Source organism: Sphaerodactylus townsendi, linkage group LG12 (assembly GCF_021028975.2).
Source record: "Sphaerodactylus townsendi isolate TG3544 linkage group LG12, MPM_Stown_v2.3, whole genome shotgun sequence".
In the NCBI taxonomy this organism is placed as follows: domain Eukaryota; kingdom Metazoa; phylum Chordata; class Lepidosauria; order Squamata; family Sphaerodactylidae; genus Sphaerodactylus; species Sphaerodactylus townsendi.
In genome coordinates, this window is record NC_059436.1 from 30640354 (window position 1) to 30693446 (window position 53093).

At 45.4% G+C, this 53093-nt stretch overlaps 4 protein-coding genes across 8 annotated transcripts; 2 read left to right on the forward strand and 2 right to left on the reverse strand.

Moving 5' to 3' along the window:
- Window positions 1–4498: 4498 nt before the first annotated feature.
- Window positions 4499–15911, reverse strand: LOC125442097 (interleukin-36 receptor antagonist protein-like). Its single transcript, XM_048513239.1, has 6 exons — window positions 15843–15911; window positions 13071–13124; window positions 10080–10227; window positions 7912–8079; window positions 6538–6662; window positions 4499–5518 (listed from the first exon to the last, which is right to left on the reverse strand). The coding sequence occupies exons 2-6, from the start codon at window positions 13092–13094 to the stop codon at window positions 5312–5314; spliced, it is 672 nt and encodes a 223-aa protein (XP_048369196.1). The 5' UTR covers window positions 13095–13124; window positions 15843–15911; the 3' UTR covers window positions 4499–5311.
- Window positions 15912–17730: 1819 nt separating this feature from the next.
- LOC125441938 (interleukin-1 receptor antagonist protein-like) lies at window positions 17731–23956 on the reverse strand. 3 transcript variants are annotated; one of them, XM_048513002.1, is made up of 5 exons: window positions 23866–23956; window positions 23573–23627; window positions 21615–21703; window positions 20626–20750; window positions 17731–19314 (listed from the first exon to the last, which is right to left on the reverse strand). In XM_048513002.1, the coding sequence occupies exons 2-5, from the start codon at window positions 23605–23607 to the stop codon at window positions 19102–19104; spliced, it is 462 nt and encodes a 153-aa protein (XP_048368959.1). In that variant the 5' UTR covers window positions 23608–23627; window positions 23866–23956; the 3' UTR covers window positions 17731–19101. The 3 variants fall into 3 exon arrangements, with proteins under 3 accessions (XP_048368959.1, XP_048368958.1, XP_048368957.1); XM_048513001.1 differs by lacking the exon at window positions 23866–23956 and adding an exon at window positions 23783–23844; XM_048513000.1 differs by lacking the exon at window positions 23866–23956 and having other exon boundaries at window positions 23573–23768.
- Window positions 23957–33473: 9517 nt separating this feature from the next.
- Window positions 33474–36772, forward strand: TMED4 (transmembrane p24 trafficking protein 4). Of its 2 annotated transcripts, none has more exons than XM_048513538.1 (5): window positions 33474–33678; window positions 33755–33855; window positions 34445–34564; window positions 34920–35066; window positions 35551–36772. In XM_048513538.1, exons 1-5 carry the CDS (start codon window positions 33513–33515, stop codon window positions 35698–35700), a joined length of 684 nt encoding a protein of 227 aa, XP_048369495.1. In that variant the 5' UTR covers window positions 33474–33512; the 3' UTR covers window positions 35701–36772. The 2 variants fall into 2 exon arrangements, with proteins under 2 accessions (XP_048369495.1, XP_048369494.1); XM_048513537.1 differs by having other exon boundaries at window positions 33477–33678; window positions 33755–33857; window positions 34428–34564.
- Window positions 36773–39160: 2388 nt separating this feature from the next.
- On the forward strand, window positions 39161–48125 carry DDX56 (DEAD-box helicase 56). Of its 2 annotated transcripts, XM_048513492.1 has the most exons (14): window positions 39161–39261; window positions 39365–39526; window positions 39618–39778; window positions 40346–40516; window positions 41051–41141; window positions 41359–41603; window positions 41905–42030; window positions 42311–42424; window positions 43083–43177; window positions 43345–43418; window positions 45341–45430; window positions 45548–45653; window positions 46614–46699; window positions 47890–48125. In XM_048513492.1, exons 1-14 carry the CDS (start codon window positions 39205–39207, stop codon window positions 47968–47970), a joined length of 1659 nt encoding a protein of 552 aa, XP_048369449.1. In that variant the 5' UTR covers window positions 39161–39204; the 3' UTR covers window positions 47971–48125. The 2 variants fall into 2 exon arrangements, with proteins under 2 accessions (XP_048369449.1, XP_048369451.1); XM_048513494.1 differs by lacking the exons at window positions 45341–45430; window positions 45548–45653; window positions 46614–46699; window positions 47890–48125 and adding an exon at window positions 44666–45312 and having other exon boundaries at window positions 43345–43476.
- The last annotated feature ends 4968 nt before the right edge of the window (window positions 48126–53093 follow it).

The window sequence follows — 53093 nt, forward strand, 5'->3', positions numbered from 1 at the left end:
GAACAGGGGCTCAGCTCCCTAGAAAGGAAGAAGATTTTCTGCACAGGAGCAAACAGTCCACCTCTGATTGGAACAGGGATTATTAAGAAAGGGGTTGAAAATAAAACAGCCAATATATATAGATCTATGGTGAGCCTTATTTGGAATACTGTGTGCAGTTCTGGTCACCGGATCTCAAAAAGGAAATGGAAACACTGCAGAAGAGAACCCGAGGGTGTTCAATGAAGTTGATGGGCAGTAGATTCAGAACGGACACAGCAGTTTTAAAAAAGGGTTCTGGCTCATCCGCTGCTAAATGGAGGCCAGCTCTATGGAGCAGAAGGGTACAGATCCAAGACTTATTTATGCCCTCCCAAACAATAATATGTGTTCACAGAATGTACCAGTATTTCATAAGAACATAAGAAAGAGCCTGCTGGATCAGACCAGAGTCCATCTAGTCCAGCACTCTGCTACTCGCAGTGGCCCACGAGGTGCCTTTGAGAGCTCACATGCAGGAGGTGAAAGCAATGGCCTTCTGCTGCTGCTTTTCCCGAGCACCTGGTCTGCTAAGGCATTTGCAACCTCAGATCAAGAAGGATCAAGATTGGTAGCCAGAGATTGACTTCACATTTTCTTTTCCCATTTCTAAGAATATTAAAGTTCATAAAGCTGCAATCCCAAAAACATTAAACTTGGAGTAAGCCCTACTATGAACGGATAATTTGTTGTAACATTTATACTTTCACACTATAAAACGTTTTGCACTTTGTGATATCAAGGTTTGCTAAGCAGGGTGTAATGTTTATTTCTGTTCAAGTTTACAAAAGTCCCTAATAGCATACGTGCATAAAGCTGGCAAATGATCCCACAATCTTAGTGACCTTGGGATATTGCATCAGGAATGCCTTCTCTTTGGACGTTTGCCTGGAGCAGAAATTGTTATCTTCCTGGTGCCATTCCAAACCGGCATTTATTTTTTTCTGTGATCAACACAGGCCAGTTTTGTCAGGAACCAGTTCCTCCAAGGCTTTTGGCAAGTGATTCCCTTCCCCTACTCATCCCTATGTATGATGCTTTGATTTTAGGTCTTCTGTTTTTAAATGGTTTCTGATGAACTGCTGGTGTTATATCTTGCGTCAGATGTAATTTATCTCTTTCTGCTGTTCAACATTTTTAGCAATGCTCATGCAGATTATGCAGTAACCCCACTGACTGATAACCTCATAATCAGATGACCTTAACCAATCCACTAAAGCATAGTTCTCAACAAGAATTGCCAACACTTGGATGACAAATTTGCAAGGCCCAGGCTCCATCCACCTTTAGGTGGGACCCACCCATCCTGTACTTGCTGTAAAGCTATGTGGGGAGGAAGTGGGAAAGTGGGAAAGAGGAAGGCTTTTAAAAGCTCACCTGCCCCAGTCATCCCTTTCCTGATTGGCCACTCAGATGACTCAGGGGCCATTTATGCACTTGTGGTCTTATTTGCACTGAGCATGCATTCCCTTTGGATTCGATTCTCGGTTACATATACTTTTTTCCCTCCTCAAAACTCACTGCGCTCTCAGATTAGAGAATCTACACTGTTTCAAAAACCTGGTAAAGTGCAACTCCCTACCACCACCACCACCACCATCACATGTTCACAGGAAAAGTGAAGGCAATCAACATATTTAAGCTTCCTTTGGGTTTTTCACCCCCACCCCACCCCACCGCAGTTTCTCCCACCAAAATTAGGATTCCAGGACAGGGAGGGAGGAAGTGCCCTGTGTTGCTCCCTCCCCTAGTGGGCACCCTTGTTCTTAAGCCTGGTTCATGCCTATAGTGAAGCCCTAAAAATGGACTGTACTCAGATGGATTCAAGTTTAAATACAAACCAGAAAAAAAACCCAGCAGCTCCTACCCCCAATGTTTGCTCACTTTACTGGTTTTCTCTTTGTTAGGAGGTTTTTTTAATAGGGGAGCATTCCAACACACGATGAACCTCCCGAATCCTCCAGCTGCAATCTGCAGTGGTACAGGCCATTCTTTCCCCACAAGTCTCTGCCACCTTCTTTTCCCTGCAAGTGTTAATGTGGTTACCAGCATGATCAGGTTTACCCCTTTCTGCTTGACAGATGAGGGTTTTCCTTTCTTATAATGAATGGAATAGGCCAATGACCATTTTAAAGTTATTTATTTATTGCTCTGATTGGGAAGATGCAGTTGTTTCAAAAGCCGCCTCCAACCTTGCCTTAGTCTTTTGTGTACTTCCTGCTTCCCATGTGGCTGCTTCCTTCACAGGAAAGTTTTCCTACTTTTTTGTTTAAATAAAGATCTCCCTTGCTGCAAAGTGCCACTGTTTTGCCCACCCACTGCTTCCTTGGTCTTTGCATGCAACCTCCCTCTTCAGGGTGCTGAGCACCTATGGTCTAGTAGTGTTATTTTACTAGACTACTAATCTCATGTCAATCTCATGTCAATATCACATTTAATTTTTTTAAAGGAAGTTTTTCAGATCACTCTGAAATGCAGTTTATGAGTGGCCATTTCATAAAGATCCTTCAATAATCCTTGTTTTACTGTAACAGAAAATACAAACAGAATCTTGAATATATTCCACAAGGAAAACAATTGTCACAGAGGGAAAATCCTAATTACCACAGTTATAATCCCACATAATGAGTCATAATCCCTAAGTAATTTGAAATGTACGGTTCCCTTACTGCCCGCAATTTCCCCCAAGATTCGTCCTTTCCCTTGCTTGCCTACATGCTTTTCCCCTATTTTATTTTTTTTCTTACCTAATCCCTTTCTATTACAAAAAGTTTGGAAGCGGGTCGTGGGCCTGCAGCTTGTTCCCTGGAGGATAAAGGCCTAAAATAAATTATGTTCCAATTTCAATTTTCAATTTGTGAAACACTTTTTAAGTTGAATTATTATGGGGATCTGAAAAGCGATTGTTTTCATTGTGCCGACTGACTATCTATACAGAAAACTTAAAGACCTATATATAAGAGGTTATCAATTATTTGGGCCAAGATCCTTGGAAATCCAGTTTTTTGTTCAAAGAGTGATCTCCTCCTGATTATGTTTTCTTTTACCTTACATTGACAAAAAAATCCAGATTAGCTTCAGACATCCTTTGCTTCCAACAACAAAGACAGATTCTGTGTAAAAGCTATGAAATGCAGTGTTAGGAGCGTGGCTTTAACTTGGTTTAGAAATAGAATCCTTTAATCTTGTCGTTCATTAGACAAAGGAAAGTTGTATGTCTTTATAGTTCTTTACCCTGTTATTGTTACATCAAAAAATAAAAGCACTTTGTTCTGAAATGTGTGATCTCATACAATGCAGTAAGTCTCTTCCAGGGAGAGCTTTCTATTATTACTTCTATTCAGCACCTTATTATGGTGTATAATGGGTAGGCTGAGTGGCCAATGGTGTAAAGATGACAGTCACTCAGACCAATCATACATAGGTATCATTGGTTCTGCCCTCCCCTCTGCAAACGCCCATGTTTACGAATCTCATAAAACTAACACAGTCATAGCATGAAATGGGTACATTGCTCATTCTGACTCTAGAGGGAGATAAAAGGCAGATAAATAGCTTTGCAAGAACAGCAGGCGGAGATGGAGAGCACTAGTTCTGTAGACAATCCCTCCACCTGAACTATGAGAAAGAACGATTTCTTTTCTCACATGGGCCAGGGCTGGCAGCTTTGATCCAAAAATGGAGGCCTGATAACTATGCAGCCCTAATCAGTAAATACCTCAGGGGGGTCCTAACTGAAGTCAGTTCCCTCAGACTCTTATAGCAGAGCAATTTCCCTAGTTAAAATGTCAGTAAGCATGTAGCTCCAGGTCAGATCTCAGAAGCTACGCAGGGTGTCAGCCCTGGTAAGAATTTGGATGGGCAACCACCAAGGAACACCATGAATATGACCCCGAGGCAGGCAATGGCATACCACCTCTGAATGTCCCTTGAAACCCCTATGGGGCGTCATAAAACAGCTGCGACTCAATGGCACACAAAAAAAGTATGAAAGAGGTTCTCGCTAATGAATCGTCTTAGAACGAATGCAGCACGTCAAGCCTATTCCCCCATTGCATGGGTATCTAATCAGCAATCATTTGAACCCTTTTGAACTCTAGTTTGAGAGGTAGCATTTCCAGACATGGACCTGCAGGGCTGGAAACAGGGACCTTTGCAAGTGCTGGCAGTCAGAGACAGAGGACTAATGGAGGACTAACCCAAAACGCAGACCTATCCAAATTCATGCATCTGCATTGAGCAATAGGAAAGCAAAGCAATCCCATCTAACCCAGGCAAAAGAGATTTGGAAAGTACACATGCAAAAATGGCACCCTCTCAGACACAGTCAGTGCCACAGAATGGGGTGAAAAGTGATTGGGATTTTCTGAACAATATATATTCAGAGATATACTTAAGGTAGCAGAGATGCGCAGTGACAAAAATAAAGATATGCAGAGATTCTGAGTTTGCTTTTATAAAGAAAGAAAGTTTACTAGCATAAAACAAGGGAAGGTTACATGGGTGAAAAACAAGAAAGGCTATGCTAACAAGATACACAGTTAAGGCTACATTTTGTCTCTAACTAGCAAGCCTCGTGGCTTGTTCTGATCTGGTAGCAAGTGGTGTGCATCTCACACACACACACAGATTCAGTCTGAACAAAGAAGACAGGCTAACTTTATAACCTTTGATCTACGTGATCTGCTGACCAATAACTGACCAACAGACCAGGTCATAAAATCGTGACCGAAACAACTGCTTTACATACAAACAGTTAACCCTTTGGTAGCTGGATTGGGTGGCAGACCCTTGCAAATTCCAACAAAAGTGCTGGCTCACTGGAGTGTTGGGGTCAGCATATTGATTTGCAATTCATGTACATAGCTGCTGCTCCTAACCCAAGCCCTGTCAAGGTGAGTAACAGTTAAAACAAAAAATAAAATATCCCCAAATGTCACAATGAAAAATAATAATATAAATAGTGTTTAAATTATAACAGAATAATAATTTTTTAAAAATCCTGACACTGAACAATTGAACCTCCCAGTTCATTCCTCCCTACACCTATGAACACAGCAGTGTCTCTTGCATCTGGGTCAGCATTTATTGCTCACAAGACATGCTTTCCTCCTCTTCCTTTCTCTATGTTAAAAATCCAGCGAAGGACAATCTACAAGAGGCAGCTCTAGGACAGTAATCAGGTAATTTGGAATGGAATTCCTCATCTTGACACTTTCCAGATTTGTGGGATGGAATTCTTGACTCCTTTGGTGCTTCTTACATATCCCTCAGCCAGTACCAGTTTCCTGGGCTATTTACGTTGGAAATGGAAGTCAGTGAGGTTAACTTCACCAGGGTGGTTGGTGAGCGTGAGGGGATTATGGGCCTCCAGTGGTGAGCAGAGGTACCACCCAGGGTAATTGGCTGATTCAAACGTATGGGTGCCATTATAATGCTTGAAGAAGGTGAACCGTTTGGCCTCCTCCTCATTGTAAAAAAGATGAATGAGATTTGTATCCTGGAAGAAAACAAAATGTTTGTGAGAGAGAGACATGTCCACTTGCAAATTGGAGACTGTGCATGAGTGTGCATCTGAAAGAAAGGGTGGTTGATCTGTGCTAGAAGGAATATGAGAGCCAAAATAGAGGTGATCACATCCATTTGTCCAGCATGGGTTCACATACCGCCGTAATGGCCCTCAGTTTGGTGAGTTGAGCACTCTTGTGTCTCACCCCCCCATCCCCCAATCTTTTAAGTGCCAAAATGGCTGCCCCTTGCCAGGATCTTGCAGCATTTTTAAAACACTTCAAAATGTCAACGGCATCCTGGTGGCAGACATGAAGATACCTTCACATCTTGAGCTGGACTAAGCTGGAGTGAAGCTTCAGCGATTCCTAATGTGGTGCATGTTGATACATTTCCTGGGTTGGCATCTGTTTGTTTCTGTCCCATAGTATCTCTCCACCAAAGCAAAGTGATCTCCCACCTTTCCTTTTTACTGGAGTAGGAAGTGCTTCAGAAGAGCTCATGAGGCACCAGCTTTGTTTCTGCAGGAAGCACCCATTTTGGAAACAGCTGTCTGACACTAAGGGCCCTTCCACACTTGCAGAATAATGCACTTTCAATCCACTTTCACAACTGCTTGCAAGTGGATTTTGCTATTCCGCATGGTAAAATCCTGCTGCAAAGTGCACTGAAAGTGGATTGAAAGTGCATTGTTTTGCATGTGCGGAAGGGTCATAAGTTTCAGGACTTGATCAGTCCCTGTGACAACCATTTTGTGATCAGCCCCACATCCCCTTGGCAATCATTTTGTTGTAGCACCCATGACCAGTTTTTCAAATTCTAATTCCCACAAGTTCACCAAGATTAAGGACCCCTGGACTCTAAGGAAGAGATGGCCCCGAACTTATCAGCATGAGGAGCTTTCAGCTTGGACAGTTAATTTGAACACCTCTCTCAGTGGAAAAGGAACTTGCTCTTGGCTATGGGAACAAGGCCCCAGGAGGCTGAGAGCAAAGGGTCACCCAAGCTTACCTCCAGTTGCAATTTGGGGTCATTATCTTTACCACATGAGATGCCCTGGCTGCCCCCTTTGACCCCCAGGATCAGAGGGATCCTTGCACGATCCATATACCTATTGGGAAGAACGCTGAGGATCTCTGCAGAAAAGAACAGGGAGAAAAGGAAATCTTTGCATCATCATATATTGCATTCCAGAGGCAATCCCATACAGTCCTCTTCTTTACAGTAGAAATTTCTTAGCAATTCAGGTATCTCCTCCAAAGGAAATGCTTCAGTTGTGGGAAACTGCATTTCCCCTGCAATATATCACATTTGTTGTTGTTGTTGTTGTTGTCGTCTGAAAAATGCAACCAGCTCTTTCCATTAGCACTTTGATGGGGGTGAGAAATGATGCGCAGGCTGGAGTCACCAATATGTGACATCGGCCCTTTCCCTACTTACCGTTTGCTGTGCGCTACTCTCCCCAAATAGCGTGGGGTCCAGCAGCGTTCCCTACGAGTCCGGGTGGCGACAACGCAGCCGCCCCAACTCTGCCGCTCTTGCGTCCCCTCAGTGACCGTCATTTCTGGCGCTGAAAAAAATGGCACCTTTTGATGACCGGGGCAGTGGGGAACACGACCCCGCGCCAGAAATGACTCGCGCTGAGAGTAGCGCGCCGCAAACGGTAAGTGGGGAAAGGGCCATCATTTGGGACCAGCACCTCCGTTGCTCCCAATGACTCAAAAGTTCCAAGAGGGAAGTGGGGCTTCAGTCTTTTCTCTTCTGCCATTTTGCTGTGGGTGAACATAGTGGAGCCTGATAAAGGGACCAACAGCCCCCACCACCACACCACAGTCGCCATTTTGACTGAAAAATGGCACAGGAAGGAAGTCTGACACCCCTCCTTTCACCTTGCAACATTTGAAGCCAGGTGGGGCAGCAAAGAGGGGTTTTTTAAAGTTTAGTTTCCACATGACCATGTGACTGAAAAATTGGTTAGGCACCCATGACCCACCTCATATCACACATATGTTGGCCCTGAGTAACAGCATTTGGCAGTTTTGGAAAATTCCGGAAAGGACAGCGAAAGCCAAGAGCAGGCCAAAAGTGAAGCATCTCTGGAGATCTGATATGGCATAATAACTCTGCTGCCTGGTACCTTTTGGTTTTCACCAGCTCTACTTGCGTAATTGTGAATAAAGCAGCAGTTACCCTGCTTCTCCAGAACTCTTTCACCCAGAGGAAACTAAATCTGGTTGTGCTTCCCTGCTGAAGCTTAGGAAATTAAGATGCTTGTGAATTAGAAGGTGATAATGTGAGCCTCTGTTAGGCATCCAGACTTTGGGTCTGCTGAAGGTACCAGCAGAGCAGAAGAGTCCCCAACAAAGAAGTATTAAGGCAACCAACCTTCTTGAGCAGAGTTGTCGCCTTGCAGGGGGGCTGCTATGAGGTTCCTGTCCTGTAGATAAAGGCCCTTTTGGTCAACATCTCGGAGGCTATAACTACGTAGTTGAATACTTTCAGGAACTTCTTCTGGTATTGCTGATGCAGGAGTAAAATGGGGTACCATCGATGCTGCAATTCATGGAAAAGAAAACCCAGATAACTTAGTAACCACATAGGACATGACAATCATTGAATCTCTCATCAGCAACAAGCCTCAGTGGACATCTACTTCAGTACCAGTTATAAATAAGCTTCAGAAGATGACATTTGATTGAAGTAGCAAGTAGCAGAGTGATGGACTAGATGGACTCTGGTCTGATCCAGCAGGCTAGTTCTTATGTTCTTATGTTCTTAAAATGGCCAATGAAATAGAAATTACTGGTAGCCATTTTTGTCCAAAGGGAAAAATCTGAAGCAACTACACAAAATAGCAACAGTTGTGCTACCTGAGGGTCCCCCCCCCCCATCTCCTTGGTTCCACCTTAGAAATATCATGTTCTTCAGCCTTGGGCTGTCCATGATGCCCAATATCTTTTTCTCTACATCCCTACTCTTTCCCCCATTTTTTTTTTGCTTACCTCCATTCAGAAGACATGCCCTGGAGGACCAGAAAACTTTCTCACTACTTTGTGATGTTTTAGCTGGTTCCAATGCATGTGTTCCCTGCTGCTGCTGCTGTTTGATTTATCTACGGACTAATATAGGTATCCACAATTTTGGTCAACTTTGGAGAATATTGTACTGAATTCTGTCATCTAGTAGAGGGATCTTACAGTGGAAGGAAGAGGACTTTCTGCTACCTTACGGTGGGATTTTGCTTCTGGGAGAAACACCTTCCCACCATTAGGAACCACAACTCAGTTTGCGTTCTCTTACCTCCATTCTAGTGTTCCATCCTAACATTTACTCTTCCATTTTGCAGGCATTAGACTGCAGTTTTTCTGTACTTCTGTCTGTTGTACTTTGATTAATGCTGGAGACAGTTCCAAAATACTGCTGGTTTTGATATTACCAAAGGAACGGCTGCATTACATCTTGGCATCAGTAGCTTTTGGAACAACCTGATATTTTTTTCATTCACCGTCTACTCTAATGAAACCTGCATCCTACCTTCTCTCCTCTAGCCTTAAAAAGTTCTAATGATTGAAATAAAAATTGCTTACTCTTTCGTCAGTGTGTTAATTGGTCATAATGAAGGTGAGAGTCAAGGAGGTTTACATCTCTGAGAAGTTTGTGCATTACTAAATGACTGGAACATTCTTTCTGGAATTCCATCTAAACTTACCTCACTAATGTCATAGTAAAATAATATAATAATAGAGCTGGAAGGGGCCATACACACCATCTAGTCCAATCCCTGCCCAATGCAGCATCAGCCTGAAGCATCTCTGACATGTGTTCGTCCAACCATTACTTGAAGACTGCCAGGAAGGGGAAGTTCTAGGCAGTTGCTTCCAGTGATGAACTACTCTTACTGAAAAAAAAAATGTCTTCCTAAAATCCATCTGGTACCTTTCTGTCCATAATTTAAACCCATTATTGTGAGTCCTATCCTGCGCAGCCAATAAGAAAAGCTCCCTGTTCTCCTCTAAGTGACAACCTTTGAAATATTTAAAGAGAGCAAATGTGTCCTCACCCCTCAGTCTCCTCTTCTCCAGACTAAACAGTCACATGTTCCATCAGCCTTCCCTCACAGGACTTGGTCACCTGATCACCCTGATCGCTGTCCTCTGCATCCACTCTATCCTGTCCACATCCTTTTTGAAGTGAGGTCTCCAGAACTGCACACAGTATTCCAGGTGCTGCCTGACCATTGTGGTGTACAGCAGGACTATGACATCTGCAGTTTGGATGTTATGCCTCTGTTGATACACCCCAAGACTGCATTAGCCTTTTTTCGCCACTGCATCACATTGACTGCCCATATTTAGTTTACAGTCTACTTGTACCTTCTTGTCTACACACACTTCTACCAAAAAGTGTATCTCTCATCCAAGATGCAGTATCCATCCAGTAATTCAGCCCAATTGCTTTGTGTTCAATCCTCAGTGGTTAGAAGGGTCAATTCCCTCTTCTTTCTAATGCCCTATTAAGTATTCCTCTTCCTTCTTTTGCCCCCAAGTGCATACCTGAATCAAATAACTGTGCAAACCAATCCACCATATCTTTGTCCACTACTGTTCTGTGGACAGCTGATTCCTTTGGCTTGTCTTCTACAGCCATTTCTTCTGAAGGGAAGAACAGATGTTCCTCACTCTGCAGATTACGAGGGGATTTCTGTAATTGTGAGAAGAGAATTAGTGTCTCTGTATGGATGCATTTCTTGCCCTTCAAACCCAGAAATCTCCTTTCCTTACCTATATCCAGAATCACACTTGAATTAATTGCTAAATAGGACTGAAAAACAAAAACCATGACACCTTTTGCTAGGACCAACCCAAATAACACATAACAATGTGCAACCTTTTGAGTTCTCCCAAACTCTTTATCAATCTGTATGTTAAGAAAAAAGAAAATAAAAGATGTTTCCACATAATGATATTCAGGGGTTGTCTTAGCCAGAGGCAGCTGCCCCAGGCCCCATGCTGGGGCTCCTGACTGCCCACAATCCTGCCCTCCACAAAGCAAGGAGGGGGAGAAGGAGGATCTCACTGCTGCAACTTGCACCCATCCTGTCTAAGGCTTGGGCAGCGAGCTTCCACTGACTGCTTCCATCATCTCACATGAGAGTGAGGAGAACCTCTTGATCAGTCTCAGCAGGAGAAACTGGCAAGAGGCCCTGGAAGAGGTGGCAGTGATTTTGTGGTGCCAGCCCGCCCTATTGTCCAGGGCCCCAGGTATACTAAGAACCAACCACTGCATGTAGAATACTGAGTAAGTATGCAGAGAGTCTTGTCTCTTCAGAAGGCCAAAGGTGTCCTGAGAAGCATGAAGTGGTCTTCAGATAGGGTGTCCAACCTCCAGAGGGCATCTGGAGATCTCCTGCTATTATAACTGGTCTCCAGACAAAATATATCAGTTCCCTCTGTAGAGAATGACTGCTTTGGAAACTCTATGCCATTATACCCTGCTGAGTTCCTTTCCCTTCTCTAAACCCTGGGTCCACCCCCAAAATCTTTAGGATATGGCCCAGAAGCGTAGCTCCAAGGGGACAGGGGATGTGACGCACCAGGTGCGCGCCCCTGAGGGGGCGTGGCAGGGGCATGGTGGTCTGGGATGGGGCAAAGGATGCACTGGTGTACCAGGCGCTTTCCCCCCGTTGCTACTCCTCTGATATGGCCACCCTATCTTTAGACCATGGCCTGAAACATCTCCTCCCGCTCTCCTATTTTAAACAAGTATGTGTGTGAAGTGCTGTCATGTCACAGCCAACTTATGGCAACCCAGTAGGCTTTTCAAGGCAAGATACTTTCTCTACATAGCTACCATGGTATTCCTTGATGGTCTCTCATCCTAGTACTAACCAGGGTCAACTCTGCTTAGCTTTGAACTCAGCTGAGATCAGGCTAACCTGGACCATGCAAGCCAATTAAAAGTTCTAGAGAGTTCAAAAGCATGCACACTGCTTTGTAATATTTTCACTGGTCTGACTGGAAAGTATGGCATGGCTTTTGGCACTGGCGTAATGCCCATTGGGCAAGTTGGGCAGCTGCCCAGGACATCACCTTGTGGGGGGCATCAAAATGCTGGGTTCGTTTCTGGGTATTTTAGTGGTTTTCCATTTTTGGCCCGCAGTTGTTAGGCTAGCGGCACCAAAATTTCAGCGTATCATCAGGAGACTGTTCTTATGCTACCCCCCAAGTTTGGTGAGGTTTGTTTCAGGGAGTCCAAAGTTATGGACTCCCAAAGGGGGTGCCCCTATCCCCCATTGTTTCCAATGGGAGCTAATAGGAGATTGGGGGCTACAGTTTTGAGGGTCCATAACTTTGGCCCCCCTGAATCAAATTGCACCAAATTTGGGGTGTATCATTAGGGCAGTCTCCTGATGAGACCCTGAAAGTTTTGAGACTGTGCCTTTAGAAATGTGCCCCCCACAGCCTGCAACCCCCATTGACAGCAATGCAGAAAACTCAATGCAGAACAAAGATTCTTGGGCAAATTTCTAGGATGTTCCTGCAGGGGGTGCATTTTTGGATGTATCGGCACCAGAATTTCAGGGTATCATCCAGAGATGATGGCACCCCTAAGATTCTGAATTTTTGCAGTTTGGTTCAGGGAGGCCAAAGTTATGGACTCCTCCAAAACTGTAGCCCCCATCTCCTATTAGCTGCCCCATTGAAAAACAATGGGGGAGTTGGGGACCCCTTTTGGGGAGTCTATATAACTCTTGGGACTCCTTTTTGAACCAAATCTCACCCCAAAACTTGTGGGAGTAGCATAAGGACAAGCTCCTGATGATATGCCGAAATTCTTGGTGCTGATATGTCTAAAACTGCACCCCCTGCAGGCACCAATGTCCTGGTGCAAAAAGAAATTTGGTCATGGTGGAGTGGCCACCCATGGGGGGGGGGGGGCATCCAACTCAGTATTCTTGCCCAGAGGCCACAGCCTCTGCCCAGGGCTGCCTCGCTGTTACAGCCCCTGGCTTTTGGTTCTTGGCTTTTGGGGTCTTTTTGGTGGGGAGTGGGGGCTTTGATTCCCCACAGCTCTGCTCTCTTCGAGCTGTGGAGGCTTATTTGGGAATTCAGATTAGGGCCTGTGCATTCCCACACACGCCAGCTGGGTGACCTTGGGCTAGTCACAGCTTCTCAGAGCTCTCTCAGCCCCACCTACCTCACAGGGTGTTTGTTGTGAGGGGGGAAGGGCAAGGAGATTGTAAGCCCCTTTGAGTCTCCTGCAGGAGAGAAAGGGGGATATAAATCCAAACTCTTCTTCTTCTTCTTCTTCTTCAGGAAGACCTGGGTGTGGACTTCTCACTGTGTTTATGCATACTGAGGAACTGCAGAAAGAACTATCTTCCCTGATGACTACACACAAGTTTCACATTAGTTTTCTTATACAGTGTGCTCTTACTGCTCAGAAAGCAGTTACATCTGCCCTGCCCTGCAACATTCAGTAAAAACTGCCTCTTCCCATTAGCCTACTTCTCTTTCATTTTTCTATCAAAGAATGTGAAAGACCTTGGCTTGGCTTCCATGCATCATGAGCTTCAGGGGTTGTCTGCAAACTGCCTGCTGATGAGAGAAAGAAACAGTTTTTAGTGACAGATCCTAAGAAAATTTGTTCAGGAAAATATAAAGAATTAACATCTCACAAAGAGGACTGCTATCTGGCAAGAGGACCGTCTGCTGCTCACCACCCTGGGCAATGCATTCATGTTTTTATTGGTAAATAAGAGCTGCCAGTGTGTGGTATTTGGAAGCTGTGCAGAGAATCTAGCCTCTTTCCCATGTCATTTGCCTGCCCACAAACTGCCCCTCCTAGATGCCTCATTTGGAAAACACACAGGCAGCATACAGACACCCTGAGCGCAGAGCTGGAATTCAGATTGCAAAAATGGTTTGTGGTAAAGAGTACCACCCTCATCTTCCCACAGCCGTTTCCCCACATCTGGCACCACATCCAATGCAATTTCCCATTGAGCCAGTCTCCCCAGGTGGATTTCTGCTGGGTTTTTTCCATTATTACTTATAGTAGGTAATCACTATTGAGTTAAAATACTGTCATGATATACAAATTATCAATTAAAAAAACAGCAACAAGCCTATTGGTAGTGAGTGGGAGAAATGGTGGGCAGGGTGGAGAAACACCAATTGTCCCTGTGGAGGTTCTATCGTGTTTCCCAAAAATAAGACAGGGTCTTATATTAATTTTTGCTCCCAAAGATGCGCTATGACTTATTTTCAGGGGATGTCTTATTTTTCTGTGTTCTGTTCGTCGGGCATGCTTCCAAACAAAAACTTTGCTACGTCTTACATTTGGGGGATGCCTTATATTTCGCACTTCAGCAAAACCTCTACTATGTCTTATTTTCAGGGGATGTCTTATATTCGGGGAAACAGGGTAGTGCAGCTGCAAATTTCCCCCATTGAGAAATGACTTTTCTAATTGTTGCCTGACAGCAAGTTGGCTCTTATATGAAATAGAAGACATGGCTTGGATTGAGAAAAACATGGTATAATCAGGAGGGCGTGCCATTTTCCTTACTGGCTACCAGTCATCCTCCCGGAGCACATAGCTCATGAACTACGGCAACTCCATCTGTGAAATTATTTCTCAAACGATAGGATTTTGTCTGTGACAAAGTCAGTGGACAAGCTCCTTTGAGCTCATGCCGGCTGTATGTATGTCATTTTTAAAAATTTTCAGGTGGTCATCATGTCTATGTAGCTATGTAGACATGACCTCTAGAGAATCACAGCTTGAGGGCTTGAAGCTTCCCAGCTACAAATCTAAGAAGTAAAAAGAATGGAATGACCACAAAATGGTGACCAGGAAGCATTTTTAAGGGGTAAGTGCAGACTCACTCCCTTGAAAATTCTTCCTGGCGGCCATTTTGTGGTTGTTCAGGTTTTTTTTACTTCTTAGATTCGTAGCTATGAAGCTTCAAAGCCTTGTACTGTGATTCTTTAGGGGTTGTGTCTACATAGCTACATAGACACGACTCCTCAAAATTAAAAAAAATGTAAATACAGCATGAGGCAGCTGGTGCAAGCTCAGAAAATGGTGCCAATGAGTACCCATTTCTTTGGCCCTCAGTAAGCCAAGAAGCAGGAAAGTGGTGGTGGGTGGGGGGGAGTGCCTGGGGAGGCTATATCAACTGCCCTGGCCACCTCTGTGGTCCACAGGTCAGGGCTTCAATAGGTGTGCCAGCCTCATTAGTCAGTAAGAAACTCCCTGAGGACTGTCAGGATCATCTTCACTGGCCATAATCCTATAGGCAGGGCATGTGCTGGACTGTGCTGTGGGAGAGAAAGGGAGACTCACAGCAAAACACCAGGAAAGCAGAATGTTAATTCATTACTTTCTAGCAGGGCCATGCATGGTAGACAACAAGGCGAGACCGCCAAATTATTCACTCTTGCATCTGATGCAAATGTTCTTGCATTTACATTTACAGAACTCCCCCATGGAAGATGCGCAGGAGGCTAAGGACTGCCAAGAACAACCAACAATCCTCTTCTGGCAAGGATTCCCTCTGCCCCTATACAGCCCCAGCATCCTCTGAATGCAAATTTCATGACATGACCACTTCCATGCCCCCCCCAAGATGACCAGAACCCCCACCCTAGGATTGTGCCCCCTTTGTCCTTGTCCCCTTGACAGCCCTGGGGAGATTAAAGCAATGTTCATTTGCCTCTGGTCAGTATTCAAGACTCTGCTAGAGTTCTGTATCACCACATTCCCAAAGCATATTAACAGAGGAGAGCAGAAAACATGGTAACAGGCCATAAGTGGGACAATTGAAAGAACTAGACATGTTTGGTACTGAATAAAAAAATATCAGGATGCTCGAAACCGGACTCTGACTGAGGCCAAAACACATTCCTGCGCAGACACAGTGTTGCACTTACAGTGACCTTCTACCTCACTTGTGTAAAGCAGTTTTGTGTGCCCTGCGTTGCCTCCTCCCCTTCTTGTGATGGATCCCATTGCAGGAATTTAAAAAGAAGGGTCTTTCCTTTACAGTATCTTCATAACATTCTACCTAACCATCCCCACCACCCCAGTCAGGCAGCTGAGAAAGTCATGTCTAAGGAGCGCAAGGTGTGCTTTCGTAATCCCGGAACAATTTACATGAGGGAGATGGAGAGCTTTTTCTCTGCCAAAGTTTCCTCAGGTTTATCTTTTAACCTAGTTTTGACAAAGATCCAAAGAAACTCAACCTGAAAGCAAGGAAGAGGGTACTGTCCCTGCATGTGTCTTCAGTAGCAGACAGGAAAAGGCATTACCTGGGATTCTTCTGTCTGGGGTTTAGCAGCCTCCTCCTGTATGCTTCATCGGCCAGCTCTTTCGGTTCATCTGCTTTTTATGCTCTCCCCAAAGCATGTGAAAGGCGTGTCGTCTCCAAAGGAATGGTGCAACATGCAAATGACTGGGTGAGGGCCACTTACAGATTAACAAAACTTTTAAACTTCCTAAATAAGACACTGGGGGAGCCCAATGGTTGGTTAGGAGGTGGTAAATGTACAGGAAAATTTGAAACGGGGCAAATGTGAGACCACGAAGTTCCCCGTTTATTATAATTTTTATGTGTGGCTTTCTCTTTCCTCATGGACAAAGGACGAAGAGCAGTGGGAAAGTTGTTTGAAAAGGAGGTTGCAAAAATCCAAGTGTGGCGGTTGTTATAAGGAGCACAAAGAAGCTTGAAGACAGAGGGACAGTCCGTGTGGCCAAAGTGGACATCAAGGGGCATATCTTCCCCACCTGACTATCCCCTGTGCTGAGCGAGAGGGCTCTTTTTTATTTACTGCACTCTATTAGAAGAATGCCCCAGACCACAGATCAGTCAGTGAACTTCATGGTGAGCTGGGAACATACTGGCTGTCTAGAGCTAATCAGAGGAATGTAGTAATCAAAAAAGCTTGAGAACCTGGGTCTGCAGCTTTTGTCCTATCACTGAAGGCTGTTTTAAGATAGCCTCTGAGCCTTACAGAGTACAAGTTAAACATTTATTCTCCAAATTTGTACATTTTACTCAAGTTACCTTTGTGTCATTTCATTACAAAATGTGACTCTAGAAGCAAACAAAACCTTAGGGGCTCAAGGATCTGAGCAGGTCCTTTAGGGTGTGGAATTTTTTTTTTTAAAGCCTAATTTGGTCAGAGAGTGGAACAGACCATAAAAGGCAAAGAAGCTGTCAGCAACCAGCCCCAACCAGCCCAGAAGATCACAGATTATTCTGCAGCACAGCCATTAAAAAAACCACTTGCTGAGATCTGGTCATTATTTCCTATCATATTCAACAAGTAATCTGGAAGCACAGGCCGAGCCAGTTTCTAATCTATTCTGCCTTGGCACAGAAGGAACTCATTTAGCATCCTGCAAGCGTGGCACAGGAGCAGGTGAGGTAGCGCCATGCAGCACCCGACTTGCCACATCTGTTCTGAACAACCTGAAGCGACTTCTGAAGAGAGGAACGGCAGTGAGATGCCCACATGGACTGACGTGGGGCTTCCCCTTTTGAAAGTGATGTTAGAGCGCAATGCGCAAGTGGTGAGTGTGTCTGCTTTGACTGTGGCAGATGCCATCCCGGTTTCTGTGAATGGGAATTTCCTAAAGATGTGGCCGTGAGTCATAGATCTGGAAATGCTGGGAGGTTCTGCTCAGGATAAATGAGCCCTTCGGGGGAGGGCGGTATATAAATGAAATGAATGAATGAATGAATGAATGAATGAATGAATGAATGAATGAATGAATGAATGAATGAATGAATGAATGAATGAATGAATGAATGAATGAATGAATGAATGAATGAATGAATGAATGAATGAATGTCAAAGGAGCGAGCTAGCCTGACTGAGGTTAGCTGAAATACGTCAATATGGCGAACACTTTGAACAGAAGTAGTTCATTGTATGAAGGAGCTTTGTAATCAGACAGTTATACCAATGCCTCACTATCTTGCTTTCAGTCCTTTGGCTGATGGGATGGGAGGGCGGTAGTGCTCACTAAGTAGTGCTCACTATGGACCTGACAGGGCTGTCATTTGGGGGAGTTCTTGGCCCCGTGACTAGTGTTAGGTAAGCAGGTGGCAGCCATAGCAAGGAGTGCTTTTTAAGAGCTTTGACTTCGCCAACTGTGGCCTGTCCTGGGCAGAAAAGATGACAGGGAGCTGGAGATGTTCAATGTCTTTTGGAATATCTGTTTATTTACAAGCATACAGACATGTCACAGAGAAAGCAAACAAGATTCCTGCAGCAAGCAGCACAACAGCTGGTCCTGCCTCAGATTCTTGAAGAAAGTAACTGTGCACCAAGCACGCCTCCCCTTTCTCGTAAGTCAAGCTGAAATTTACAAACAACCTGTCCAGCGCTATCAGACTCTCTGTCCAAAATCAAACTGCAAACATTCCTCTCTGTCCCTCCCTCAGCTCGTGGGTCTTACATTCCAAAGATTAAAGCTCTCAAGAAACTTTGTTTCCTTAAACAGGGATAGGTCGATTCATAACACTAGCTATATTGCTTCCCTGTTGTTTGTTAATTCTGAGGGGGAAATGGCATTACTGTGAAATCTCAACCCTTCTCCCAGACCCTCACCCCCATGCCCTTTAGCAAAAATACATTAAAAATAACCATTTCCTCAGCCGGGCTGTGCCCTTGAATTAGAATTATTTGAGCAGGATAAAGCATTAGGGGTGCTTTATGGGGAATTAAGATCTGATGTTGACTTTCTATTTCCAGTGGCAAGGAGCAATCACTAATACCTCTTTTTCTTGACCCTGTTGGCCAGCATAGGATTTGTCTGAAAGTTTAGTGCTGAAGTAAATTCCTTGTGATCCAAACCAACAGAGACACTGAGGACTATTTGCCCTACATCTCTCCTCTCAAAGTTAAGACTGTAAAAGTATCTAGGCATTGTTATCCTAGACTCCCACCAAGCTTGGGATCATATAAATGGCTCTCCCTCCCTCATTTTAGGCTCCTAAAAGCCCTGTGAATTATGTTAATAGCCTGGAGTGTGACTGGTTCAAGGTTACCCAGGGTGCTTCATAAGAACATAAGAACTGGCTTGCTGGATCAGACCAGAGTCCATCTAGTCCAGCACTCTGCTACTCGCAGTGGCCCACCAGGTGCCTTTGGGAGCTCACATGCAGGAGGTGAAAGCAATGGTGAATAGCACAATGGACTTACACATCTGTAAGTCCATCCCTGCTTGAAGGTTACTAGTGGCTACTGGCCAAGAAAAGAACTTCTGTGTTCCAAGGCACTCTATCTCTAAAGACCAGGTCCTGAAGACCAGCAACAGAGGAAGGCTGCCATCACATGGCTTGGTTGTGAGCCTTCCAGAGCTTCTTTCTAGTCACTCTTGAAAACCAAATGTTAAATATAGCAGGGCTCTTCTGATTTGCCCAGCAAATATACCTTTGTGGCTGTGAGGGATTTCTCGCCCATGACCCTGCCAGAAATTAAACTTTTAAGGGAAAGAGATACTGAGTGAGGATCCCTGAGTGCCCACACATATGAGGTCTTCCTCTGAGAGCGCTCAGGCTCAGCATGACTGGAAGTAAAAGTCAATGACTTGAGATGATCCTGGGTTCTGAGTGAGGCTGATGGGTTCATTGGATTTGGAAGAGGTGCAAAGGAACCAGCCCGGGTGGGCAGCAGACTCAAAGCGCCACATCCCATTCCTGTAAGACCGGAAGAAAGTAAAGCGGGTAGAGTCCTCCTTGCTGTCTTTGTACAGGTCTGAGATGGGGATGCTCTGAAAAGAAGGGGAAAGGCAGTTTAAGTGGGGAGGAAAAGAACAGCCCTCTGCCAGCTTTCAGGGTAAGAGGTCAAGAAGATACCTGGCCTGACTTTGGCCCTAGAGAGAGAGTCCCCAAGGCAGCCAGGTAAGGCATCTAGCCCTGCACTGCCCAGTTTCCATTCCAGAATATAGGAGTTCCCCAGTGAGAACTGAAAAATTTCGGCTTTTGGTTTTTAAACCTGAATATTGTCAGTAATATTCGGCTTTATTCTACTTCACCGAAAATCTTCGTGTTAAAAAAAACCTCGAATCCAAATTTTTTTATCGGTGCTCATGCCTAGTTCCTAACATGGATCCGGGGGACAGTGTAGAAGAAAGGGCACACTCCCACTGCCAAAGTGCAATTTCAGCAAAAAACAGTCCTAGATTGGTAATGAAGTGCATGCTTTGTGCATGAGGTCTCAGGTTCAACTCCAGCTTCAATGGGATATCAAGTGGGATGGGAACAGCTGCTGACAGCCAGATCAAGCCAGACTGAGTTAGATGAATCGGGAGTGTATATGAACAACCGAAACTCATATGTTCAGCACACAGTCATGCCTGGGACATCTGAGACTGAAGGAGGTTGAAAGAGAACTCCCATGCTCTGGGAGTGACTCATAATAACACCACATTACACACCATCACTGAGTCTTGTTGCAGGCTTGCAGCCGGTGTTTGGACAGTTGGATTCGAACATACATAATCCCCCCTCCCCCTTACCATGCTATAGCCCCCTTAATCAGTGACCTGAGAGAGACTCTCTTTCTTTCTCTCTCTCTCTCTTGTATCTTTGACCACCCACATTCATGATGCTGGCTCATTCACTTGCTTTTCTCTCTTCCCTGCTTCCTCAGCCATGACTTCTCTGCCACTCTTCCATATGTACTTTGGTGGGCCTCGCATTCTGTCCAGGACGGAAAAGAAGTGCCAACACCGGTGGCCTTCTCCCACTTTTTAGTTGCAAAGAGGTTCCTGGTTGTTTATGCTGCTATGAGCAAGCAAATAGCAAGAAGCCTCTATGCAGCTGCAACCGTGGAAGACTGGATGGTTGGAGGATGGGGTAGACACACGAGCGGCTTGTCTTTCATTTTCCTCCTGGCCAGACTGCAAGGTTTGAACTCAGTGGGACCAAGTAAACAACCATAAGATCAGGCTGCATCCATCACGCTCAACGTCCCTGTTTCAGTTGCACCCTCCAAGGATGAGCCGTGTGCAATTCACAGTGTGGTTTCACTGCCAGAAAGAGACAATTCAAGAGGGTGGCAGAGAGCTGAGCCTCCTCACCTCAAGCTGGAGTGCAGGCTGGGCCCCAAAGGAGCAGGCCAGGCTCTGGCTCCCGTCCCGAATACTCAAGATGATGGGGAACTTCTCACGGTTAAAGTTACGGTTAGGAATCCAGTAAATCTTCTCTGGGATGGGGAGGGGAGATAAGGAAGAGAAAACCAGTCAGAATCCTGATGCAAAGACAGAGGCATGATGGCTTTCACAATGGCCTTCCTGAAACATGAATAAAAACAAGAGAAACAGGAGCTGGCCCAGGACTGCCTCTTTCTAGATCTGGGGAAACGCTTCTTTAAGGGCTCCCAGTCTGGCATTCCACAGGCAGCCTGCTCACTCCAATTCGGAAGGAAGCAGTTTGAGGGAAAAGAAGCAAGTCTAGGAGAGTTGGCAAATATGCCCAGTTATTTTTTACAAATGACTGCAGGTGGCTCTTAATGCCAACCTGCACAAATGAAGCATGGAATGCCAGTGGGCCCAGGACAGAAGTGAGAGCAACATAAAGGGGCAGGAAGTGGAAAGGAGGCAGGAGCTGAATTATTGAGGGAGGAACTTCCTGCCCATCCGGATGGAGAAACAGCAGATTTTTGAGACAGAGGGAAGAGTCACCCCTTCGCTCACTGGCTTCCGTGGTGGCAGGCCCTTCTCCTTTGGCCATGAAAATCAATGCAGTATTCTGCTAACTTGTCTGGAGAAATGGGAAGGTCTACAGCCAAGAAACTAATTGCTGCAGGGAAAGGATCTCTGCAGCCCCCACGCATGATAGGCACAAGAATCAATAAGGCAGCATCAATGTGGAAGAAAAATAGTGGGAGAAGCCAACAGACCATCTTTCATGCTCAATATGGGGGCCAGCTCCTGGCTGGTATTACTGTTGTGAGGGAGAAAGGCAACTGCTACCTCCACAGGCTGAATGAGAACTATCCTGCACAGAAGATTTGTGGTCCTTTCTTCCTATCAATGGGAAACCTCAGAAGAGTACAGCACAGACTCACCTTCCAGGGCAGAATTGGGCCCTTGTAGGTATCCCGCCACTAGCTCATCATTCTGTAGGTAAAGAGATTTTTGATTGATGTCCCAGATTCTGCAACACCAAAACTTAAGTCAAACACGGAAATCATCTCCTGAGCTCTCAAGAGCATTAAACTTGCCCGTTTTATTCACACATAAGCACTCTCTTCCCTCACACAAACATACAATAAGGACACATCTGCATCTTGTACTTGATTGATCGGTGTGCAGGCATTTTATAGGCAGCTTAGTCTACCAGGACAGCTCTGTGGTTAAGCACACACACTACTTGTGGAAAACCTTGCTTGTATCCCTTGCATTTCCACTTTTTAAAAAAAGCATCTTTGGTAACATTTATTCAGCCCTCCTGCTTGGTCTTCCCTCAGTTTAACTGGCATGTCCGCATAGGTTCATTCCACACAAAGGAATTAAAATGTTTTGCAAAAGTTTTTAAAAAGAATTGTTTTGGTCTTTTTCTTCCGCACAGCATGGGAGAAATACACCATTGCCAGCCAAAATGGTTCTTTTTCCTGCCACCTCTCACCCAGCTTTCATTTTTGTTGCACCCACCATTTTGTGTGCTGCTGCAGAGAATGTCCGGGCCTGCCTTGTTTGCTGAAGGTTTCTCACAGAGGTTTCCTCTGCTAGAAGCTAATCCGCTTCCTAGCTGAATACAGTTAGTTTTCCCTGGCAATCTTGCGTACATGTTTTTTTCTTTATTAATGTATCTTTCTTTTTTGTTTTGAGGGGGCTGTCATCATAGCTACACAGACACCATCTGAGAATTACAACTGCTCAGAGGGCTGTTCTACCTCCCATTAGAAGCAATGGCTAAGGACAGGTCTTAATGGAAGGTAGACCAGCCCTCTGAGCAGCTGTGATTCTCATACCATGGTGTTGTAACTACAAAGACAGCCCCCTCAAAACAAAACAAAAAAACATGTGCAGGATCACCATGGAAAACTAACTTTTAAAACAGAAATAGCAAGTGGATAAGCTGCTAGCGGAGGAAACCTCCAATGGGAAACCTTCAGCAAACAAGGCAGGCACAGAGACTCTCTGCAGCAGCACACAAAATAGCGGTCGTAAGCGGTGAAAGAGAAAGTAAGACCTGTGTGAACTTGGGCGGGAAAAATAAAATGTTTCCTGCTTTCTCCACAGCAAGCAGAAAATGTTTTGACAATGTCTAAGCGGAAAAGAAATGCCAGTTAGAGTTTTCAATATAAAGCATTTTGAGGCTGGAAGACTGGGTTTTCAAAACGTTTTGGGCTAAAAGCTGTGCAGACTTCCTGCCCAAAATGTTTTATATTCCAGCCTCAAAACATCTTATTTGTGTTGTGCAGAAAGGACCATTATCTGACATTTTTCTCGCCAGAGAAGAGTTATATGCCAAACTGCGCTGAACATGAACCTCAGTATTCTGATTGCATGTAGAATACTCAACGCACTTGTCTACTGTTCATCCATCTTTCCAAAGGACAGTGGTGAGACCCACCCTCCATCTGATGCATCCTTTCTGCCTCTCATTTAAAAGTATGTATGTGTGTGTGTGTGTGTGTGTGTGTGTGTGTGTGTGTGTGTGTGTGTGTGTGTGTTTGTTTGTTTGTTTGTTTGTTTGTTTGTTTAAATTGGGAGTCTGACTGGTCTCGAGAACACAGAGCAAAAGACATACTGAAGACCAGGGCTGGTCAATGAAGGTTTTGCTCATCTGTCAAAAATACTTAGGATTTGAAAGCCAGCGTGTATTCTTTTTGCGTTCAGTTTCTGCAAGCTGAATCCTTAGGAAAGAGATGATCACATGGGCAGAACAATTCTCATAAAGCCCAGCTATCGCCTGCAAAAGAGCATGTGCTTGTATTTGAAGAACCACTTCCTGCTCTCCCCCCAGTCCCCGTCGATGCCGCACCTCAGAAATAATTTGCAAGGTGACCGGGATACTTACCGGGATCTGAAGACCATTATTTCAGCAGCTGGCATTGCACAGACCTTATCCTCATCTAAATAGAGAAGAGAAAGGAGGAAGAGGACAATGTTACTCAGTAAGGATTGGAGAGGCTTCATGGTGAATATGGGTGGATCAGGAAGCTCTGTTCTGTCAGTGTGGCCTTGTCTTTTTATAGATCAGCCACATGCTTGGAATGTACATCATTACCCAGCAGTTATTAATTCCATTGCTGTGATACAAGCCCCAGAATTTCCAATCGCTCCTTTGCGTGTCGCAATCCATGTCACAACCTTTAGATGTCGAAACTTCCTCAAAAGGACAGCTTACGTTCCTGTGGCTGCACACAGACAAAGGAACAGCAAAACGTAAGCACAGTGAACAACAAAGGGTCAATTCAATGCCTCCAGCCAGGAAGGACAGACCCTCCAAAGATTTTAGTCTTCCCTTGTAAGAGATAAGCCGAGCGTCAATCACCTGACAGGCGCTGAAGCCGGGATCTCCTTCTAACAATGACTTTCAAAGTAAATGCTAGCCTGTTTGCTCACTGGAAACTTTAACGTTCTCATTCAGCTATCAGGAAGATACTCCAAACTGTGTAACTGAGGTATATTGAGGGAGCAGATTCACAGCGAGAAGGTTTGAGATGAGCAAAGTTAACAGAAACCCGCTGTGGTTTTCCAATGACAATGCCCTACCCATGCTAGCTGGCAGCTCCTTCGTCAAGTCACATACTGTTCTAAGCCTGTCACCTCAGACCGGATGGTTCTATAAGCCTCGCCCAGCTATTTATGGTGCAACCTGAAAAGTTTAGGGAGGAGCCCTCAAATCTAGGAGGGTTCTTAATAGAAAAAAATCATTACAAAAGAACCAGCATAGTATAGCGGTTAAGAGAGGTGGATTCTTGGATTCCCTACTTCTCCACATGAGTGGCGGACTCTAATCGGGTGAAATGGGTTTGAATCTCCAGCCTTCCACATAAAGCTTGCGGTGTGACCTTGAGCTAGTCACAGTTCTCTGAGAACGCTCTCAGTTCACCTACCTCACAAGGTGTCTGTTGTGGGAGAGAAAGGGAACGGTTTATAAGCTGCTTTGAAACTCCTTACAGCTGAGGAAAGCAGGGTATAAATCCAAACTCTTTTTCTCTTCTTCAAAGAATATTTGCCTCAAAGGGTCAAATATACAGCCCCAAAGCTGGGAACGTGGAGATACCGCATAAGCAGGAAGAGCCTAAGCTCAAGGATAGAGCATGTGCTTAGAATGCAAACAAACCTGGTTCAGCCCTCAGTCTGTCCAACTGAAAAGATCCCTGGATATACAGTTGGCAGAGACTTCTCTTCCTTGGGCTACAGAAAACTGAGGCTAGTCAAGACAGACAATGCTTGTTTATTTTTAAAAATTATTTCTAACATTTCTATGCTAGCTTTTGACCCAACATTTCTATGTCACCTTTCAACCTAAGTCAGAGTCCCCAAGGCAGTGAACATTTAAACATTCCAAACTTCAAACATATTTAAAATACAAATATCTATAAAATACTTTTTAAAATTACATGGAACAAACAAACACACGAACAGGGAGGAGGGCTAATAAGAGTTGTTGAGGAAACACAAAATAAATAACGATAGAAAAGGATAGAGGGAGATGGTCGAAACTCCCTGGGGAGGGATTTCCCAATTTTCAACACCGTGCCTGAGGAAGCCCTCTCTAGAATTGCTACCTGTGTAGCTTCAGGTGGTGGTAGCACTCAAAGCAGGCTGTTAGAATTAGACTGCAGCAGTTGAGTAGGTTCTTAAGGGGGCATGTGGCCCTTCAGACATGCTCGTCTCAAGCCATACAGAGCTTTAAAGGTCAACACTACCATTTGATTTGGGCTTGCAAGCAAACTGGAAGCCACTGTAAATGTTGTCCCTTCGACCCACTCCAGTCAGCATTCGGGCTACAGCATTCTCCATCAACTGTAACTTCTGGATAGCCTTCAACCTCACATATAGCACATTGCAGTAATCTAATCTATATGTTACCAGAGCATGCAGCCCAGTGGCCAGAACTTTTCAGCCCCCATCCATCCCAAAACTGTTGCCAAGCTCCTGCTCAATTTCCACAGCCTTCTTGTTATCTAGAAGCATGCAAAAGAGTTGTCATCCGCATATTAATGAAACATAACATAAACCTCCAGGTGATCTCTCCTAGTGGCCACACAAAGAAGTCAAGTATGGGGGACAATATGGGACCTTGTGAATTAGATGATGGACCGGCAGACGACTGGTGTGACATGGCAGAAGGCCACTTCAGATGTCATGTGGGGTACAACACTCAGTGGAAAGATGCAGATGTTTAGCTGTGCTGGTTGCAGTCAAGTGAAGGCAATGTCTAAGAGAAAGGTTGAGATTCCAATCCCGTGCATAACTACTGCCCCCTCCTTTTGGCCAGCAGAAGCAGCATAGAAGTGCCATCCAAAGCAGGCTTACACCCCTCTAAGCCCCCTGACTTCAACTGACTTAGGCCCATTATGCATGTAACACTAACCTCAAGGCTCTTCACTGTGCAGTGGGGTTGTAGTGGGGTCTCCTTGCATTTCAACATTTACATGTAAGGAGGCACCCCACTGCCTGCAGTGCGGCTTGCCTGCTGAACTCTTACAAGTCTCTGCTTTTCCTGGTTCTCTTAATTCCGCCCCCATCAACTCACTCTTAAAGGCACAGATCTCATCACACCTGATAATCACAAGATTTGTTAAAGTCCTTTGAATTGCTGTTACCCGTATATACTCATGTATAAGTCGAATTTTTCAGCACATTTTTAATGCTGAAAAAGCTCCCCTCGACTTATATGCGGGTCATTAAAATTTTGTGTGTGTTTTTACTTTGACGGCCAGCAGGGGGCGCAGTTTTTATGCTAGAGGCATCAAAATTTCAGGGTACCCTCAGAAGACTTTCCTGATGACACCAGCCAAGATTGGTAAAGTTTGGTTTAGGGGGTCCAAAGTTATGGACCCCCAAAGGAGGTGCCCCCATTCCCCATTGTTTTCAATGGGAGCTATTAGTAGATGGGGCTACCCTTTTGAGGGTCCATAACTTTGGACTCAGTCTGTTTCGAACCCGGCTTTCGGTCTCATCAGGAGAGTCTCTTTATGATACCAGCCAGGTTTGGTGAAGTTTGGGTCAGGGGATCCAAAGTTATTGACCCCCAAAGGTTTACAATGGAAGCTAATAGTAGATTTTTCATTTCTGATAATATCCCTCTTAAAATCTAAGTTGGGTTACATTTGGACATACAGATGATGATGAGGAATCCAGTTTTGAAGGATTTTAACCCTTGTGTTTTGAAATTTCTGGTTGCTGGTTGAGCTAAGGTTTTGGCACTTTTAAAAGCTATTGTTGATACCATATTGTTCTTGTTGACCCTCTTTTCCACTTACAGAACCAGTTTACTGTTTTTCTTTGAAATAAATATTCAAAAACATTTAACCTACTGATGCCTCAATTGATGCTGCATTTCCCACCCTCGACTTATACGCGAGTCAATAAGTTTTCCCAGTTTTTTGTGGTAAAATTATTAGGTGCCTCTTAATTTATATGCGGCTCTATTCTATACACTCCAGGCATATACGGTATATTGATGTTGCTGTTATTGCAGTTACATAGATATTGTAGCCCCTTTCCAAAAATAATCCCCCCCAAATGAAAGAGGCAAAGCAATCCCCTGCACTACATGCTGCTGAAGACGGGGACCATGTCCTGGAACTGATATTCTCTCCCTTCCTTCACACAGATACACCCACACACATACACTTCCTACTGCTGCTGCTGATGCCACAAGAGGAGAGGTTTGTTATTTCAATATTCCTTGGTATTTCAATTTTCCTGTATTAAATCCATCATTACTTCGATAGATTTAATACGGTACAAATGTTTGAAGTTGAAATAAAGTTTTTAAAAGCCCTCCCGATCATTGGGGAGGGTGGAAGCAGAGCAGGGGAGGTGGAGTGGAGCCAAAAAGCCCAAAGCAAAGAATGACAAGGGCCATTTCTTTCATCTTCCTTGTAAAGCAGGGAAAAGGTCATTCTTTGCCGTCTCTCACAAACAGCGGGTATTATGGAATCTGCCATGCAGTGAGTGTTGGAGGAGGGGAAAGGCATCCGTAACAGAAGCTCCAAAAAGAATCTCCCTTCAGCGCGGGACAGAGCACCAGTGTATAATTGGCTTTAGAAAGGTACATTTTTGCATAAGATTGTAGTGTGCATTATGTAAGCACAGATTTTTTTTTATAAGTAAGTATATTCCCTCTCTGAACATATCTACAGAATTTCTTGGCACAAAACATGGATTCCATTTTTATCAAGAAAAACTCACAGCTCTGCACACATTCCTTGGAGAAGCAGTCTCAAGGCCCTAAACAAACAAATATTCCAGTTGTTGATTCTACCTTAACTGTCAGGCCCAACTTTCCATGCACTGAGATTCCTCCCATATGCCAAGATTTCAGAACAAGGAGCATCTTCTTCATAACAGTCTTGCTACCCCTCACTGAGAGCAGCCTCTGAAAGACCCTTTTCAGTTACAGAAAATGACCTTCTCTTGGAGATTGCTCTGAAACAGAGCACTTTCAGACAAATTGTAAGAGAGGCTTTCGGGGATCAAAGTCAATAAATAGAGCAATTGAGCTTTCATTTTATTTTTGCATCATAATTCAAGCTTTTTTGCCCCATTTGCGCTGTTATCCACCTAAGCTCATAAAGGGGCAACTATAAAGGTGAGTACATCAACACACAAACCTTCACTGCTCAAAGTCAGCCTCAACCAGTTTGCTGCTATGCTTGGACTGTGTTCTCACAGTTATATGAAGGAGAGATTCTTGGAGGCTTCCAGCAGCAACAGGGGTCATGTGAGTTAGTTGTTTGCCAAGCAGTCTCCAGGTATCCCCAATGACCCCCCATAGGGCCAAAAAATGCCCAAAGTGTGGTGGTGCAACCTAAGGCTGTTGATAGCCTCTCATCTCTTTGATCCATTTAACTGTGACTGTGTTGGGCTTCATACAGGCTGTAATTCTCTCCCATTTCAGAGCTGGGGAGGTTCACAAAGAAGAATCAACTGCTAAATCATATGTGGTGATATGTGGAGTGGTGAGAAAAGACAGACAAATTTCTCTGCAAAATGCCCCAGCTGCCTCTTTTCTGAATATCAGGATTCCCCGGGACGTCAAATAAAAGTGTATTTACCCAGTGCGGCTAAAGAGGAAACTGCAATGCTGAAAACAGAAGTACCTGAAATTGCCTCATTCTACGAGCGTAGAGGGTGTCTATGCTGGGAAGCTCTTGTAGGCCTGTGCAAAGTGGGTATTGTAACACAAGGGGGTGGGGATGACTGCATCCACTTCCTGGCAGAAGGTTTGTTTTCTTTTCAAATATCTACGCATTCTCTGCACAAAAAGGCTGTATAATGCATTACTATGTATAATACATTACTATGTACTATTAAACAAACAGTTCTGATCATTTGCCTTAGTTTATGCATCTTACCCAGAAAACAAAGAACAGATCAGTAACCAGACAAGGTTTAATTTTTATTTAAAACATTGTTTTTAAACAGGTGATTTGTGCTGTAGTGTTTTCAGGTTGTCTCATACTGTTGAAGAACACCCAATCTCATTTCAGAATCTCCTGAGAGTAGTCAAAGACAACTGACACCACTAGAGATATCTTCAACACTTCTCTCATATGTGCATAAAGTGCAGCCCAGTTATGGCAACACTTAGGGTTTTCAAGGCAAAGAACGTTTGGAGGTGGTTAGCCATCACTTGACTCTGCAACATGACACCAGTATTACTGGGAGGTCACCCATCCAAATATCAACCAGGGTCAACTCTCCTTAGCTTCTAAGATCTCATGAGATCAGGCTAGCCTGGTCTCTCCAGTCAGGGCACTCCCTTATGTAGCTGGATTTAAGGACTATTACTGGTATATGGTCTTATGCATAGAGCACTTTCCTTGAGGCTCTTCGCTCTGCAGTGGGTTGTAGTGGGGTCTCCTCGCTCTGTTTATATGGGAGGAAGAAGTGCCCCACTGCCTGCTGCGCGGCTTGCCTGGTCCCCACTTTCGGGTCGCTGCTGGTCAATCGCAAGATTGCCACTTTTTTAAAAAGTCCTTTAATTTTAAAAATCATTTTATTGAACTACTGCTACTGTGATGGCTCATTATTGTTAATTTTTGTCTTTTTAGAAAAGTGGGCCATCAAAAAGCCTGCAAGGAGTAGGCAGGGGAAGACGGAGATGGGGAAACCTAAAGCCATGGAAAACATCAGGGTTTGCCCACTTTTAGGAGCTGCAGGGCTTCTGGGATCTGCCATGCCATAAGTCTGAGCATGTCTGCAATGAAAACTCTGCCCCAAAGGAAATATACTGTCACTGCAAGGCAGAGCACCAGTGTATAATTAACCAAATCTCTTAGGCTTACTTTAATTCCTTGTTCCTACTCTGTGAATAGTGTAGGCCTGTAGGGACTATGAATGTGAAGAATATTGTACATATTACCAGTTATAAGCAACTCAGCTCTCCCTCTTATATCTGCCCCCATTTTGTGTGTGTGTTTTCAGGTTGGGTTTAGATTCTTTTTAAAGATCCTTTCCTACAAAGGCAGCAGGATTCATCCAGTCTCCTAAGTCCACCATCAGCGTAAGACATAAAAAGACAGAAGTGCTTGAGTGAAAGTTCCTATTGCCTACAGACTACATTTCCTGGTTATTTTGACACCCTGACAGAGTGGTCAAGGGGACAGTTGCTAAGAGGGCACAATCATACAGGAAAGAGGAAAGCTTGTGTGGTCAGCTCAGCTGCACATTCTTAGTTGTGCTAAGGGAAGGAAATTTAAAGTTGCGCCAAAAGCACAAACCCCTAGAAAAAGCTGGGTACTACAGGGGATTTGAACAACGAGAACAAGAATTTATATGGCATTTCTATGTTCAAACAATTTAATAGAATTGTTTTGTAATTCTTACAACAGTTCAGTGAGGTAGAGTAGAATGAAGTGAACCATTTATATCAGTCCTGAAAGGAACTACCATTTGCATCAGTTTTGAAAGGAAGACCTGTGTGATACAAATGGTAAAATACAAAAGGGGGTGTGGGACAGCACAGCCAATGGGCCATCCTGGAGGGCCATCAGTTTAGCAGGGACTCTGCTCCATAATCCTGCTATGCTGCACCCATGGCAGCAGCTGCTCTATTGCATTTATCCCATGTACCCTGTGTCTGTACCACCAAGCTACAGCTTTGCAGTAGGAGTGTGGGGACCCAGACCCCCCCCCCCACTTCAGCTGCCACATACCCAGAGGTGGGATCCAGCAGGTTCTCACAGGTTCCCAAGAGTAGGTTACTAATTATTTGTGTGTGCCGAGAGGGGGTTACTAATTGGTGGTTTTGCCACGTGATTTTTGCCTTAGTTACGCCCCTCCTCTCAGCAGTGGCGCGCAGAACTTGAAGCAGTCTAGCAGGAGGTGCACCGGCATGCGTGGCAGCCTGCGCTTGCATGCATTCGTTTCCAGCCTAAGGACTGGCGCAGCGGCTGCATCCTTGCCACAGCCCCGCCCAGGAATGCCCCACCCCCGTCATGCCCCTCCCAGCCCCATTGGCGCTATGCCACAGTTTGAATCCCACCACCATGGGAAACTGTTACTAAAATTTTTGGATCCCACCCCCTTGGACCACCCACCATTCCCCATGCAAGCTGCACACAACTGCCGGCAGTTTGTGTGGGGGTGGGGAAGGGCTGGGAACCAATAAGTGGAGTCAGCCTTTAGGTGGCCACTGGACCCTTGCTACAACAATCCCAGCATGGGCATGTCTGACTCAGAGCCCATCCTCTCAGACACATGAAGGGGAAGTCACTGACAGGGGGAAGATGGGGCAGAAGGGGAGGGGAGCTAGTTTCATTTTCTCGGAAACAAACAGGGACGAAGTTGTGGAACACCCCAGACTCTACTGAACAGGAAATTGTGAATAGGGCTGATGAACTGCCGACTATCCAGCATGGGCCACTATCTTTTTTTGTGAGCTGTTCCAAGGGGTGATGGGATGACAGACAGAGCTGTCTCTAGCACAGCGTGAGAGTGAGACAGAGTGGAAAGCTGCCCGAAGCAGGACACACTTGTGACTGAACAGAGGCAAGGACTGTACTAGTCATGTTTCCAAGTCTCCCTACTCACCAACTGGCACCTGCACAGATGGTTAAAAAAACCACATGTGCAACAACAGCAAACAGCACAGACACTGTGCTAGCCACAGCCATGCCTGTGAGGCCCTGGCAAGGTTTACTATTCCACCCCCCTGAAGGGTTTTTTTACCATTTGCTAGGGAACATGCTGTAGCCATCCAAGTGACACCCACTGATACTTATCAAAGAAGTGCCCTGAAACTGTTCCATCTGCTGCTGCATAGGACCCCGATCCTGCAAGGCAATGGGTAACATGATTGCTTGGCCAGCTACACCATAATGGGGAACTTGTTAAGCACCCAAAATGCAGTTGTGCTCTGTCACCACCTCAGGGGGAGAGGAGAAGACTTAATAAAGGAGTATGTAAAAGGAGCATGTAATAGCGTTCAGTGTCCCTGTGTTCTTGGGTACACTTCCTTGGGTGTATGCCCCACTGCATGACAAGGGGAATGGGGCCAGGTAAGCTTGGCTCCGTTTGTCCCTGTATGCACACCCTTGTGGCCTTGATTGTGGGACAGCTGAGCAGACATTTGTCTGTGGAAATATTGAAAAAAGTGATGACAGGAAGACAGAGAATCAGTGAGGGCATAGTCATGGAACAAACAGAGTCAAACAGTTGTTTCCACACAACTATTCTGCTCCACCAGCGGTAAATGTTTTCCAGAGTATCTACATAATGTTGTTTTTAGGGTGATAGAAAGAGCTCACAAGTACTCTCTAAAAAGGCTTTAAGAACTGTCACTAGTCCGAACTTCGTGGGTGAAATCCGCCACTGCAATTACAGACAGCTTTTTACTGGAGTCTCTTTCAGGCTTTGTTGATACATTGCTCTTCTACTGTTGGTTAAAGGTACTGGATACAGCTTTATATTGGCATTTATATTGGCATTCAGCTTCTGTATCCCACTGGCAGAAGTGGGCAGCGCATTACTGGTTGTAGTCACTTGCCTTTATCACTAAGAAGTAAGCTGATGGAGCCTCCCAGCTCACTGCCTCTCATCCCATGCATAGCCCATGCATATCCTCCACTAGTGTGGCAAAGTGGTTAGACTAGTAGTGTAGGACCACCATTCAAATCTCAACAATAAAATTACTTGCTGTCCACAGGCCACTAATTCTCTCAGTGTAACCTATCCCACAGGGTTGTTGTTCTTATAAAATCAGGGCATGTTTGCCACTCAGAACTCTTTTCAGATAAAGCAGGAATAAGAATGTGGGATTCGCTCTTCATGCATGAAACAGGAAATCCTCACGCAGCTCCGCCAAGAAATGCTACTTTCGAATTGCTTCCGAAAAAACTTCAATAAGGAAACATGAAACTGGAAAGCAAAATAGACATGAAAAAATTCATGTTCGCTTTAGGGTGTAAGACGACCAGAGAATGGTGAAGGCACCAAGTCCGCTGTAGGCACCAAATGCGCTGCGCTGTGTTATCCCAGAGCATTTCCGCACACTGCTTCAGTACAACCGTGAAACGATTCCGAATTCGTGCACTTGCCTATCTGCATTTCGAGAGAATGCAGATCGCCTACGATTGTCCCGTCTGGGTACTCGTCGCTTCGATTCGGCAAGCGAGATAATACGCGTCAAAACATACGGGAAGTATCACCGGCGTCTGACGACGCATGCGCCCATCCCATCTCTTGCTGTAACGTAAGAGTAGGACTCGCAAGACGTGTCGCGTGGCCACGTGGGTAATTTGCGTCTGCGCAGTAAGTGGCGGCGGGCGGCCATGGCGGGGGACAGGCGGTTCGGGTTGCCGGTATGGACGGCTGCACCCCTCCTGTGTTTGGTCGCGCAGTTGGTGGGCCATGGGGCGCATGCGCTGTACTTCCACATAGGGGAGACCGAGAAGCGGTGCTTCATCGAGGAAATCCCAGATGAGACCATGGTCATCGGTGAGAGGCGGCGGCGGCGGCGGCGGGAGGGGGCGGCTCTGGCAAAGACTGTGACCCTCTCCTTTCCCCTCACCAGGGAACTACCGGACGCAGCTGTGGGACAAGCAGACCGAGACTTTCCTGCCATCTACGCCGGGGCTGGGCATGTTCGTGGAGGTCAAGGACCCCGATAAGAAGGTAACGAATTACCCCTACCAGCCCGTTGCCTTATTCTCGTCCTTGATCCCATCCGGGGAGGAAGAACAATGTCCCAGGAGCAAACAGGACAAAAGTGGTTAAGCCATGTCCCCTTGGGTCTCTCCCCTCCCCCTGTTGTCTTGTTCTAAAACATATGTTCTTTCTAGGGTTGCCAGCTCTGAGTTGGGAAATATTTGGAGTTTTGTGGGGTGGGCTCTGGAAAGGGTAAGGACCTCAGCAAAAGAGCCGTTTTCTTCACAATAACTGATCTTGGTTGCCTGCAGTTCAGTTGTAATAGTGGGAGAGTTCCAGGTGGTATCCGAAACTTGGCAATACTATAGTTTTCCTATGAGAATGGTTATGGGGAGGCATGATGAAATCTGGTCAGCAATTCTGAAGTGATAGAGACTCTTCCTTAGGAATTTGACACTCATTCCCTGGTCTTCTTTCCCTGGGTTGTTGCAGGTGTCTGGAGACAGTCACATGAATGTGTCTGTAGAGGAGAGTGTTCTTGAGCCTAGTAGACCATGATCTTGATGGTTAGCCGAGCCGTTACTTCGGCTTTCGGAGTGGTTTCTGTCCAGGCGAGTATTGTGTTAAGTATGGCTCCGAGGGCCGTTTCACTTTCACGTCACATATCCATGGGGAGCATCAGATGTGCCTCCACTCCAACTCCACTCGCATGGCACTTTTTGCAGGGGGCAAATTGGTAAGCCAGATTCTTGTCTTTTGGGACCAACATTTTCCCGCTCTTGAATTGCAGGGCTGTCTGGTGCTCCAGAGCTTGGAGTACCTGGCTTCCTCGCTTATCTTTATTTATGGCAAGAAAAGTGCTTTTCAGATGTGAGGAAGAGGAGCCGGTTCATAATACCAAACCTTTAATTTCCTGGTCTGCTTTTTGCCTCTCTGTGACTCTCAGAGCATCATTTGCTCAGCAAATGAGATGGAAGTGAGGAAGGAGCTCAGACAAGTCTGAAAGCTGGGTCTGGAACTCGTTTGAATTCTTAGAGTATGCCACTGCGTTTAATAGGCTCACTATCTGATTTAACATGTTTTATGTCCAGCGAGTGCACTTAGATATCCAAGTTGGGGAGCACACCAATAACTACCCTGAGATTGCATCAAAGGACAAGTTGACAGAACTGCAATTAAGAGCAAGACAGCTTCTGGACCAGGTGGAGCAGATCCAGAAGGAGCAGAATTACCAAAGGGTAAGTGGATCTCTGAGCATTGTTTGGTGTAAGGAAGGTAATCTCTTGGACCTTCCTAATAACAATAGGAAGCTTGGACTTTATCTGATAATTTGTGACATGCTAGAGCACCTTCACCCAAGAGGTGCTGCACCACGGTTATGTAAAGCTATCCGCGAAGAGGGGTGGGTATTAAGTCATCTTCCTGATTGGGGTAGAAGTCCAACAAGTTATAAATAGTCTGGCAAGCATTCAGCATTATATTTGTGGTAAAGTGGTGACAGGCCATGAAGTTGAATGTGGGGTGGTTGCCAAGAATGGGTGGGTGGAATGGGGAACTTGCTTTGGAAAAGAATATCTTGGTATTTTGGTGGGGTGGGGAAGCCCATGTCTGGGGGGAGTACTCATGTCGGATGTGTAAATAAGGAAACTAAACTGTGTATTTGGGGGTGGGTGAAGCCAGGGCAGTCAGATTTCTGATTTGTGATGCTTTGTCTGTTTTCAGTACCGAGAAGAGAGATTCCGCATGACCAGCGAAAGCACCAACCAGCGGGTTTTGTGGTGGTCCATTGCCCAGACTATCATCCTGATCCTTACAGGTGTTTGGCAGATGAGACACCTCAAAAGCTTCTTTGAGGCCAAAAAACTGGTATAAGCACTTATGGCAACAGGCACTTTTATTAAAATGTCTTGCTGTCCTTCTCCAACTTCCACTGAACTAATCTCTGCCTGTCTGGATTTATGAGAGTTGTGCACTGAGTCAGAAACAAAAAATAGAATGTACCAAGACTAGTGCTCTCTCTGCAAGGATAACCTTCCTGTGGAAGCTTCCAGCTGGCTCTTTGCACTGTTGGAGCAAAGGAATTGGTGTTGAGGGTTGTATTGGGATTTCTGGGGTGGGAATGGAATTTCAGTGCTTGCAGATCTCAGGCAGAAGATGTTGCTGTTGGAGAGGCTTGGGATTAAGATATTTAAGATCCCTCCCCCGGTAGTTCCTTGCTTTTTCCTTGCCTTGTGTGTGGGGTTGGCAGGTCCTTTCTCAGCAGTGGTTTGGTTCCCTATCGCTGTTCTTCACTTAACTGGTTTTCAGTGATTCCTTTTAGCAAAGGTGCTGGGCTTGGCTTGAAGAAGAAAGTGAAAGCAAGTAATTAGCACATGTTCTGACCAGCGCCTGTGGGGGGTGCGGAGAGGACGGAGGGGGGACGGAACAATAGCCTTGATGTAAAGTCAGGGCTTGGCCTTTCAATTTGGTTCCTTAAGTGACAGGAGCAAATTTTCTTGAATTACATCCCTTTCTGGAGCAATGCTATCAACTCACCAACAGAGAATTCCATTGTGCTTCTGTACCATACTCCCATTTTTCAACATGTTTGGAGTTTCTTTGCCGATTGGAAACCAAGTACTAGTGATGATGGGACAGCAGATTTAGCTGTCTCTTTCTCCCCTCAGAGGTTGACATACACTGCCAATAGAAGTGGTTCTACAAATGTAAAGGTGTTGTCTAACCTTTGTGATGGCAGTGACTACAACATTAAGCATGGCAGCAGTTAACTCTGGAGTTTCATGCTAACTGTACTAGAGTTTTTGGGAAGAGGCAGCTGTATGTAGCACTTACTATTTATGAAAACAAATTTGGATCTTTAAAATTCAGAAAATGTGCAGTTGAATGGTTCTCTCACCTACCTTAAATAAAGGAGTTTATGGCTTCCCTTTGTTTGGGGGGAAAATCCTGTTTTTGGACAATCTTTCCTTGCCCTTCTGGGCATTTTGTTAATTACAGTAACTTTTATGATTGTACATGGGAAAGAGATAATATGCTTGAAAATATTAAGCATGTTGGCATTGGAAACATTAAACCAAGAGAAAAACCTCCCATTCCTTCTGGGGCGAAAGCCCAGGTTGCCTATGTATTCTGCTGGAGTGAGAGGTACAATTCTAGCAGAACTTCATGGGTATAACTTAAAAGGTTGTTTCATGGGGGATTTGCCACCAACAGAATGTGAACAAAGTGCTGGTATAATTTCCACTGTGGCAATTTAAGGGACACTGTAGCAGCCCAGAGGTTGACGTTGTGCTTCACCAAGATCCGTGAGACATTTGAGCTGGGCGTCAGCAATGTGCTGATGGCAAGCAGCTCTATGTTTCTTTAAGTACACAGGTGCAATTCTATGTTCATACTGGATGCTGCTACCCAGTGAATACAGCAGCACAAATTGCCTCTGAGTACTGTAGAAGAGATGGTGGGCTGTACAGCTAATGTTCTAGAGAACAGATCTTCCTTGTTAAGATATGGCAGTAATATTCACTCACATGTAGAAAGCTGCAACTACAATTATCAACTAAAAGAACCACATGGTCACTGAATGCCCATATACCATCTCAGCCATGTGCATACAGCATAATTTTAATACTAAATATAACTGACCATTTTTAATGATGGGTACCTCTGCTCATGAGGGATTATATCTTTGAACTAGAGGTGTTCAACTGTGGCGCTTCAGATGTTTATGGGCTGATGGGAATTGTAGTCCATGAACATCTGAAACGCCAGAGTTGGACACCCCTTCTTTGAACTGTCATTGAAACTTAACCAGTAGTTGGAGTGAGGGGAAGGGCATCCCGCTCTGCTTTCGTGCTCCCTTTTCAGCATAAGGTACAGCAACTTCGGCAAGAGAGTGCAGTTGTCAAGACACCCTGGAGGAGAGTAAGCTGGCTATGGAGAACGGGGAGTAACATCAACACCACTTCATTGTATCCAGCTTGTTCTTTTGTTTGGCTGCTGCCATGGTAGTGATGGTTTGTCTTCTATGCAACCAGCTTATTCTTCTCCACACATCAGGGATAAGAGCAGAGGAGGCCGGGGGTGGGGGAGGACATGGACTTGTTAGGTGGAGCTCTTCCATTCCTGACACAAAGCTCATAGCTGCTGGAGTTCCTGCTTCAAAGTGTGAACCACCCAATGACCACAAATTCCACCATTAAATGGCCTTGTCCACTTTCCTGAAACACGGAGCAGGTGCCGCACAGGAACAGTGCCCAGAAGAGCCCATGGTGGCTCTTGAGCCTTAGCATCACTGAAATACAGGGTATCTATAAACAACTTAAAAATCCTGGGCTGCTTGTGGAAGTTTTTGAAAAGGTGGTAGATATTATTTGGATAAGTACACCCTTTTCAACCACATACAATCAGAAAATTCCACTTTGTGCCCTTGGGCCAATCTGACTACTACTGTAACGTGCCAGATGTAGGGGCTATCTTAAAGATAACTGAGCCACTTCAGCTGATAGGCAACATGGCTTGACATTTGTAAGCCACAGGATTGTACAAATGCATTCAACAGCCGTGGAATACGGACCTACTTCCACGTCCAGTTCAGTAAACTTTATCACCTTTAAGAGCCCAACCTAACCTGGCGCCTGCTTATCTGAGGAGGAGCATAAACCACTGCAAACAGAGTTCTCTGTTAAGTAGTCTTGCCCCACTTGCCTATTTACTCTCCACAACAAACCGGACCTTTTCCTGGGGTCGGGGGTCTGTTCCTAGAGCTCTTAAGCGGTCATTTGGAAACTTTTCTTGGGCCGGTTTCTCCGGGCTGGGGGGAGGGGCTGGGGTTGACAGTTTTTGCCCCTCACGTTCCGCCCAAATCCATGGAGCTGGTGCCTCACAGGAGCAGATGCCACACACAGGAACAGTGCACAGAAGAGCCATTGGTGGCTCCTGAACCTCAGTATCACTGAAATACAGGGTATCTAAACAGCTGGCATGGCTGGCATCTTCAAAGGCAGGGCACGGAAAAATGTGTTAGTGTCGGTTTTATGGGCGATTTTATAATGCTGGGGTTAATCCGGTTAGGCTCGGTATAAACGGGAGATCAGCTGCCTTGCACCGTGTTTCCTTACATATGTGAAGGTTTGAATAATGCAAAAACAGCCCTTCTTGCTTGTTAACAGAAACCGTGGCTGAGAACGGCAGTCCACGCAGCCACAACCTTTGCCACCACCCGCGCAACGCATTTCAGCAGCCGGGACTGGGGCGGCATGGTCCTCCCGCCGCTAAAGGGCGCTAGAGTCACTCTGAGCCCCGGTCTCGATGGCGTTCCAGCACCAGAGAACGGTTGTGCGCAGGCGCCAACCACGAGTTGGCCGTGGCGGGGTGGTCATGGCGGAAGCCGAGGCGAGTTTCGCCCACATGGGGCTGGATGCGCGGCTCTTACAGGTATCCCGGCAGGGTCGGGGGTCCGATCTCGCTTCGTGGGATGGGGAGGGGGCAGCTCCGACGCCTGCACATGACGCTCGCCCCGCTTTCGTTTCATCCCTAGGCGATAGCAGACCTGGGTTGGGGTAAGCCCACGACGGTGCAGGAGGCTGCCATCCCGCTGGCCCTGGAAGGCAAAGACTTGCTGTGCCGCGCCAAGACGGGCTCCGGCAAGACGGGGGCCTACGCTTTGCCCCTTCTGCAGGGTCTGTTGAACGCCAAAATGGTGAGGATCGGGGAGGGAAGAAGAGGGCAGAAAAGAGCCCCGGACCGGACACGGGACCACTTCAATCTTTTATGGTCTGTTTCTCGCGCAGGGCCCCTCGGTGTCTGCGCAGGTGGTGCGCGTGTTGGTCCTGGTGCCAACCCGTGAGCTAGGCCGGCAAGTAGTCAGCATGCTGCGCCAACTGGCCTCGCACTGTGCCCGCCACGTGCGCTTCGTTGACGTCTCGGGCTCGGAGGACATGTCTGCCCAGAGGTGAGAGGGAGGAGTGCTTGATGGTCGCCAGGCAACGGCCCTGTGTAATGGTGTGGTGCCCAATATTTCTTTACCAAGTATCAAGCAAACAGAAGAGAGCTTTAAGTAGTTTTATTTTAAAGAAAGGGGAGACTCTGCCGAAACAGTACATCCACAGCATTTTTATCCCCTTCTCCTGAATTCGCCACCCCCTCTTCTCTCCCATTGGCTAAGGATACTTAGAGTCACAGCTTTCTGGTCCTCCTGTTTACATGCTCCTCCTTAATATGTGGCCCCTCCCATATTCTTCCTGTACGTTTATCAGAGCAGGAGGAGAAGTTAATATGTATATTAGCCTATAAAGCATACTCAGTACAAACAATCTGATACAAGCCTTGCTCTTCAGCCTGTAGTTGTCCAGCAGTCTTATCTTGTCCTGAAACGAGCATCCTCCCTTTGACTCATCTCCTCATTCCTAGAAGAAAACACTTTTCTCGTTTATCACAACGGGAAATCCGATATTTTATCTGATTTCGCAGTCTGGAGGGTCTTGATCCCGGATCACTTCCTTTAGCTCTTGTTTTCCAGGCCCATCTTAATGGAGAAGCCAGATGTGGTTGTGGGCACACCTTCCCGGGTCCTGGCCCATCTGCAAGCACACAACTTGAGCCTGCAGGACTCCCTGGAACTGCTGGTGCTGGATGAGGCAGACCTGCTTTTTTCCTTTGGCTTTGAGGATGACCTGAAAAGGCTGCTCTGGTGAGGGGGGCGGGGTCTGCATGATAGTATTGATGTTCTATAGGGGTTCTATTTTGTGTGACTACATAAATGCTCTTATGTGGGGATGAAAGTAATGCAAGAGGAATCATGAACCAAATGTAGCCTTGTCAGAGAAGAGCGAAAGAATAAGGAATAAGTGAAAGAATAAGGAATAGTTTGTCAAGCACAAGATAATGTTGACATGCAGTAGCAGAATAATGTAGTTTTGTTGTATTGAGATCCTTTCATAGAAAATGGAAAGTTCTTAATGTAAGGAAATTAATCTTGGCATTGTGTTTTGAAGATGGGCTTGAGAGAAGGAACAAAGAAAAGCATGTCAGGAGACTTAATGGAAGCCACACTGTCTTACAAATTGAACTTGCTTCTTTGTACAGCAATGACTATCATGTACAGCAATGACTATCATGTAAATTATTTTCTTAGTAGTATGTGGAGACCCAAATACTGGACCAGAGGGGCTACAAGGCTGAACTGTAAGCTAATTCTCATTACTTGTTTCTGTTTCCTTTCCAGCCATTTGCCTAAGATCTACCAGACCTTCCTCATGTCAGCCACCTTCAACGAGGACGTACAAGCGCTGAAGGAACTGGTGCTGCATAATCCTGTAAGAAAGGGCCTATTTGAGGTAGATTGGAGGTTGAGCGTTCCTTGTGCCACTGGGCTTTGCAGAATAGCAATGGCTGCTTAACTGTCTACTGGTTCCATTGTTCACCCCGTTGTTCGAGGATGGATGGCTCAGCAGAAGGGAGCAGAGGACCTGGTCACTCTTCTCAAGTTCATTTGAAAAAAAGAGTCTTATCTGCTCGTGTCCTCCTGCCCAGGTGACCCTCAAGTTGCAGGAGTCTCAGCTGCCAGACAGCTCCCAGCTCAGCCAGTACCAGATTCGGTGTGAGACGGAGGAGGACAAGTTCCTGTTGCTCTATGCACTTCTGAAGCTTTCACTGGTGCGGGGGAAAGTCATTCTTTTTGTAAGCACCATTGACCGCTGCTACCGCCTCAAGCTCTTCCTGGAGCAGTTCAGCATCCCTGCCTGCGTGCTAAACTCAGAGTTACCTGTTCAGTCTAGGTGAGTCTCAGCAGGGCGGGGTGTGTGTGTGTGTGTATATGTGCACTTGAAGTCCTTAGAGGGGACCCTTTCCTTGGGGATACCTTGTACTCCTCAGCAACATGTCAAAAGAATGAATTGTGGGAGTTGCATTCTGCCTGGCTAGGATTTGTGGGGCTGAAACCAAGCGGTCTGTGCACCAGCAGAGTTCCTGGTAGCGCACATTTCCCATAAGCTATGGGGATGGCTCTCTTGTGGCCTTCTGGGATTGCAAGAGGCCCTGATGGCCAGAGACTCACTGGTACATTTGATTCACTTCCAGGTGTCATATCATCACTCAGTTCAATAAGGGCTTCTATGACTACATTGTTGCCACAGATGAGCAGCACCTGGCAGAACCAGAGGTACTGCAGCAAGGAAAGAAGAAAAAGGGCAGCAAAGCAGCAAAGTAAGTTTGCATTGGCAGGGTATGCATTTGCTTAGTAGGGAGAGTTTGCAAGATGCAAGTATCAAATAAGAGGCCGAATGCAGCCTGTGCCTTTATCAGTCCTTCGCTGATGCTGCTGGTGCTTCTTGGCCCAGCAGGCCTTTCTTCAGGCTTTGTGTTGTGGCCTGGAGGGATCCATTTGAGAGCTCAGGGGCATTGGATTTTTGTCCTAAACTGGCTGGGCGTGAGTAGTATCTGGGATGTGACTGTCTTGAGTGTCTTCCTGCTGCTTCCCTCCTAGAATCAAAGGCCAAGAATCTGGCGTTGCACGTGGCATTGACTTCCAGAATGTGTCTGCTGTCATCAACTTTGACTTCCCACCTTCAGTTGAGTCCTACATCCACCGAGCAGGCAGGTCAGTAGCCTGGTAAAGCTTAGAAATTGATATCTTAAAAAACTGAAAAAGCTTCATGTATTTCCACTGTGGGAATCTGTTTGGGATTTTCCAGAAATTGCTGCCTTGTGAGTTGACCAGGCCTTTGTGGCTTTTGCATGGATGACATGGAAAGTGCAAACTTTTGGTTCTTAGAATTCCAGTGTAATACAGAAAAGGCAAATTCCAGTACTGTTTTGTGGAGAGATTTTTCTTTTGTTCTGAAGCTGTGTAGTGACTTGTGTGCTGTACTCCCCCCTGCCACCTTATCTGCATATTGTCTGCTATAATGGACTGGTTATTTCTCCACAATCAGCAAGAGAGAGGAGGATGCTTGGATTGGTGCTGTAGACAAAACCTGCCACAGATGTAGTTTGTTTACAGATAGAAAATCTATTTTCCATCTCGTTGGAGGCATGTAGCAACTTGGGACTTCACTGCATACTGTGAATGTGGAGGCCAGGCCATATCAGTGTTCTTATTAGTGGGTTTCAGCTCCAGTGCTCAGTCTCTACTTACATATGAAGTACTGGCCTATAGTTTCTAGATCTTCCTGTGCTGCTGGGGGGAAGGGGGGGATTCAAGGCTGTCTTCCAGCACATTGATCTCAGTTGTGCCCTTTCTTTCCTCTTCCTTGCAGAACAGCTCGTGCCAGCAATCCTGGAACAGCATTAACTTTTGTGTCCTGTTCAGAGAGTGCCCAGCTGGCCAAGATTGAGGCTGCACTTGTGGGAGGTGAGAGCTGTCAGTTTGTCCCAGGCAGGCGGGTTGTTGAGGTCAGCTAGAGTGGGCCCTGGACAAAAAGCGATCATCCCTTTCCTGCCAATTCAGGTGTTGCCTTATGGCTATTTAATGCAGTAGTTGCTCCTCTGTAATCAAAATTGTTCTTGTTTGTTCTCCAGAGGGCAACGCAGTTACCTTACAACCGTACCAGTTCCAGATGGAAGAAATTGAAGGCCTCCGATATCGCTGTCGGGTTAGTGTTTTTGCCTCGGTAGAATCAAAATATGAATGGGGGGAATTCGATATCCTAGGCCAGTGGTGGCGAACTCACATTACATGAGGCAATCTGACCCCGGGAAACATTTATCCGGCCCCCTGGGGAGAAGCGGATCTCCCTCTTCTCTCTCTCCCTTTCCTTCCTCTCCCTTTGGGAGGCCCGTCCCTGCCCCCCTCCCCTTTCCTCCCCCCTCCTCCTCCCTTTCTTTGCGGCTGCAACTGAGTGAGAGGCGAAGAGTGGGGCCGGGTCCCTCTGTGCCCAGCTGTCCCAGCCCTTTCGCGCCCTCTCCGCCCGCCCTTACGTTGGCCTGGTGGCAGTGGGAGAGAGCCACCCGTTACAGCCAGGGCTCCACTTGAGCGAAGTGAAGCATGAAGGAGGAGGAGGGTGGCACTCAGATGTTATGGACTACATATTCCTCTATTAGCTCCTGCCGAGCTTAGGAGCAGTGGCATGCCCGGAGGAAGGAGGGAGGGGCTGGGTGGGGAGGCGGGGATCATGGCTGCTCCAGGTAAGCCCCCATGACGCCACTGAATCTAGAAGCCTGGATGCATCAGACCTGAAGAAAGCCGAGCAACTCTTGGGGATTGCTCCCGGAGGCCCAGTGGCAGTGGCGAAAAGCTGATGGGAGTTGTAGTCCATAACATCTGGAGTCGGAGAACAGCGGTCCCAGACAGAGCTGTGGAGACAGGGCTGAGAGCAATGCTTGAGGCTTGAGGGCTGAGGCTAGCCTGAAAGAGCCCCAATGGGACCCCCAGACCTGAGTGGCGTGGCCTCTTAAGCTAAGCAATAACCTGCTGGAGCCCAGCAGTGGGAGCAACAGCAGCTTAGCCGGGGGTGGGCAGCAGCAGCAGCAACAGCCCAGCTACCTTCGCTCCTCACCCAGTTGCCTTAGCTCTGCCGCATACGCTTCAGAATACAGCTACAGCCCAGAGCTACAACGAACACTCGCCTTCCACCAACATAGAAAGAAGAAGGAGAGTTTGGAATTTTATCCCCCTTTCTCTCCTGCAGGAGACTCAAAGGGAGCTTACAATCTCTGCCCTTCCCCCTCACAACAGACACACCCCTGTGAGGTAGGAGGCTAGAGAGGAACTCAAGAGCTGTGACTAGCCAAAGGTTCACCACCTGGTGTGTGTGGGAAAGTTTTATAGTCCGGCCCTCCAATGGTCTGAGGGACAGTGAACTGGCCCCCTGTTTTAAAAGTTTGAGGACCCCTGTCCTAGGGGATTCTCTAGGCAATACAGATTTACACATTCTTTTCCTCCCTACAAAATGGGAAGAGGTGGATGTCATTTCTTTTATGTAAGGCTGTTTGTGAGTGTGGCTATGAGGCCTGGGCAGAACTTGAGCAAGTGTTGGGAGATGAGATCCACCTGACCATGCTTATTTTTATAAAGGGAGAAAAGACTTTGACATGATGTTCCCATAGAATTGGCAGAACTGACACTTTGTACTGCTAGTGCTGTTCATTTGGTAGCTTCCTGGCCTCTTCAATATAGGTTTTTCTTAGTATTTAGAGTGAGATGGAGATTGCCTCGACTTTTCATGTAAAGTGATGCCTTTTGGGGCACTCAGTTGACAGACATATTGCCTGCCTGAATTCCAAGTAGCGGCAGATTAGAATTAGTAGAATCCGCTAAATTGACATAAATAAACACAATTAATGCACTTTAAGCAAGGGCTGAAAATTTTAAGCTTTTTTTTTGCTGCAGGCAAAGGAGGGATTGCCAGACAACAGGGTGGAATGCAGTAGCATCATTGGGTGCACCTGAATTGCTCTCCAGCCCCCATATTATACCTTTACCTTTATCTACCAGTGGATGCATGTGACCAGGTGGGCAGAGCGGGTGCCTCATGGCTGCTGCATTGCCTGACCTCTGTTCCCTTCTTGCTTTCAGGATGCCATGCGTTCAGTCACCAAGCAGGCAATCAAAGAGGCTCGGCTCCAGGAGATTAAGGAGGAACTGCTCAACTCTGAGAAACTGAAGGTATAGCCTTGTGTTACACTGGTCATGGGGGTCTCCCTCTCTCCCCCTGCAATGTTCTGACAGTCTTTTATGGAGATGTGTGTCTTGTTTTTCTAAACATATTTTTCAATTTTCTAGACATACTTTGAAGACAACCCCCGGGATCTGAATCTACTGCGCCATGACCAGCCCCTTCACCCAGCCATTGTTAAGCCACACCTGCGCAATATGCCAGAATATTTAGGTAGAGAGCAGAGAAGAGTGTGTGAAAAACTGAATGGATATTATTATGTTTACTGAGAGGTCATATTTCCTGCTTTGAAGAGATGTTGCAGTGCATCACAGCTGCAGTATGCCATATGGCATACATCTATCTTTGAACCTCATACTGTTACTTAGAAATTCTCTTGTGTAGAGAAACCTCCAGGGTTCCTGTATGAGTGAGGTGTTGACTAAAGAACATTTGTTCACTGTATAGCCCATTGTTCTTTCTGAGACCTCAGGTGAATCCAGATATAAAACCACATGCCTAAAACATCCAAAAAACAATGCAGTAGGACTAGGGTTGCAAATTTCTAAGATTAACACAAACCAAAACAACAAAACTTGGCATACAATAAACAGTACAGAAAATGGGTTATGATAGCAGAAGGCAGTGTTGTAAGACTAAGTAGTAACAAATAAGATAATACAATAAGAGTGCGATAGCCTGCAGTCCTGTTCCCTTTTAAAAAATGCTGTCCAGAACAGTTTTATTTTACACATTTTGCAGAATGACAGAAGTGTGAATGACTTCTTGCCTTCCTCAGGCTGGTCATTCTGCAAGGTGGAAGCCACAACAAACACTGCACTTGTGCAGGCAGTTGTTGATTTTACCCATTTGCTGGGTGGGCATCCTAAGGCTTTGCTCAGATGAGCAAAGCTGTCGCGACAGCACAACTGGACTGACAACCCTGTAGATATGTGGACTGCAAGCCTTGAAGGACTTTCTAGATTATTCCCAGTACTTGAACCGAACCTGGTCACTGATCAGTAACCAGTGGAATAACAGCACGGCAGGTATCCGTGAAGAAGCAAAGCTGATTTTGAACAAGTGTGTAGATGCAATATGACGATAATGAAATCAGCTGCAGTAGAAGAGGATCGGTATTCTCTTCTGCATCCTGTTTGCAGAGCAGCCAGTAACTCTTGATTTTCTCCACAGTGCCCTCTAGTCTACGAGCTGTTGTACGGCCTTTCATCGGCAAGCAGAAGTACAGGCGGCGGAAGCCACTTCCATCTCATACTAAGGTTTGTGTTCTTGTGTCTCACTGTCAACCTGGTATCTGACTAACCCTTCCCTCCCTGATTTTCTTGGTAGTTTTGCCAAGAGGCCCAAGACTGACATAGTTCAGTCTGTACTTAGGCATAGCTAGTAGTGTTGCTATTAATATTGCAAGGGGTAGCCCTGCAGAAGTGGCCTGGGTCTGTTGGGGGGTTCTCTGGGGTATCATCTATGTTCTAGTGTCCTGTCCTTTGGGGAGGCTTCTCTTCCCAGGAACACATTCTAAGATTACCTCACTTTATTCAGTTAGAGAAATGGAACCCTTTCTCGGTTCCAAGTTCTTGATCGCAGACAAGAGACTCCTTTAGATACCAAAATAGAATTAAATCTATTCTTCTGCTGCTTTCTTGCAAGGTTAGAATTAAATTCTTGCAAATAGAATTAAATCTATTCTTCTGCTGCTTTCTTGCAATCCAAGAAATCCAAGAAATAAGGTTGACTTCCTTATCTAGGCCTTTATTTGGAGCCATCTGTTCCCTGCCACCGATAGCACGATGAAAAATTAAGTGAGAAATAATCTGCATGGCTTTGGGTGGCTTCTGGTTCTGGGTATCTAAACTTTGTCTCCACCCCTTGTGGGGAGAGGGTGGGGGACTGACATGGCTGTTGCACTTAGAATCCTGAAGTTACTGTTCATTTAAGTGGTTTTTACATGGCTTTTCTGTCAAAAGTATCCAAATTTGTTTATGGGTAAGAAAAATAAAAACAACTTGGACGACAGCTGCAGCAGAATGACTAAAAAGACAATCAGTGTGGATCAACGGAAGCCTGCAAACAACCAGCTCAAAAAAAAAACCCCTGAGAAGACACTCAATCCTAAAAAAGTGGACTGTTGGATTTTCTGTGTCTGAAGCTAGAAAGTGTAAAGCATGTACCAGATCGAGGTCCTGCCTAAGCAGAACTAACAGGACCTCAGAGGAACATAAATGTCCGAGAATCTGGGACTGAATGAGTCATTCTAGAGACTCTCGGAGACCTGCTATAGGGCTGAATGCATGGAAAAGGGGATGTGAATGTGTGGGAGAGAGCTCGAGTCACTTTTGAAAGGTTTCCAGCATAGTGCTCCTGAGTTTCTTGGAAGAAAAGGGCAGCCCTGTGCCCAGGTAAACACTGTTTGGCACCAGCAGTCTCTCATTCTTCTTTTTCATCCTTGCAGGGCCAGCAGAACCCACTGCGCAGCTTCAGGTACACAAAGCGGAAATTGCAGAATCCAGCCAAGAGAAAGAAAACCTCCTGAGTTCCTCACCTTGGTTGACAGTGTTATGTAGGGACGAGAGAGCAATCTGACTGTGGAATCTTCTTCACGCCGGAGTTGTACTTTTCTGCCAGGATAGGACTCTATATGTCAATACCAAAAGTATGTTCAGGCCTGTAAATATATAGATATTAAAAGACTTGTCTCCTGCCTTTTTCCTTGGAAGAGGATTAAAATGGCAGAAACCTGTTCAGACTTTTTAGTGTTCAAGTTAACAAATAGACAAAGTGTGTAACAGACTTCTCTCTGAGATACAGCTCTGAAAATGCCAGCCACAGATGCAGGCAAAACGTTAGGAACAAGATCTACTAGACCACACTTCTTCTTGTCACTCGGAATGGTGGGGCATTATAGAAACAAAAATCAACAAATTAGGCTACTCTTTGGATTATCTGGCCATGCTACCTTCTAAAGAGACTTTCCAGCTTCTGAGGAGAAGGTTGTTTGACCAGGAACGTCAGACCCTATTCGAAAAGGCTTCCAGGACTTGCTCTCCTTTAGCTCTAGGCATCACTCTACACTTCGGGTAATAAGCAAAATTGGCTCAATACTCTGCACCAGATAAATCGTGCTCAGTGCTCCGTGAGAGCAATGATGCTGGCCTCGCGCTGGTAATGCCCCTTCCACTCAGCCGGTGATCGACATAGGAGATATGCCATTAAAACCCCTTACCACCTAAGTTGGGCTATGCATACGGAATGGGAACTGTGTAGACTTTATAGATCATATTCTACTTCTATTGTCCACTTTACACAGGACCTAGACGTCAAACACCTGTCACCTCTGGCTACCAAAAAAAAGAGTATGCATCTGACTTGCAAAAGATCACCTTTCTGTTGGACAGCTCCAGTAGTGATGTAAACGATGCAGTCACCAAATTTTTGGACCTGTATATAAAACAACGCTTTAGGAGCAGATCCTGAACATCAGCCTTCTCTACCTGTCCATTTATTTTAGCTTCCCTCTATTGGGTTAAGTGGATCTATGTATATAATGTTGTAATGCCATTAAAGGTTCTTTGTTTGTTTGTTTGTTTACTAGACCACACAGCCCGGAAAACCAACCACAACCAGTTAACAAATAATGTTACTATAAACCTTTTTTGTTGTTGTTGGTTCTGGAATGACTGAGACGGATCTATTTCCTTCTGATACTGGGGGCAGACAAAAACATCAGCTTGGTACTGGTGCCAGATATTTCCTGGCTTCTGGCAGCTGCAGAGGAAGGATATTGGTGCAAAGTGACTGTTTTAAGTTATTCTCTTCCCCGTACCATTGTTGTTCTCCCAAGCCCACTTGCAGCAGTGGAAGGGAGATTACGACTGGTTGTTGGCCAGAAGGTGGTGGTAGTCCTAACATAGAGTAGCTAAGGATTCCGAGAAGACTTGTACACTTGCCATGAGTCTCTTTCTCAGGCACTGAGTGCTTGCACAAGTTGTTTCACTATCAGTTGTCTCTCTTTTCTAAATTTGGTTATACCTGTTGATGCCAGCTATGGCTGCTTCTTGAATAATGTTCACATATTCTCTTCAGCAGATTCAATGAGAGTGTGTAGTTCAGAGTGCCCTTTCAGCATCTGAGCTGTGAACCAGGGTGGTGCTTGGTTTAGAGCATAGGTGTCAAACTGCATGCTCCTCCAGATGTTAGTGGATCATTAGTTTCCATTATCCCCCCCCGCCAGCATGATGCTTGCAGGGGATGATATAGGAACTACGGTAGTTCCCTGAAAATAAGACATCCCCTGAAAATAAGAAGTAGTAGAGGTTTTGCTGAAGTTCTAAATATAAAGCATCATTTGAGAAAGTAAAGACACCTTAAGTTTTTGTTTGGAGGAAGCATGCCGTCCGAACAGAACACCAGAGCAATACAGCTGTGGAGGCGGAAAAAACCAAGACATCCCCTGAAAATAAGACATAGCGCATCTTTGGGAGCAAAAATTAATATAAGACTGTCTTATTTTCAGCGAAACATGGTAGTTCATAACATCTGGAGGGCAACGAGCTTGACACCTATGGTTGAGTGTTGGAATAGGGCCTGGGAGACCCATTTTCAAATCTGCACTCAGCCATGAAACTCACTTGGAGGCCTTGAGTCTGCTATTGACTTAACTCACAAGGTGGTTGTATGAGTGCTTTGATGGCACAGCAAGTGTGTTGGAACCAGGAATTTGAAGAAAAGATGGGATGGAAATAGACAAGTGCCAGTTCCCCTCTCTTGTGCCTTGCCATACCCTGCCCTTTGGTTTAGGATCCAAGGTAGAAAGAGAACACCTTAGGTCACCTGTTGGAATCACTCATGAATGCTTGCTGGCTTATATTGAATCCGACACTTTGTCCATCAAAGTCGGTATTGTTTACTCAGCCATCAGCTCTCCAGGGTCTTGGACAGAGAGGGATTTCACATCACCTATTACCTGGTGCTTTAGCTGAAGATATTGGAGACTGAACCCAGGGCCATCTTCCTGCAGTCCAGATTCTCTGCTGCTGAGCCATGATCCCTCCTCCAAGTTGTCACATTTTGTGTAGAGATGATCTGCTTTATCCGGGCCAGCTAGGATGTCCCCTGGCTGTTGCAGTGACAGGCCTTTGTTCCCAGAAAAAGTTTAGGACATTCTTGGCTTCTGGGATGAGTAGGGGAATTGTGCATTCTTAATGCATAGTGCAGGTCAGATGGCTGACAGTATTGGCATGGCAAATGGTGGACTATTGCCCTGGTTTCTTACTTTATCAGGATACATAAGGCAGGAATCAAGGCCAGGGCTGGGTTGTAAACCTTGAGGCAAGATAGGATAAGAGGCTATGGGTGGAGGCAGGGGTCCTTTATGACACTGCAGGGCAAAGAGCAGGTAGCAGGCTCAGCTTCAGTTGGTCCTGGGAGTTGCCCATTCTGGACAGGAAGTGTGCTGCTTGATGCATTCATTACTTTGCTTTCTGTTGTCCACCTTACTCTCTGCCCCTTATGAAGTGGTTAGATTAGAACAGAATTTTTATTTACACCCCGCTGTCACCCATTTCCTGGGCTCAGGATAGCTTATGTCATAATGAATATAATCCAAATTTAAATCACATTTAAATATGAATTAAAATGATGTATTAATAATACACATTCCTATAATAATAGGCACCAAGATACTATAAATGTCCTCCCAGAGAATGTTCTTTACTGGCATCTGTGCCTCAAAAAAAAAAAAAAAACCAGCGGGGATGGGTGGGGGCAGAAGAGGGAGAGGGAGAGAGACGATTCCCAGAATGTAAAAGAGAAAGGGATTTGTTGCCGTGCACTTACAAGTCAGAGCTACCCTGCATGCTGGTTTTAAAACATATCCTCAAGCAAGAAACCTTGCCAAGTGCTTATCGTATAAATCTGCAGTATAACTAAAAGTCAATAAAACAATTATCAGTAAGATAATTATCAGTAAGATAAAGTCAAATAACAATTTAACCATAAAACAATCCAGAACCAAAAATATTATTCAACGGAAAAACCAGAATTTCACGTACACAGAACCAAGCCCTCTACTGTTAGGATACAGCAGACGGTATTTGCTTGGGGACCTGTGAGCAGGTGTTGGATAGAATATCAGGACTGACTTTGTCGATGATTATGATGGGACTGGGAAAAGGAAGCATGTAAATTCTGAACCTTCAATCTTTACTGCCTAGAATGCTGGACAGAAACTGCTTTATCAGTGAAACTGAAGAAGAGGGTGGTGGTATAGTAGTTTCCTCACCAGCAGAAAGAAAGAGCTGCATTTCTTCCTCTAGTTTAATACACACATCCTGTTGCTCAAAAAACGTCTTGCACAAACCATTTTAGTAAGTGACATCAATCTGGAAAGTGAATGGTTTCCTGTACTTTGTTTAAAGACCTGCAATGAATGTTTTTGCATGCACCAACCTTTTTTAAAATTCTGTGTTTGCAGTGGGAATTAAGCAAACACTGCAAAGATCCACACATGATATTAACAGGTCGAGAGAAAGGCAACCAAAATGGTAAAAGGTCTGGAAACCATGGCCTATGAGGAGAGGTGATGGCAAGTAGCTCACTGGGTACTGGGAAGACCAGGAATCAACAGGTCCTCCCTGAAAGGCCAAAGTAGTCCTGGAAAGGGGCTTCCCCCTGACCTTTGTTGACTGAAACCAAGGTTTTGAAGGCTGGCAATATTGAGAGGGCAATTACTTCTTAAACTAACATGCACTGCATCTATTATTTTGGGTTTTTTAACCCCCAATGTATTGTTTCAGTTTTCAGATTTTTCTGCAAACCTGCATTTTTCTCATGTTTGTAGAAAGATCTCTGTTCACGGCTCCAATCTTTGAATGCAAGTATCCACCAGTGGGACCATGTTTAGGATATACTGATGATGGAGGAAAACATCACTGATATTTGTACTTAGTTTTCCCTCCATGTTACAATATCACCTCCTTTGTAACAGTTAGAGCATATACCAGCTGCTTTTAGAGTTGCAGTTGAAAGAGAAGCCTTACATAATACTATGACTAAGATTTACCAATTAATTGGCTGATTAAGCACGACAGAGCAAAAAGATCAGAAAGAATGTACACAAATGTCTTTATCACCTTGCCCATGATTATTTATTTATTTATTTATTTATTTATTTATTATTGTATTTTTATACCGCCCTCCCCCGGAGGTGCCCTCCAAACGTCATTAACTGGCCAGTTTCTCTCCCAAGTGTTCTTAAGAGTCTCAGGAGTTCAAGGCTCACGTAAAGATGTATATAAATGTCCAAAATGATGTCTAATGGGAAAAGGCAAGAATAAACTGCAACGACCTTCAGAATCAAAGTCTATCTTGATAACAGGAACATCTCAGGCACCAAATGTTATGTCCATAGGCAAACCACAGTGAAATTCTTCCCATCCACGCCAAACTGTTCTTCCCCCTTCTTATCTGCCATGTACACTGTCTGCTGGCAGCTTCTTAAGGAAGAAGTTTGATAAACTATTTGCATGAAATGATTTCTGTTGCTACAACACAATTCTCCTTTCATACACACTCATGCTTTCACACATGGAACTTTCTTGTTTCTCTTCTGTGTTCTCCAAGCATCACAGCTTCAGCCATGTCACTGACGGTACATCA

Coding starts and splice junctions, on each gene's coding strand:
- LOC125442097 (XM_048513239.1), bottom strand. CDS start 13,094: ATGATGCATGGAAGCCAAGCCAAG. Junction 10,228..13,070: donor TGCATGGAAGCCAAGCCAAG/GTCTTTCACATT, acceptor TCACAATTACAG/AAATCCCCTCGTAATCTGCA. Junction 5,519..6,537: donor ACCCCAAATTGCAACTGGAG/GTAAGCTTGGGT, acceptor GTTTTCTTCCAG/GATACAAATCTCATTCATCT.
- DDX56 (XM_048513492.1), top strand. CDS start 39,205: ATGGCGGAAGCCGAGGCGAGTTTCGCCCACATGGGGCTGGATGCGCGG. Junction 39,262..39,364: donor TGGATGCGCGGCTCTTACAG/GTATCCCGGCAG, acceptor TTTCATCCCTAG/GCGATAGCAGACCTGGGTTG. Junction 40,517..41,050: donor GACCTGAAAAGGCTGCTCTG/GTGAGGGGGGCG, acceptor TTTCCTTTCCAG/CCATTTGCCTAAGATCTACC.
- TMED4 (XM_048513538.1), top strand. CDS start 33,513: ATGGCGGGGGACAGGCGGTTCGGGTTGCCGGTATGGACGGCTGCACCC. Junction 33,679..33,754: donor AGATGAGACCATGGTCATCG/GTGAGAGGCGGC, acceptor TCCCCTCACCAG/GGAACTACCGGACGCAGCTG. Junction 33,856..34,444: donor TCAAGGACCCCGATAAGAAG/GTAACGAATTAC, acceptor TGTCCAGGCGAG/TATTGTGTTAAGTATGGCTC.
- LOC125441938 (XM_048513000.1), bottom strand. CDS start 23,691: ATGAAGCCTCTCCAATCCTTACTGAGTAACATTGTCCTCTTCCTCCTT. Junction 21,704..23,572: donor ATAATGGTCTTCAGATCCCG/GTAAGTATCCCG, acceptor TTGGTGTTGCAG/AATCTGGGACATCAATCAAA. Junction 19,315..20,625: donor AGCCTGCACTCCAGCTTGAG/GTGAGGAGGCTC, acceptor CCTTCTTTTCAG/AGCATCCCCATCTCAGACCT.